The 72,089-nt window shown below is 46.6% G+C and overlaps 2 protein-coding genes across 3 annotated transcripts; one reads left to right on the forward strand and one right to left on the reverse strand.

The window, feature by feature from the left end:
- Nucleotides 1-36,832: 36,832 nt before the first annotated feature.
- Nucleotides 36,833-39,181, forward strand: LOC100281688 (6-phosphofructokinase 2). The gene is made up of 4 exons (NM_001154608.2): nucleotides 36,833-37,225; nucleotides 37,311-37,357; nucleotides 37,444-38,566; nucleotides 38,673-39,181. The coding sequence occupies exons 1-4, from the start codon at nucleotides 37,001-37,003 to the stop codon at nucleotides 38,892-38,894; spliced, it is 1,617 nt and encodes a 538-aa protein (NP_001148080.2). The 5' UTR covers nucleotides 36,833-37,000; the 3' UTR covers nucleotides 38,895-39,181.
- A 12,675-nt stretch (nucleotides 39,182-51,856) lies between these two features.
- LOC103635699 (phosphoribosylformylglycinamidine cyclo-ligase, chloroplastic) lies at nucleotides 51,857-53,100 on the reverse strand. Of its 2 annotated transcripts, none has more exons than XM_008658086.2 (4): nucleotides 52,746-53,100; nucleotides 52,314-52,408; nucleotides 52,132-52,233; nucleotides 51,857-52,022 (listed from the first exon to the last, which is right to left on the reverse strand). In XM_008658086.2, the coding sequence occupies exons 1-4, from the start codon at nucleotides 52,786-52,788 to the stop codon at nucleotides 51,990-51,992; spliced, it is 273 nt and encodes a 90-aa protein (XP_008656308.1). In that variant the 5' UTR covers nucleotides 52,789-53,100; the 3' UTR covers nucleotides 51,857-51,989. The 2 variants fall into 2 exon arrangements, with proteins under 2 accessions (XP_008656308.1, XP_008656311.1); XM_008658089.2 differs by having other exon boundaries at nucleotides 51,857-52,040.
- Between the last annotated feature and the right edge of the window lie 18,989 nt (nucleotides 53,101-72,089).

Genomic DNA, 72,089 nt, shown 5'->3' on the forward strand with positions numbered 1-72,089 from the left:
GCTCGTTGGGGAAGAGAGCCGATTTGTTGAAGGCAGTGGCGGCGAGTCCTTCGTTGTCGGAGTCGGAGGAGGAGCAATCCGAGTCCCACTCCTTTCCTAGATGCGCCTCGCCCTTTGCCTTCTTGTATTGCTTCTTCTTTTCTCTTTTGTTCCCCTTTTCCTGGTCACTTTCATTATCGGGACAGTTAGCGATAAAATGACCAAGCTTACCGCATTTGAAGCATGAGCGCTTCCCCTTGGTCTTGGTCTTGCTTGGCTGCCCCTTGCGACCATTTAGCGCCGTCTTGAATCTCTTGATGATGAGAGCCATCTCTTCATCGTTGAGTCCGGCCGCCTCAATTTGTGCCACCTTGCTAGGTAGCGCCTCCTTGCTTCGTGTTGCCTTGAGAGCGAGAGGTTGCGGCTCGTTGATCGGACCATTCAAGGCGTCGTCCACATATCTCGCCTCCTTGATCATCATTCGCCCGCTAACAAATTTCCCAAGAACTTCTTCGGGCGACATCTTGGTGTACCTGGGATTTTCACGTATATTGTTCACCAAGTGAGGATCAAGAACGGTAAATGACCTTAGCATTAGGCGGACGACGTCGTGGTCCGTCCATCGCGTGCTCCCGTAGCTTCTTATCTTGTTGATAAGGGTCTTGAGCCGATTGTATGTTTGCGTTGGCTCCTCGCCCCTTATCATTGCGAACCGTCCAAGCTCGCCCTCCACCAACTCCATCTTGGTGAGTAAGGTGACGTCGTTCCCCTCATGAGAAATTTTGAGGGTGTCCCAGATTTGCTTGGCGTTATCCAAGCCGCTCACCTTATGGTATTCATTCCTGCACAAGGAAGCTAGAAGAACAGTAGTAGCTTGTGCATTCTTATGAATTTGTTCATTAATGAACATGGGACTATCCGAACTATCAAAATGCATTCCACTCTCTACAATCTCCCATATACTAGGATGGAGAGAGAATAGGTGACTACGCATTTTGTGGCTCCAAAATCCGTAGTCCTCTCCATCAAAGTGTGGGGGCTTGCCGAGTGGAATGGAGAGCAAATGAGAATGTGAACTTTGCGGAATACGAGAGTAATCAAAAGAAAAGTTCGAATTAACCGGTTTTCTTCTCTCGTAGTCGTTGTGGTCCTCGTCCTTTTGGGAAGAAGTAGATTCGTCGCTGTCGTAGTAGACGATCTCCTTGATGCGCCTGGTCTTCTTCTTCTTCCCTTCCTTCCGTCTTTGGCCCGAGCCGGAGTTGGTAGGCTTATCGTCCTTCGGCTCGTTGACGAAGGATTCCTTCTCTTTGTCGTTGATCACTATACCCTTCCCCTTAGGATCCATCTCTTCGGGCGGTTAGTCCCTTTGTGAAGAGAACGGCTCTGATACCAATTGAGAGCACCTAGAGGGGGGGTGAATAGGTGATCCTGTAAAAACTTCAAACTTAAGCCACAAAAACTTGTTAAGTGTTAGCACGATTATTGCCAAGTGGCTAAGGTGAAGTCTCAACAATCTCAACAAAACACAGTACCACAAGAGAATCAAGCACAGAGTGACACAGTGGTTTTATCCCGTGGTTCGGCCAAGACCAACGCTTGCCTACTCCACGTTGTGGCGTCCCAACGGACGAGGGTTGCAATCAACCCCTCTCAAGCGGTCCAAAGACCCACTTGAATACCACGGTGTTTTGTTTTCCTTTCACTATCCCGTTTGTAAGGAATCTCCACAAATTGGAGTCTCTTGCCCTTACAAGTATATGATCACAAATGAAACACAGAGTAAGGGAGGGAAGCAACACACACAAATCCACAGCAAAAGCGCACACACACGGCCAAGAATCGAGCTCACAAGACTATCTCAGAGTTCTCACTTAGAACAGAGCTCGAATCACTTAGAAACACAAACGAATGCGCAGAGACTTAGTGTGGATGATCAAGAATGCTCAAAGGTTGCTTGTGTTTCTCCTCCATGCGCCTAGGGGCTCCTTTTATAGCCCCAAGGCAGCTAGGAGCCGTTGAGAGCAAATCCGGAAGGCCATCCTTGCCTTCTGTCGTCGGGGGCACCGGACAGTCCGGTGCACACCGGACACTGTCCGGTGCCCGATTTGTTTCCTTAAACGGCGAAGACGACCGTTGCAGACCGTTGGCAGATCTGGCGCTGTTGGCGCACCGGACATGTCCGGTGCACACCGGACAGTCCGGTGCCGTCTTCCAACCGTTGGCTCGGCCACGTGTCCCGCGCGGATTGCGCGGCCGACCGTTGGCCCTGGCCGACCGTTGGCTCACCGGACAGTCCGGTGCACACCGGACAGTCCGGTGAATTTTAGCCGTACGCCGCCGGCCAATTTCCCGAGAGCGGCCAGTTCGAGTCGCGCCAGCCTGGCGCACCGGACACTGTCCGGTGCACACCGGACAGTCCGGTGCTCCAGACCGAGCTGGGTCTTGGCAGCACACAGCCAAGTCCCTTCTCCTTTTCTCTATTCTTCTTCTTTCTGTTTCTAACACTTAGACAAATATATTAGTACTTAAAACCAATGTACTAAGGCTTAGAAACATACCTTTACTTCATGATTTTCACCTTGTTCATCCATGTACATAAATTCACATTTAGGCCCTTGTGTTTGCACTCAATCACCAAAATACTTAGAAATGGCCCAAGGGCACATTTCCCTTTCATATACATGACAGAGGAATCCGCAAAACATATGACATGGCACAAAAAAGGCAAACGATACAATCCTGACAAGATGGTTCACGCATCCGATGGTGAAGCATGGACCCACTTTGATGCCATTCACCATGAGAAAGCCAAAGAGGCTCGTAATGTTCGTGTTGCGCTGGCCACAGATGGATTCAATCCCTATGGAATGACCGCTGCCCCATACACATGTTGGCCCGTGTTCGTTATCCCCATCAATCCCCCCCCGGCGTATGCTTTCAAAGACAGAACATATTCGTGTCGTTGATAATTCCTGGACACCCGGGGAATAAAATGGGCATGTACATGGAGCCTTTGATTGATGAATTGGTCCGTGCTTGGGAGGAAGGGGTATGGACGTACGACCGAGCTACGAAGACAAACTTCAAAATGCATGTTTGGTACCAGTACTCCATGCATGACTTTCCGGCGTATGGGCTATTTTGCGCCTGGTGTGTTCACGGTAAGTTCCCATGCCCAGTTTGCAAGGAAGCTCTTAGGTTCATTTGGTTGAAGAAGGGTGGTAAATATTCGTCATTCGATAAACATCGACAATTTCTCCCTCCTGACCATGCATTCCGACTAGACATCAAGAACTTTACGAAAGGTGTCGTGGTGACAGACCGCCCACCTGCAATGATGATGAAAGGGAAATGTGCCCTTGGGCCATTTCTAAGTGTTTTGGTGATTTAGTGTCCCACACAAGTGCCTAAGTGTAAAATGGTGGACAAAAGTACAAATCAAGTATAAAGGTATGTTTCTCAGACTTAGTACATTGTTTTAGTGACTAATGTATTGTGTCTAAGTGCTGGAAACCTGAAAGCCAGCTCTGTCTGGGTGCACCGGATTGTCCGGTGGTGCACCGGACAGTGTCCGGTGTGCCAGGCTGGCTCAGGCGAACTTGCTGCTCTCGGGAAGGAATTAACGGCGTACGGCTATAATTCACCGGACTGTTCGGTGTGCACCGGACTGTCCGGTGAGCCAACGGTCAGCCGGGCCAACGGTCGGCTGCGCGATCCGCGCGGGACACGTGGCCGAGCCAACGGTCGGGAGGGGGCACCGGACTGTCCGGTGTGCACCGGACAGTGTCCGGTGCGCCAACGGCTCCAAGGCTGCCAACGGTCGGCTTCGCCAAATAAGGAAGTCAATCCGCACCGGACTGTCCGGTGCGCCAGGCGACAGAAGGCAAGAATTGCCTTCCCTGATTGCTCTCAACGGCTCCTAGCTGCCTTGGGGCTATAAAAGGGAACCCTAGGCGCATGGAGGAGAAAACCAAGCATTCTCTAAGCATCCCTAAGCACTAAGACATCGATTTCGCGCTTTTGATTCCTTGCGATAGCAATTAGAGCTCTAGTTGAGTTGTGAACTCATTGAGTTGTGTTGTGAGCTCTTGTTGCGACTTGTGTGCGTGGTGTTGCTGTGATTTCTTGTCTTGAGTGTGTTTTTTCATCCCTCCCTTACTCCGTGATTCTTTGTGAACTTCAAGTGTAAGGGCGAGAGGCTCCAAAGTGTGGAGATTCCTCGCAAACGGGATATAGTAAAGCAAGCAAAACACCGTGGTATTCAAGTGGGTCTTTGGATCGCTTGAGAGGGGTTGATTGCAACCCTCGTCCGTTGGGACGCCACAACGTGGAGTAGGCAAGCGTTGGCCTTGGCCGAACCACGGGATAAACCACTGTGCCATCTCTGTGATTGATCTCTTGCGATTATTGTGTTTTGTTGAGACTCCTCTCTAGCCACTTGGCATTATTGTGCTAACGCCTAATCAAGTTTTTGTGGATTAAGTTTCAAGTTTCACAGGATCACCTATTCACCCCCCCCCCTCTAGGTGCTCTCAATTGGTATCAGAGCCGTTCTCTTCAAGAAAGGGACTAACCGCCCGAAGAGATGGATCCTAAGGGCAAGGGGATTGTGATCAATGACAAGGAGAAGGAGTCATTCGTCAACGATCCCAAGGATGACAAGCCTACCGACTCGGGCTCGGGCCACAAACGCAGAGATGGGAAGAAGAAGAAGACAAGACGCATCAAGGAGATCGTCTACTACGACGACAGCGATGAGTCCACTTCTTCCCAAAAGGACAACGACTACGAGAGAAGGAAACCGGTTAATTTGAACTTTTCTTTTGACTACTCTCGTATTCCGCAAAGTACAAATTCTCATTTGCTCTCCATTCCACTTGGCAAACCTCCTCACTTTGATGGAGAGGACTACGGATTTTGGAGCCACGAAATGCGTAGTCACCTGTTCTCTCTCCATCCGAGCATATGGGAGATTGTGGAAAGTGGAATGAAATTTGATAGCTCGGATAGTCCTATGTTTATCAATGAACAGATTCATAGAAATGCACAAGCTACTACTGTGTTGTTAGCCTCTTTGTGCAGGGACGAGTATCATAAGGTGAGCGGCTTGGACAATGCCAAGCAGATCTGAGACACCCTCAGGATCTCACATGAGGGGAACGACGTCACCTTACTCACCAAAATGGAGTTGGTGGAGGGCGAGCTTGGAAGATTCGCAATGATCAGGGGAGAGGAACCAACCCAAACATACAACCGGCTCAAGACCCCCATCAACAAGATAAGGAGCTACGGAAGCACACGATGGACGGACCATGACGTCGTTCGTCTAATGCTAAGGTCCTTTACTGTACTTGATCCACATTTGGTGAATAATATCCGTGAAAATCCTAGGTACACCAAGATGTCGCCCAAAGAAGTTCTTGGGAAATTTGTAAGCGGGCGAATGATGATCAAGGAGGCGAGATATGTCGACGACGCGTTGAACGGTCCAATCCATGAGCCTCAACCCATTGCTCTCAAGGCAACGAGGAGCAAGGAGGCGCTACCTAGCAAGGTGGCGCAAGTTGAGGCGGCCAGGCTCAATGATGAAGAGATGGCCTTCATCATCAAGCACTTCAAGACGGCGCTAAAAGGTCGCAAGGGACAGCCAAGCAAGACCAAAACAAAGGGGAAGCGCTCATGCTTCAAATGTGGTAAGATTGGTCATTTTATTGCTAACTGTCCCGATAATGGAAGTGACCAGGAACAAGGGAGCAAGAGGGAGAAAAAGAAAGCATACAAGAAGGCTAAGGGCGAGGCACACCTTGGCAAGGAGTGGGACTCGGATTGTTCGTCATCCGACTCTGAAAATGAAGGACTCGCCGCCATCGCCTTCAACAAGTCATCCCTCTTCCCCAACGAGCGTCACACATGCCTCATGGCAAGGGAAAAGAAGGTAAGCGCTCGTAACACTAGTACTTATACTTCTTCAAGTGAGGATGATTCTAGTGATGATGATGAAATAGATTATTCATGTTTATTTAAGGGTCTAGATAGAACCAAGGTGGATAAAACAAATGAATTGATTGATGCTTTGAATGATAAGAATAGATTGCTAGAAAAGCAAGAGGATCTCTTATATGATGAACATGATAAGTTTGTAGAAGCTCAAAAATCCCTTGCTTTAGAAATAAAGAGAAATGAAATGCTTTCTTGTGAACTATCTTCCTGCCATGAGACAATTTCTAGCTTAAGGAGCATAAACGATGATTTGAATGCTAAGTTAGAGATAGCTAGTAAATCTAACTCTTGTGTAGAACATGTTACGATTTGCAATAGGTGTAAAGATTTTGACATTGATGCTTGTAGTGAACACCTTGTTACAATTTCCAAATTGAATGATGAATTGACTAGTCTTAATGCCCAACTTAAGACTAGCAAGAGTGATTTTGATAAGCTAAAGTTTGCAAGGGATGCCTACACGATTGGTAGACACCCCTCAATTAAGGATGGACTTGGTTTCAAGAGGGAAGCCAAGAACTTAACAAGCCATAAGGCTCCCATCCCCGCCAAGGAGAAAGGGAAGACCCCTATGGCTAGTAGTGCTAAAAAGAACCATGCTTTTATGTATCATGATAGGAGACGTGCTAGAAATGCACATAGAAGTTATGATGCTTTGATTCACATGTTTATGATTCATATGCTATGTTTGCTTCTAGTTCTTCCTGTATGCATGGTAGAAATGTGCCTAGGAGAAATGGTGTTAATATTCCTAGGAAAATTAATGAACCTTCTACCATATATCATGCTTTAAATGCTTCCTTTGCCATTTGTAGAAAGGATAGAAAGATAGTTGCTAGAAAATTAGGGGCAAAATGCAAGGGAGACAAAACTTGCATTTGGGTCCCTAAGACAATTGTGACTAACCTTGTAGGACCCAACAAGAGTTGGGTACCTAAGACCCAAGCCTAAATTTGCCTTGCAGGTTATGCATCCGGGGGATCAAGCTGGATTATCGACAGCGGATGCACAAACCATATGACGGGGGAGAAGAAGATGTTCACCTCCTACGTCAAAAACAAGGATTCCCGAGATTCAATAATATTTGGTGATGGGAATCAAGGCAAGGTAAAAGGGTTAGGTAAAATTGCTATTTCATCAGAGCACTCTATATCTAATGTGTTTTTAGTTGAGTCTCTTGGATATAATTTGTTATCTGTTAGTCAATTATGCAATATGGGATATAATTGTCTATTCACAAATGTAGATGTGTCTGTCTTTAGAAGAAGCGATGGTTCATTAGCTTTTAAGGGTGTATTAGACGGCAAACTTTACTTAGTTGATTTTGCAAAAGAGGAGGCTGGTCTAGATGCATGCTTAATTGCTAAGACTAGCATGGGCTGGCTGTGGCATCGCCGCTTAGCACATGTGGGGATGAAGAACCTTCACAAGCTTCTAAAGGGAGAACACGTGATAGGTTTAACTAATGTGCAATTCGAAAAAGATAGACCTTGTGCAGCTTGTCAAGCAGGCAAGCAGGTGGGAAGCTCTCATCACACCAAAAATGTGATGACCACATCAAGACCTTTGGAGATGCTTCACATGGACCTCTTCGGATCCGTCGCCTATCTAAGTATAGGAGGAAGTAAGTATGGTCTTGTTATAGTTGATGACTTTTACCGCTTCACTTGGGTATTCTTTTTGCAGGATAAATCTGAAACCCAAGGGACCCTCAAGCGCTTCCTAAGGAGAGCTCAAAACGAGTTTGAGCTCAAGGTGAAAAAGATAAGGAGCGACAATGGGTCCGAGTTCAAGAACCTTCAAGTGGAAGAGTACCTTGAGGAGGAAGGGATCAAGCACGAGTTCTCCGCTCCCTACACACCACAGCAAAATGGTGTGGTAGAGAGGAAGAACAGGACGCTTATAGACATGGCGAGGATGATGCTTGGAGAGTTCAAGACCCCCGAGCGTTTTTGGTCGGAAGCCGTGAACACGGCTTGCCACGCCATCAACAGGGTCTATCTTCATCGCCTCCTCAAGAAGACGTCGTATGAACTACTAACCGGTAACAAACCCAATGTTTCATATTTTCGAGTTTTTGGAAGTAAATGCTACATTCTAGTGAAGAAGGGTAGGAATTCCAAATTTGCTCCCAAAGCCGTAGAAGGGTTTTTGTTAGGTTATGACTCAAATACAAAGGCGTATAGAGTCTTCAACAAATCATCAGGTTTGGTTGAAGTCTCTAGCGACGTTGTATTTGATGAGACTAATGGCTCTCCAAGAGAGCAAGTTGTTGATTTTGATGATGTAGATGAAGAAGAAGTTCCAACGACCGCAATACGCACCATGGCGATTGGAGATGTGCGGCCACAGGAACAAGATGAGCAAGATCAACCTTCTTCCTCAACAATGGTGCAACCCCCAACTCAAGATGATGAACAGGAGGCGTGTGATCAAGGGGGAGCACAAGATGATCATGTAATGGAGGAAGAAGCACAACCGGCACCTCCAACCCAAGTTCGAGCAATGATTCAAAGGGATCATCCTGTCGACCAAATTTTGGGTGATATTAGCAAGGGAGTAACTACTCGATCTCGATTAGTTAATTTTTGTGAGCATTACTCCTTTGTCTCTTCTATTGAGCCTTTCAGGGTAGAAGAGGCCTTGCTAGATCCGGACTGGGTGTTGGCCATGCAGGAGGAGCTCAACAACTTCAAAAGAAATGAAGTTTGGACACTGGTGCCTCGTCCCAAGCAAAATGTTGTGGGAACCAAGTGGGTGTTCCGCAACAAACAAGACGAGCACGGGGTGGTGACAAGGAACAAGACACGACTTGTGGCAAAAGGTTATGCCCAAGTCGCAGGTTTGGACTTTGAGGAGACTTTTGCTCCAGTGGCTAGGCTAGAGTCCATTCGTATCTTGCTAGCATATGCCGCTCACCATTCCTTCAGGTTGTTCCAAATGGATGTGAAGAGCACTTTCCTCAACGAGCCAATCAAGGAGGAGGTGTACGTGGAGCAACCCCTTGGCTTCGAGGATTAACGGTACCCCGACCACGTGTGTAAGCTCTCTAAGGCGCTCTATGGACTTAAGCAAGCCCCAAGAGCATGGTATGAATGCCTTAGAGACTTTTTAATTGCTAATGCTTTCCAGGTTGGGAAAGTCGATCCAACTCTTTTTACTAAGACTTGTGATGGTGATCTTTTTGTGTGCCAAATTTATGTTGATGACATAATATTTGGTTCTACTAACCAAAAGTCTTGTGAAGAGTTTAGCAGGGTAATGACTCAGAAATTCGAGATGTCGATGATGGGCGAGTTAAGCTACTTCCTTGGGTTCCAAGTGAGGCAACTCAAGGATGGAACCTTCATCTCCCAAATGAAGTACACACAAGATTTGATCAAGAGGTTTGGGACGAAGGACGCCAAGCCCGCAAAGACTCCGATGGGAACTGACGGACACACCGACCTCAACAAAGGAGGTAAGTCTGTTGATCAAAAAGCATACCGGTCTATGATAGGATCTTTACTTTATTTATGTGCTAGTAGACCGGATATTATGCTTAGCGTATGCATGTGTGCTAGATTTCAATCCGATCCTAAGGAGTGTCACTTAGTGGCTGTGAAGCGAATTCTTAGATATTTAGTCGCTACGCCTTGTTTCGGGATCTGGTATCCAAAGGGGTCTACTTTTGACTTGATTGGATATTCAGACTCTGACTATGCTGGGTGTAAGGTCGATAGGAAGAGTACATCGGGGATGTGCCAATTCTTAGGAAGGTCCCTGGTGTCATGGAGTTCTAAGAAACAAACCTCCGTTGCCCTATCCACCGCTGAGGCCGAGTACGTCGCCGCGGAACAGTGTTGCGCGCAACTACTTTGGATGAGGCAAACCCTCAGGGACTTCGGCTACAATCTGAGCAAAGTCCCACTCCTATGTGATAATGAGAGTGCTATCCGCATGGCGGATAATCCTGTTGAACACAGCCGCACAAAGCACATAGACATCCGGCATCACTTTTTGAGAGACCACCAGCAAAAGGGAGATATCGAAGTGTTTCATGTTAGCTCCGAGAACCAGCTAGCCGATATCTTTACCAAGCCTTTAGATGAGCAGACCTTTTGCAAGTTGCGTAGTGAGCTAAATGTCTTAGATTCGCGGAACTTGGATTGATTTATAGCATACATGTGTTTATGCCTTTGATCATGTTCCTTATGCATTTTGTTGTTTACTTATGGTGCTCAAGTTGTACAAGCACTCCTCGGACCTTACAAGTCCATTTGCAAGTGATGCACAAATTTAGGGGGAGATGTGCTACAACTTGACCCTTTGAGACTAACTGTGTGCTTGAGTTTGCTTGATTTAGTCTCAAAGGTGGGTTGAAAGGGAAAAGGTGGACTTGGACCATGCAAGACTTCCACTGCACTCCGATGAAAGAGTAAATTTTTCCAAGTTCATCTTTGTACTCTTATTGCCTTTTACTCTTAGTTGAAGATTTTGGTGAGGCAATGGGGTTAAAGGGCCAAAAATTGATCCCGTTTTGGTGCTTGATGCCAAAGGGGGAGAAAATAAGGCTAAAGCAATAAATGGATCAGCTACCACTTGAGAATTTTGAAAAAGTAGAGTCAGAGTTTTTGTTTGTCAAAATACTCTTGTTTACTTCGTATTATCAAAAGTTAGTCTCTTGTGGGGAGAATGGTTAATTATGGGAAATAGGGGGAGTTTTTTGATACTGTGATCAATTTCTATTGGAACAACTCTCTTTATGTCTCTACAAGTGTGTTTGACTTAGAGTTATGAAATTGAGGTCGATTTGCAAAAACAAACCAAGTGGTGGCAAAGAATGATTCATATAAGCCAAATTTGATTCAAAACAAATTTGAGTTCTTATTTGAATTGATTTTGTACTTGTTCTACTTGCTTTATGTTGTGTTGGCATTAATCACCAAAAAGGGGGAGATTGAAAGGGAAATGTGCCCTTGGGCCATTTCTAAGTGTTTTGGTGATTTAGTGTCCCACACAAGTGCCTAAGTGTCAAATGGTGGACAAAAGTACAAATCAAGTATAAAGGTATGTTTCTCAGACTTAGTACATTGTTTTAGTGACTAATGTATTGTGTCTAAGTGCTGGAAACCAGAAAGCCAGCTCTGTCTGGGTGCACCGGACTGTCCGGTGGTGCACCGGACAGTGTCCGATGTGCCAGGCTGGCTCAGGCGAACTTGCTCCTCTCGGGAAGGAATTAACGGTGTACGGCTATAATTCACTGGACTGTCCGGTGTGCACCGGACTGTCCGGTGAGCCAACGGTCAGCTGGGCCAACGGTCGGCTGCGCGATCCGCGCGGGACACGTGGCCGAGCCAATGGTTGGGAGGGGCACCGGACAGTGTCCGGTGCGCCAACGGCTCCAAGGCTGCCAACGGTCGGCTTTGCCAAATAAGGAAGGAAATCTACACCGGACAGTGTCTGGTGGTGCACCGGACTGTCCGGTGTGCCAGGCGACAGAAGGCAAGAATTGCCTTCCCTGATTGCTCTCAACGGCTCCTAGCTGCCTTGGGGCTATAAAAGGGACCCCTAGGCGCATGGAGGAGAAAACCAAGCATTATCTAAGCATCCCTAAGCACTAAGACATCGATTCCGCGCTTTTGATTCCTTGCGATAGCAATTAGAGCTCTAGTTGAGTTGTGAACTCATTGAGTTGTGTTGTGAGCTCTTGTTGCGACTTGTGTGCGTGGTGTTGCTGTGATTTCTTGTCTTGAGTGTGTTTTTCATCCCTCCCTTACTCCGTGCTTCTTTGTGAACTTCAAGTGTAAGGGCGAGAGGCTCCAAAGTGTGGAGATTCCTCGCAAACGGGATATAGTAAAGCAAGCAAAACACTCTGGTATTCAAGTGGGTCTTTGGACCGCTTGAGAGGGGTTGATTGCAACCCTCGTCCGTTGGGACGCCACAATGTGGAGTAGGCAAGCGTTGGTCTTGGCCGAACCACGGGATAAACCACTGTGCCATCTCTGTGATTGATCTCTTGTGGTTATTGTGTTTTGTTGAGACTCCTCTCTAGCCACTTGGCATTATTGTGCTAACGCCTAATCAAGTTTTTGTGGATTAAGTTTCAAGTTTCACAGGATCACCTATTCACCCCCCCTCTAGGTGCTCTCAGATGACTGGTGCCGAAGTTCGCGAACAGATAGATGGTCTCGTGGCCAATCCAGAAGGTGGTTTTGTGGGATATGGTGAGCAACATATGTGGACACATAAGTCGGGCTTGACTCGGCTCCCCTATTATGATGACCTGCTCCTTTTACACAACATTGACGTGATGCACACTGAAAAGAATGTCGCCGAGGCACTTTGGGCAACAATTATGGAGATTCCTGATAAGTCAAAGGATAACGTAAAGGCAAGAGTGGATCTGGCAGAGTTATGAGATAGACCAAACCAAGAGATGAAGCCGCCTAGTGGTGGTAAGACATGGAGAAGGCCTAAGGCCGATTTCGTCCTGAGCAGGGCCCAGAGGAAGGAAGTACTACACTGGATCAAGATGTTAATGTTCCCTGATGGGTATGCAGCCAACCTTAGTAGGGGGGTGAACTTATCTACTCTGCGAGTCTTAGGGATGAAGAGTCATGACTTCCACATATGGATTGAACGAATTCTTCCGGCGATGGTTCGAGGCAATGTCCCTGAGCATGTCTGGCTAGCGCTTGCAGAGTTGAGCTATTTCTTCCGCCAGCTTTGTGCAAAAGAGTTAGCTCGGACCATGATTGCAGACTTGGAAAGGATGGCACCCGTGTTACTGTGTAAGCTGGAGAAGATCTTTCCACCCGGCTTCTTCAATCCGATGCAACATTTGATTCTTCATCTCCCGTATGAGGCACGAATGGGGGGGCCCGTGCAGGGACGTTGGTGCTATCCAATCGAGAGATGTCTAAAGACTATCCGAAAGAAATGTAGAAATAAATGCAAAATCGAGGCTTCCATTGCAGAGGCATACATACTGGAGGAGGTGTCAAACTTCACAACAACTTACTATGGTGACAAACTGCCGAGCGTGCATAATCCACCCCCTCGTTACAATGATGGCGACAATGAATCGAACCTCAGCATTTTTCGAGGGCAACTCGGAAGCGCGAGTGGTTCGACCACCAAGACCCTGAGACATGAAGAGTGGCGCCATATCATGCTATATGTATTGACTAACCTTGAAGAGGTGACGCCATACATGGAGCAATTTCTTCATGAATTCTGGCGTCGATCAAGGGACCCAACTCCACAGGAATATGATACCCTTCTTGGAAAGGGTGCGGGAAATGGATTGCCCGATTTCATTTCCTGGTTTAAACATAAGGTACGTGCTTAGTTTGTCATTTGAAGTTGCTCTTACGTGCGAATAATATAACAATCTAGCGTGTTTGAACTTGTAGGGCCAAAGAGAGCCGTCTATGAGTGGCGAGTTGAGACAAGTAGCCAATGGCTTTGCCTATAGGGTCAGGAAATTTTCTGGGTATGACGTCAATGGATACCGTTTTTGCACAACAAGCTACGACCAAAGTCGGCCCAATCGAAAAACCACGTGTTCTAGAGTCTTTATGCTCGGGCTTGACGAGGTCGAGTATTATGGAAGAATTGAAGAAATATATGAACTCAATTTTTATGGTTCCAAACCTCTTACTCCAGTTATATTCAAATGTCATTGGTTTGACCCTGAAGTTACAAGACGGACACATTCTAATCTTAGGCTAGTCGAAATTCGACAGGATTCCATCTTACCAGGAGACGATGTCTATATTGTGGCCCAACAGGCCACACAAGTGTATTATCTTCCATATGTGTGCCAAACGAAACAACATCTTAAGGGTTGGGATGTATATGCGAATAATATAACAATCTAGCGTGTTTGAACTTGCAGGGCCAAAGAGAGCCGTCTATGAGTGCCGAGTTGAGACAAGTAGCCAATGGCTTTGCCTATAGGGTCAGGAAATTTTCTGGGTATGACGTCAATGGATACCGTTTTCGCACAACAAGCTACGACCAAAGTCGGCCCAATCGAAAAACCACGTGTTCTGGAGTCTTTACGCCCGGGCTTGACGAGGTCGAGTATTATGGAAGAATTGAAGAAATATATGAACTCAATTTTTATGGTTCCAAACCTCTTACTCCAGTGATATTCAAATGTCATTGGTTTGACCCTGAAGTTACGAGACGGACACATTCTAATCTTGGGCTAGTCGAAATTCGACAGGATTCCATCTTACCAAGAGACAATGTCTATATTGTGGCCCAACAGGCCACACAAGTGTATTATCTTCCATACGCGTGCCAAACGAAACAACATACTCAACATGCAGAGCCTTGGCGCCGCACAGGGTCATGCTCCACCACCTCCGTTGTTCCCTGCAGTTGACCCTGCTGAGTTCACTACTCCTATGAGTATCAAAATTTTAGTACTGCATGATATATATATATTCATATGTTCTCACACATGCAATCTCTTCTCTGTGCAGGGTCAATCTGCGGCGTCGAACAACCCTCACGCTTCGTCCAGCCCTTCGCCGAACCAGTCCAGATGCCCACCTCGTTGATGATCTGTTTTGTGATGACCCAGACTTATATTTGTGAGTGTTGGTGATGTTAGTTACACTTGGTCTTGTGAGATACTTGGTGATGTTAGTGATGATCCAGACTTATATCTGTTTTGTGATGATCCAGACTTATATTTGTGAGACTTATATTAGTGAGACTTTGAGATATATATGGTGTTGATGATAAATGTGTTGATTCTGTGATGCGATTGATATATAATGTGATGTGAATGATATATATCTTTTGTTTGTTTGGATGGAACAGCAAAAACAAATAAAAAAGGTACTTCCTGGTCACTTTGCCGAGTGTAACACTCGGCAAAGGGTCGCTTTGCCGAGTGCTATGACCATGGAACTCGGCAAAGAAGGAAACCTGGGAACCGGTAAAGCCATCTTTGCCGAGTGCTGACAATGGCACTCGGCAAAGAAGGAAACCTGGGAACCGGTAAAGCCATCTTTGCCTAGTGATGTGGTCAAGGCACTCGGCAAAGGGACTGGCAAAGGGGCCCACTGGAGGACTCTTTGCCGAGTTCCAGACCACTAGACACTCGACAGAGAAGCATCCTTTGCCGAGTGCCTACGAGAGCTCTCGGCACTGGGACTGGCGGTGGGGCCCACTGGAGCCGTCTTTGCCGACGGCCGTAATAGCAGACACTCGGCAAAATTGGCCTCTTTGCCGAGTGCCAAAGAAGACACTCGGCAAAGGATCCGTCACCGTCACTTGGCGCCGTGACGGTGACTTTTCTTTGCCGAGTGTCAAATGGCACTCGGCAAATTCTTTGCCGAGTGCCCGACAAAAAGTACTCGGCAAAGAGGCTGTTGCCGATGTACAGTTCGCCGAGCGTTCTTTGCCGAGTGTTACACTCGGCAAAGCCTTTGCCGAGTGTAAAATAGCCTTTGCCGAGTGTCTCAGACACTCGGCAAAGGAGCTGTGTCCGGTAGTGCACGATTAGTAATAATAACATATGGACTTATATAATACGAGCACAGTATAATTCTGCGTTTTCTGTTTTCATAAAATTATTATATTCCCTGGTGTCAAAACACACAGACACAGTTTACTTGAGTCTAATGTTAAGAATTTATTCTCCAGCGAATCCACCATGCTCTCCAAACCCTTGTTCATATGAAATCCTAGCTAGCTTCTAGACTAATTTTGTTTGGCGTAGAGTAGGTGTACAATATTACAGGTTCTTAACATACTCCTGAAGTTCATAAAATATTACAAGTACATTCGAAAAAAGATTCCATCCTTAGAACCATATCGAGGTATTTCTCTAGATTAGGATTTTTCACCTTGCTTGATTTATCTACCTAGCCTGTGATAACTTGATAATCTGATTTCAATACTACTCTTCGTACACCGGTGCTTTCAGCTTCCTTAGTTCCAACAACAAAGTTTCGTATTCTGCTATATTATTTGTACTCTGAAATTGCACCCTGACAGCATATGATGTCATCACCTTAGATGGTTACACAATAACAGTTGCAGCTCTGGCTCCGAACGATCCCCATGAGCCATCGTAACAAATTGTCCAAACAACTTCGTTTGACTCGACTGCTTCGTCTTGTGAGCCTGGGGTCCAATCAGCAATAAAATCTGCCAATGCTTGAGACTGTATGGAGGACGCGTGCACAAAATCGATGATGAACTCATTGAGTTCTGCTGCCCATTTACCAATTCGGCCCGAAGCTTCTCTATTTCTTATAATGTCTTTGAGTGACAGTGATGAAGGTACAACGATATTATGAGACTGAAAATAATGTCGAAGCTTTCTTGATGCCATCAGGACCGCATAAAGGACTTTCTCCATTTCTGTATAATTTCTTTTGAATGGACTTAGTACTTCGGAGACGAAATAAATAGACATCTACCTTTTGGTACCCTCGGTCACTGTCTTTTGGACCAATGCATCGCTTACTGTTGTTTGCGAAGCTGATACTTAGAGTAACAATGGAGCCCCTAGCGAAGGTGGGGATAATGTTGTAAGCTTTCAGGTAATCTTTCAATTCTTCAAAGGCTTGCTACTAAGGGGGCCTATTGGGAGACCTTTGCTGATTTCGGGACTTCGAAGAATGGCAAGCTTCGTTCAGTAGACCTTGAAATGAATTTGTTCAACGAAACCAACCTTCCTGCCAATCTCTGAGCCCCCTTTCTTGATTTTGGTGGCTCCATTCGAAGTATTGCTTCGATTTTGCTTGGATTTCTTTCTATACCTTTAATTGACACAAGGTAACCCAAAAACTTGCCCTTCTTTACTCTGAAGACGCATTTCTCTGGGCTAAGCTTCAAACTTGCTTCTCTAAAATTGGCAAATGTTTCTTGGAGATCTGAAATATGATCTTGTTGCTTTGTACTCCTTACTATAATGTCATCAACATAAGTTAAGACATTCCTACCCAGCTGTGAACTCAACACCTTGGTTGTCATTCTACTGAAGCTCCCACCAGCATTCTTAAGTCCCTCAGGCATCCAAAGATAGCAATAAGTTCCCTTAGGGTTATAAAACTAGTCTTCATCTCATCTTATTTTCTCATCCATATATGGTGATACCCTGAATAGCAATCGACTAGACTCATAAGCTCCAAAGTTGCAGTTGCATCCACTAGTGAGTCAATTCTTGGTAGTGGGAACTCATCCTTCGGCCATTCCTTGTTGAGACCTGTGAAATCAATACGCATTCTCCACTTGTCGTTGGATTTCTTGACCATGACTGTATTAGCCAACCATTCCAGGTATGCAACTTCTCTTATGACTCCAGCACTAAGCAATCTTTTGACTTCGGTTTTTGCAACTTTGTCATTATCTTCGGACTTCTTCTGGAGTTTTTGCTTACGTGGCCTAACACTTGGGTCCACATTCAGCGCATGCTCTATTATACTTCTATCCACTCCACATAGGTCATTTGCTGATCAGGCAAAGACATCTTTGTTATGAAATAGGAACCTTCATAGATTGGACCCTTGCTCCAAAGTTAGCTGGTTGCCGAAGAATACCCTTTGCTCTGCGACATCATCACAGAGAATTACTGGTTTTAGCTAATCCGCCAAAGATGCCTTTTCTTTTACTAGCTTTTCAGAATCTCGGATTTTCCCTTCGGCTTCATCGATGTTGTAAACAATTTTGGGCTCTTATAGGGTCCCTTCTGACCTTCTTGCTGGCTCTTGGATGCCATAAACTGGTGTCACCCCTTGATTGCTGGGTATTTCTCTAGATTAGAACTTTTCACCTTGCTTGATTTATCTACCTGGACTGTGATAACTTGAGAATCTAATTTTGATACCGCTCTTCGTACACCCATTGCTTTCAGCTTCCTTAGTCCCAACAACAAAGCTTCACATTCTGCTATATTGTTTATACTCTGGAATTGCAGCCTGATAGCATATGATGCCATCACCTTAGACGGTGACACAATAACAGCTGCAGTTCCTACTCCGAAGGATCCCCATGAGCTATCGTAAAAAAATTGTCCAAACAACTTCGTCTGACTGGGTTGCTTCGTCTTGTGAGCATGAGGTCCAATCAGCAATATAATCTGCCAATGCTTGCGACTATATGGAGGACCTGTGCATAAAATCGATGATGAATTCATTGAGTTATGTTACCCATTTACCAATTCGGTCTGAAGCTTCTCTATTTCTTATAATGTCTTTGAGTGACACTGATGAAGGTACAACTATATTGTGAGACTGAAAAGAATGTCGAAGCTTTCTTTCTGAAAATAATGCATAAAGGACTTTCTCCATTTCTGTATAATTTCTTTTGGATGGACTTAGTACTCCGCAGACGAAATAAACATGCATCTACCTTTTGGTACCCTCGGTCACTGTCTTCTGGACCAATGTAGCGCTTACAGTTGTTTGCGAAACTGATACATAGAGTAACAGTGGAGCCTCTAGCGAAGTTGGGGATAACGCTGTAAGCTTTCACATAATATTTCAATTCTTCAAAGGCTTGCTGCTCAGGGAGACCCTATTCGAAGACCTATGCTAATTTCAGGACTTCGAAGAATGGTAAGCTTCGTTCAGCTGACCTCGAAATGAATCTATTCAAGGAAACCAACTGTGGGGGATAGATATCCCCTGGGTCCACTAAAGAAGTAAAAGGCCTCACGAAAGGCCCAAGAGCCCAATAATTCGTAAGGTCATTCTTTCGTGGGCCTGGGGAAAGACAACCAACAAAGAAGAGAAGACGTGAGACCGGATTGGTGCAAACCCGGACGGCCCACAACGGCGAACGAATAAATCGCAACAGAGACCCGACTTTCCCACGCTGAAGCCCCCCATGCAACAGAGCCATGCGAGGATAAGTCGGCGAGGGTTACATAGGGATAAACTCAGGAGGTTCACTATCTTTTAGCTACTTGTTGTTATCATATCCACATGTACTGCCCCACGGTCGAGTATATAAGGCCTAGGGGGCACCCCTTCAGAACGATCGACCCTATTTTACTTAGCCACCCACGTAAACTCTCTGCGCCCTCAATCCAGAGAGTCCTCTTGTAACCACGCTCATATACTCACCAGGACGTAGGGTGTTACGCACTTCTAAGCGGCCCGAACCTGCAAAGTCTTGTCCATTGTCCCTCGTGCGATCGGCACGAACCATTTTGCTACAGTCGTTGACACCGTCCTACTCCTAAAAAACACCTTGAGGGGCAACCCCGGGTGTGCGGTCGGACCCAAAACACCGACAGCTGGCGCGCCAGGTAGGGGGTGTGTCGACGATCCAAGCTAGCTCAATGGCCGTCACCTTCCGCAGCAAGATCACCGTGCGTCCCGGATCTGTATTCTGCTTCGGGACAATCTCATCTGTAGCGGATGAAGAGGGAATTCTACACCGCATCGCGGATCTGCCGGAAAAGAAGTTTCCTCCAACGAACTCCGAAAATGCTGGAAAGACGCTACCTCCGGCTCTTCGGAAAAAGATCATCTCCGAAAAGGCTGGAGCTAGAAGCTTGCTGACCCGGAAGACTCCGCTGTCTACTTCCCCGACGAAAGAATGGACACGGGTCGCGAGAAAGAAGGAGACCAGGGAGAGGCAAGTCGTTCTTCCCGTTCCTCCGGCCTCAAAGGAGAACAGAAAGAAAGTCGCCACGACAGCAGTACCGTTCTACCCCGACGTCCTCTTCATCGGGAGAGCAGAGTCGCCCGCTGTCTCTGACAACGAACCGACCGCGCCTGGAGAAGAACCACCTCAACGAGAATCCCGCCGACGGAGGAACCGACGCAGGAACGTTTGACGACATCACGCAGCCGGAGAACGGGATCCGGAGCAGCCTGTCTCGCGAGACGAGGTCTCGGAGATAGGGGAAACTCCGGAAGAACGCGTCTTCAGGGAACGAAGGAACTCCCGACGACGTGATCGCCGGCGGACTCAGGAGCAAGCCGAGCAAGATGCAAGGCAACGACGCGAGAATCCGCTCTTCGGGCGCAACCTGAACCCCGACTTCGCCCGAGCTATGAACACGCCGAGCGAAGTCGGAGGCGTTCTAGCTCGGATAGCTGACGGACTTCCTCGGACTCCCGACGCCGAGGGATACCGACGCCTGTTCACTCAGGCGGCCAACCATCTTCTACCGCTCGCTCACCCGCCGAACGATTTGCGACACGCCATCAACAGTCGCCGAGACGCGCGAAGCTCTATCAATGCTTCGCGCGAACGGCGGCATGAGAACGAAATTCGCCGTCGGGAGGAGTATGACCGAGATCATGGCTTCCCGACTCAAAGCCAGGCCACCCGAACTGAGTCGGCAACAGCTTCAACTGGCGGTACCACCCGGGGACGGTCGAGGAACCACCACCGCCACTCCCCTCCCCGGGACAGACGTCATCCCCGACGACAGGAGGACACGTGCGGAGTATCCGCTCTTACTCCGCGCCTTAGGGCCATCCAATGGCCTCCCAACTTCAAGGTATCCAATGTCGACAAATATGAACCTAAGCAGGATCCAGGGGGTTGGTTAGCCGTCTACACCACCGCTGCTCGGGCTGCCGGAGCATCCGAAGACGTCATGACCGCATATCTGCCCATCGTCCTTGGGCAAGATGTGCTGTAGTGGCTACGACATCTACCCCGACACTGCATCGACGACTGGGGAGACTTCAGTCGACGTTTCACCGCCAACTTCCAGTCTCTCTCCGACAAGCCAGCGCAACCATGGGACCTCAAATCCATCAAGCGCCGGGGGGATGAGACTCTCCGGTCATACCTCAAAAGGTTCCAGATCATGAGAAACCGCATCCCCGAGGTCACGGAGGCGGCCGTGATCGAGGACTTCTATAGAGGATCCAATGACTCGGCTTTCGTCCGAGCCATACTACAAAAGGCGCCGACTACCTCCGAGGAGCTGTTCCGGGAAGCCGACCTCTACATCACCGCCGACGAGCGGGCCCAGGATCTCATCGGAGGAGCAAAGCCTGCACCGGCAGCACCACGACGCGACGCGAACCAGCCACCCGACAAACGCTGGGAGAAGAGGCCTCGTGAAGAAGTACACGCCGCCGGACCACCCGCCTCTCGCGCCCGAGGAGGGCCTCGTGGGGGCGAGCGCATGCTGGACGACATCCTCGACGCCCAGTGCCCGTACCACAAGGATATGCGTCATACTCTCCGTAACTGCCGGGACTTCAAGCACTCCGTCGGACACGGCCGACCCTTCCAACCCCTACCGCCTCCTCCGCCGAGGGGAGGACCAGATGAACCACGACAGCCCCATCAGCAGGAGGAGGGGGGAGGAGGAGCTTTCCCACGCGTTGACAGGGAGGTCAACGTCATCTTCGGCGGACATGGGTCGCAGGAGAACAAAAGACAACAAAAGCTCAACGACCGCCAGATACTGGTGGCGACCACTGGCCCTCCCGCCCCATACCGGTGGTCGGAGCACCCGATCACTTTCACTCGGGAGGATCAATGGCTCAACTTTGACCATCCAGGCAAATACCCGCTCCTCGTCGATCCGGTGATCCGAGAGAGCCGGGTAAAGAAGGTGCTAGTGGACGGGGGGAGCAGCATCAACGTCACCTTCCCCCGTACGCTCCAAGGCTTGGGAGTTCACCTCAAAGAGCTCCACGAGTCAGACACTCCTTTCTTCGGCATCGTGCCGACGGAAGGGGAATACCCGCTGGGCCACATCTACATGCCGGTCACCTTCGGGACTCCGGAGAACTACAGAACCGAGTTCCTGAGGTTCGAGGTGGCGAACTTCGACTGCGGGTACAACACCATCATCGGGAGGCCGGGGCTGGCCAAATTCATGGCCATTCCGCACTATACATACATGATACTGAAGATGCCAGGACCGCAAGGAATCATAACTGTGCGCGCCGACTTCCAAGGCGCCGCAGAATGTTTCCGAGTGGCCATCCAAGCAGCCCTCACCACCAAGCCGTCAACGGTTCCTTCTACACCGGCGAACTCTAAGCCTGAGGAAGACCTCGCCGTACCGGCAAACGAAGCTCCGGCCGTGACCTCTATGCGGCCGACTGAAGAAACCAAGCGGATCAACCTGGGGTTTTCTGATGAGCGCAAGACGGCCATCATCAGCTCCAGTTTGAATGACAAATAGGAAAGCGCGCTCGTCCAGTTCCTGCAAGATAACCGAGACGTATTCGCGTGGCAACCTGCGGATATGCCGGGAGTCCCAAGGGAACTAGCCGAGCACAAATTGAAGGTCTATCCTCAGGCGAGGCCGATCCGGCAAAAGCTGCGTCGTTTCACGCCCGACAAGAGAGAGGCCATTCGTGCCGAGTTAGCTCGCTTGGTCGCGGCTGGATTTATTAGAGAAGTATTACACCCCGAGTGGTTAGCCAACCCTGTTCTTGTACTCAAAAAGAATAAAGTGGATTGGCGCATGTGCGTCGACTATACTGATCTCAACAAACACTGTCTGAAGGATCCCTTCGGGCTCCCGAGGATAGATCAGGTGGTGGATTCCACCGCTGGATGTTCTGTGCTGTCTTTCTTAGATTGCTATTCCGGGTATCATCAGATTAGTTTGGCAAAAGAAGACGAGGAAAAAACGGCGTTCATCACTCCGTTTGGTGCTTTCTGTTATACCTCCATGCCGTTCGGCCTCAAAAACGCTGGAGCGACTTATCAGAGAGCCATTCAAACATGCCTAGTCGATCACTGGGGCAAGCGTGTGGAGGCTTATGTAGATGACGTGGTGATCAAAACAGAGAATCCGGAAAACTTCATCGAAGATTTACAGCTGGTTTTCAACAGCCTGAGAAGATATAGATGGAAGCTCAATCCTGAAAAATGTGTTTTCGGGGTACCAGCAGGAAAGTTGCTCGGATTTATCGTCAGCCACCGGGGAATTGAGGCTAATCCAGATAAGATTGAAGCTATCATGAAGATGGAAGCTCCTCGGTCACAAAAGAAGGTTCAGCGACTCACTGGATGTATGGCAGCCCTGAGCAAATTTATATCCAGGCTGGGAGAAAAAGGTTTGCCATTTTACAAACTACTCAAGAAGGTGGACAAGTTTCAGTGGACTTCAGAAGCACAAGAAGCTCTAAACGCACTAAAGAAATTCTTGACAACACCGCCAGTATTGAAACCACCCCGGCGAGCTACGCCGACTCAACCGGCTGAAGATTTGTTGCTGTATATCTCTTGCACGACTCACGTGGTAAGCACTGCGTTGGTAGTCGAGCGAGTAGAAAAAGGACATGCCTATCCAGTACAACATCCTGTTTACTTCATCAGTGAGGTTCTAGGCCCTTCGAAGAAAAAGTATCCTCAGGTTCAGAAGCTATTATATGCAGTACTTCTAACTGCCTGCAAGCTGCGTCACTACTTTGACGACCACAAAGTCATAGTAGTTACTGGTTTTCCAATAGGGGACATTCTTCATAACAAGAAAGCCATTGGCCGAATAGCCAAGTGGGCTTGCGAGTTGGGATCCCATGATATCGAGTTCCGACCTCGCACTGCCATCAAAACTCAAGCACTGGTCGATTTCGTATCAGAGTGGACAGAACAGCAAGTTCCAGACAATCCAGAAACGGCAGAAGTATGGCGAATGTATTTTGATGGCTCGCTGAAGCTGCAGGGAGCAGGAGCAGGGATTCTCTTCACTGCACCTGGAGGTGAACACCTCAAGTATGCTCTCCAGTTGCTATTCCCGGCCTCTAACAACGCAGCCGAGTATGAAGCCTTGATACATGGATTAAACATCGCCATATCACTGGGCGTCAAGAGACTGATGGTATATGGAGATTCTCTGGTAGTCATCAGCTAGATAAACAAGGAGTGGGATTGTTCAAGTGATTCAATAGGAAAATACTGCGCCGCCGTCCGAAAGCTGGAAGATAAATTCGAGGGTCTGGAGTTTCATCATATAGAAAGAGATCGGAACACGGCGGCCGATGTACTGTCCAAGCTCGGATCCGGTCGGACTCAGGTCCCGCCCGGGGTCTTCGTGCAAGAAATTCTCCAGCCGAGTATCTCGACGGATCAAATAGAAGAGTGCAACATCATAGATCAACCCGAGTCAGACTCTGACGATTGGAGACAGCCGATTATTAAGTATATAAAGAATGAAGAAGAACCAGATGACAAGAACTCGGCAGAGCGCATTGCCAGACAATCAGCTCACTATACACTCATTGGGGAGGTATTATACAGGAGGGGCGCGTCAGGCATCCTCATGAAGTGCGTTCTCCCGTCCACCGGGAAGCAACTCCTGGAGGAAGTCCATGCAGGGCAGTGTGGAGTACATGCAGCATCCAGAACACTAGTCGGGAAGGTTTTCAGGTCAGGATTCTATTGGCCGACGGCGAAGAACGATGCAGCCGAGTTAGTTCAGAGATGCGAAGCTTGCCAATACCTGTCAAAGCAACAGCACATGCCAGCACAGCAGCTACAGACCATACCAGTAACTTGGCCTTTCGCATGCTGGGGATTGGATATGATTGGACCTTTCAAGAAAGCTCAAGGAGGATATACCCATGTATTGGTGGCAATTGACAAATTCACTAAATGGATAGAGTTCCAGCCCATTGCTTCTTTAACCTCTGCTAAAGCTGTGGAATTCATACAAAGCATAATATTCAGATTCGGGATACCAAACAGCATCATCACTGACTTGGGATCCAACTTCACAAGTTCAGAATTCTTTGACTTCTGCGAGCAAAAGAGCATTCAGATCAAGTACGCATCTGTAGCACATCCAAGAGCCAACGGGCAGGTTGAGCGAGCCAACGGAATGATATTGGAGGCACTCAGGAAAAGGGTCTTCGATAAGAACGAAAAATTCGCAGGAAAGTGGATAAGAGAACTGTCTTATGTTGTTTGGAGCTTGAGAACCCAACCTAGCCGGGCCCTGCATGGAAACACTCCTTTCTTCATGGTCTATGGGTCGGAGGCAGTGCTACCTGCTGATCTCAAGTTTGGGGCGCCAAGATTGATCTTCGAAAGCATAGCAGAAGCCGAAGCCACCAGGCTGGAGGACATTGATGTACTTGAGGAAGAACGACTGAACGCAGTAATCCAATCGGCACGATACCAGCAGACTCTAAGGCGCTACCACGACAAAGCTGTGCGGCAACGTTTCTTTTCGATAGGAGACCTCGTCCTCCGCCGAATTCTAACGGGGGAGGGACGGCACAAGTTATCACCCTCATGGGAAGGGCCATTCATAGTAGCAGAGGTCACTCGGCCCGGATCGTATCGCCTCACCCAGATGGATGGCACAGAAGTTGGGAACTCCTGGAACATAGAGCACCTCAGAAAGTTTTACCCCTAGCTGTATTTCAAAACAGCTGGAGCGACCATGTAATCTGTAAAATGGAAATACGTCATCAATAAAGAGAGACTTCAAAGATACTCGGCTCGTTTACGGTTGACTTGCATTCTTACTTAATTCGGGGTGACCACTATGCCCTACTAACGGAGCAATCGACTTAAGTCGGCAACGACTTAAGGCGGTGCAACATGCTCACGCTCACTTAACCCAGGGTGACCTCTATACCCTACTAGCGGAGCTATCGGCTAAAGTTAGTGGTGGCTCAAGTCGGGGCAGCTTACTCGCGCTTACACAACCCAAGGGATGACTTCCATATCCCAAAAACAAATTTCATAATCATCATACAGCGTTACCACAAATTTGCAAATTAATAAATTCGGATACAATAAGAGAGTGATAATGTCATTCGAATGATAAATCGATAACCTCTAACGAGTACTTGATAATGCTAACCGCGCGCTCATAGCACGCGAAATGTTTCTTTATTTTCCAATGTCTTTCTCAGGAACGACTGACGAAGAAGGGCGATTCGAAGAATCAGGGGCAGCATTCACATCGGCTCTTATATCTTCAGGGACAACCACGCTGGGTCTTCTCATCAAGATTCGTCCCGCCCGAATAGCCTTGTCCAGGGCTTTATCGCGCTGGGCTTTGAGAGTAGCAGCAGTCTCTTCGGCGACTTTAGCGGCCAGCTGAGCAGTTTCTAACTCCTGAGCAATGGATTTCTTAGAAGCTCGAAGTCCCTTGATGGTGGCATCCTTCGCTGATACCAATTGCTTGAGGCGGGTCACTTCGTCCGCAGATTCTTGCAGCCGGCGACGCTGATTGTCCAGTTCTTCCATCGTAAAACGGTGGCTCCTCTCCAAGATGGTTAGCGAGTTGCTGGAATCTCGATACAATCTGTCCAGATTGTCGCGAGAAGCAGCAAGGATGCGTTTTTCTTCCTACAAGCAAAAATCAACTCATTCAGAATCCAAGCGTGTAATAAGGCGAAGCACAGTTTTGTAAGTTACCTTTTCAGAGTCAAGCTGAGCATGAAGAGAAGAACTCAGAGCGTTGGCGTCATCCAAAGCCGCGGAGACCTGACTCAGTTCAGTCTGGCTCTGAGAATACCTCTCCTCGAAGTCAGCGCACCGTTGAGCCATTTCAGCTTGATCTCGGGAATGTTTTTCCTCAAGGACTGCGATCTGCCGAGTCATTCCTATCAAGAGGTAATCAAACGAAATGAGGACAGAAGGTAAAACAGTCCACGAACAAAGGCAAAGAAGAAGAAGAAGGGCACCAACCAGAATTAGTTGCCTCCAACTCGGATACACGACGATGAAGCGACACCGGGTTCCAACGCTCAAGAGATGAAGCCATTTCTGGGATGGAAGCACCCTGCGACCTCAGCTGGCTGGCCATCCCATCCACCAAAGCCTGATGGGAAGAACAGATGAGCATAATGACAAAAATTCATGCAAACGTAAAGGTCAAGTTAAAAGTGCAGCACAGTACCTGGAGATTGGAAAAGAACGAAGGGATCCCCAAATCAGGAGAAATCAGCTGATAATCAGATGCCAGACCACCACCCGGAACAGCTTGCAACAGACCAGTAGAAACGAGCTCAGTGCCTTCAACAGAACCAAACGCCAGACCAGTGGGGACGCTGCCCTCTAAAGCGACTCCCTGATCCAGAGCTTGGGCCACCACCATGCCGCCAGATTGTGGAGGTGAACCCGCATGAACATCCATGGAAGTGCAGGAAGGAGACCTTGCTCGGACACCCTCGGGGCTGGGTCACAGTTGGCACTGCCCACTTGAGCCGGATCATCCCCGGCAACACCCTCGGGGGCTGGGCAGTGGCTTATACTCCTCACCCGAGCTAAGTCTTCCCCGGCGACATCCTCGGGGGCTGGGCACGTGTTAGCACTATTCAAGGGGTCCAAGCTCTCTGCCGTAACCACCTCTAAGGTTGACGGGCCTTCAGCTACTTCCATGGGACCAGGACAATCCAAGTCAGCATCCCGACCCTCGAGATCATGCTCTAAGGTCGACGAGGCACGGGATGACCTCAACCCAGCATCGGGCACGGCTACACAAGTCTCTGTTGCATCAACATCCACAGGCTCTGACAACAAGTTCTCCAGGACCATATCCTCTAGAGTTTGATCAAAGTTGGCCATGGACAGTTCTTGTAGACCAATAAGGGCAGACAAAGCAGGAGAGGGAACTCCACTACTTCCACCGCTGGCGATGAACTGCTGACTGTTTTTCCGAGTTAATGGAGCTTCATTTTCTTCCTCCTCATCTTCCACAGTAACAGCGCAAACAACATCCTCATTGGGGTCAGCATCAGGTGGAGCACACCCATTGGGATCAATGTCAGCAAGGCCAGTTGCAGTCATTTCTTCAGCAGCAGGAGCTAAAGTACTGGCGTCCTCATCAAAGCTGGATACTCGCCGGAGGCGTCTTCTTTTCTTCTTCTGCTCATCAACAGAAGGCTCAGGCTGACTAGTTCGGCTAGGGCGCCTCGGGCGAGTACTGACGGGTTTCGGGACATCCAAAGTTGTATCAACCTCTGGAAGGGGCACCACTGCCAACGTACCATCAGGGGCAGCATCAGATGAATCCTCAGCTAGCAGATCAAGCATGTCATTTATGTCTGCATCACTAGGGTTCAGGGGCACTTCAAAATAAACCTGCCGTTCATCATCAGGAATCTCCCCGAGCGAAGCAACCAAAGTACGGACTTCTTCAACAGAGGGTCGCACTCTAAGACCCAAATTGCTATCAGTCACGGGCGGATTGGACACAAAAAGGGTGAAAGCTTTGGGAGGAGGTAGGTTCCAAGCCGAGTACGCCACTGGAGCACCAACATTTGAAACTTTACCCCTGAGGATCATCTCAAGTCGGCTTACCAAGTCAACAGAAGGAATTCTCCTATTGGTAACCCGGGTTGAGTCGGCCAGCCCTCGATACAGATATGCCGGATAGGCCCTGTCTTTCAGCGGCTGAATGTTCTTGAAAACAAAATCTGTGACCACAGCTTCGGCAGTCAGACCTCTCTCTTTCAGTAATCCGACTTCAGTAAGCAACACGCCTGCCTCGGCCACTTCCTGATCCGTGGGAGACTCAGTCCAACTCGAAGTACGAACGTCTGGCTGTCTTCCTGACCGGGAGGGGAGAGAATTTCCATAATTATCAACTATAAACCACTCCAGACGCCAACCTTTAATGCTATCTTTGAGGGGAATCTCGAGATACTCGGTCTTCCGCCCACGGCGCATCTCCAAACTGGCACCTCCGACCAGCTGATGTTGCCCCCCGGCCATCCCAGGACGGCAGTGATACAGATACTTCCATAAACCGAAATGCGGCAGCACACCGAGGTAGGCTTCGCATAGGTGAACGAAAATGGAGATTTGGAGAATGGAATTAGGGTTCAAATGAGTCAAGTTGATACGATAGAAATCAAGGAGGCCACGGAAAAAAGGAGAGATGGGAAGGCCGAGGCCGCGGAGAAGGAAAGGAGCATAAACTACTGACTCGTGGGTATCCTCGGTTGGGACAGTAGTCCCGTGGCAAATCCGCCAAGAACAGAGTTCCCGCGGAGGAAGAACCCCGATGGAGACAAGACGGAGAAGATCAGCTTCGGAAATAACAGACATATGGTTACCTGCGAAGGGTAACTGACTGTTGGGGTCGATTGTAGGGATCACCGCAGCAGACGAGTTCGCGGTTTTCCTCTTGGGCGCCATCTTGGTTCTCACTGGCGAACAAAATATGAGGCGAGTGGCAGAAAAGATTCAGATGCGGGAATGCAAGAACTAGGGCACGGAAAGCAAAGGCGGCTAAAAGCGCAACTCTTATGGGATATTCTTGAGCCAGATACCCTTTCAAAAAAGTGCCCAGTCATCACCCGGCAGTTACTTCCGAAATCCCAGCATGCCACGTGGACATCTAAACAGTTATTTCCAAAAAAGCCGACGTGCCACTTCATCGCTCGGTTATTATCTTCAAAATAACTCGTGTTCAAATCGCTTGGCATTACTTCTAAAATGCCGATGTCGACCATTAAACACTCGGCGTTGCCTTTAAAACGCCGAACTCGTATTCTATCGCTCGGCATTACTTCTAAAATGCCGACGCCGACCTTCAATCACTCGGCGTTGCCTCTAAAACGCCGAACTCGTGTTCAAATCGCTTGGCATTACTTCTAAAAATGCCGATGTCGACCATTAAACACTCGGCGTTGCCTCTAAAACGCCGAACTCGTATTCTATCGCTCGGCATTACTTCTAAAATGCCGACGCCGACCTTCAATCACTCGGCGTTGCTTCTAAAACGCCGACCTCGTGTCCAAATCGCTTGGCATTACTTCTAAAATGCCGACGCTGACCTTCTATCACTTGGCGTTACCTCCAAAATGCTGAACTCGTATTCTATCGCTCGGCATTACTTCTAAAATGCCGATGTTGATCTTCACTGACTCGGCGTTGCCTCTAAAACATCGGTTTCGTGTTCGATTGCTCGGCGTTGTTTCTACTATATCAAAAGAATCAGTTCAACATTCAGAAAAAGCAACGCCGAGGCATCGAAAAGAGGGGTCAACGACAGTTCTTCATTAAGGGGAAGTTAATAAGTTTACAAACCAACTCTTCGCGAGTTGGTGCTTCCCTACTTCTACTCTACATTACTACTACTACTAAACTACACTATACTACTCTACATTACTACTACATTATTTTAACTACACTATACTAATATCTAAAAACCAGTGGCGTTTAGCCACTGGCCTTGCCGCTGCTGCCCTTGCCGCCGCCGCCCTTGGTGCTGCCCTTGCTGCTGCCGCCTCTGGTGCTGCCCGTGCTGCTGCCGCCTCTGGTGCTGCCCTTGCCGCCGCTGCTTCCGCCGCCGTTGTCGCCATCGTCGTCGCCGTCGTCACCGTCGTCGTCGTCGCCGTCGTCGTCGTCGTCATCTTCGTCCTTGCCGCCGTCCGAGTCCTCCTTGTCCGAGGAGAACTCAGACTCATCCGAGCCCTCGAGCCCGGAGCGCTCGACGGCCCGGATGTACGTCCAGACCTCCGCCGCAAGCCCCTGGGAGTCGTCTGAGTCATCAGACGACTCACGCAGGGGGATGGGAGCCGGAGACCCCTCGGACTCAGAGGAGAACTCCTCCTCTGAGTATTCCGAGTCACCAAACTCCTCCGATGGAGGAGTCGGCTCACGCTTGCGTTTGTTGTTCTTGCCCATGGTGGAAGCTTTGGGAGAGAAGAAAGGGAAGAAGCAGAGAACAGCAAAGGATGCGAAAAAACCAGAGGAGCAAGGGCGTTATTTATAGAAAGGAAAGGCAACCGCTCACTTCCAACCGCGGTCACTGAACAGTCGCAAAGCATTCAATAAGCACTCCCACCCATCTGAAGACACGTCAGACGGCGGACGCCGTTTCATGCAACACTACACCCATTGGGACTCCAGTCAACAGCGCAAAGGATATGATTACACTAGCCGTCCCATCACATTACTACTCAGAAGCAGCCGGCTAAAACACTCAGCGTACCAAGCCGTCCCTTGCCCACACCCATTGGGGGGGACGCCCAGGAATTATCAGTATATTTTTCAAAACGGTCACATCCGTGCAAGGCATGCAGTAAATACCTCAAGACAAAAATGAGATATCAGTAAGGATCAGAGGAAAGACAAATATAGCCAGCAAAATACAAGATACGGCCGACAGAAGCGACGCAAAGACTAGACAGAGAACGTCCATCAAACGTCCAATCAAGTTGCAGAAGCAAATAAATTGCATTACCTAGCAAGATATGGATGGATTGCAAACTCGGCTGCTAAAGACAAAATATGTGCTGACCTCTGCAGCAAAATATTGATGACATAATGCTGACCTCCAAAGCATAATGCGAATAGCTTCATTCCAATTTTTTAGCAAAAGGAAGACCTTCGAATGGATTATCCTTAAAAAATCCATTTGAAGGTCGGGGGCTACACCCATTGGGTGCACCTCCGGTGCACCCCATGGACTATCACTCCAAACCAATATAGTGCCGACTTCTAAGGCGTGGGACAAGATCGAAGAGACCAATCCTCAACCGAGATGCAGGAGCGCACATAGAGATAATTTCTGGGGAAGACCTTCGAGTAGATTATCTTCTAAAATCTACTCAAAGGTCGGGGGCTACACCCATTGGGTGCACCTCCGGTGCACCCAATGAAGTTCAGAACCCTACAAATCAAAATGCCGACCTCTAAGGCACAAGCACAGAACTAAACTTCGATCGAACGAGTGACCGGAGCAAGAGAAGACAGCAGGAAGTTATCTTTTGGACCTTGGATCTTTGAGTTGATTACCTCTAAATCAACCCAAAGATCGGGGGCTTGTGGGGGATAGATATCCCCTGGGTCCACTAAAGAAGTAAAAGGCCTCACGAAAGGCCCAAGAGCCCAATAATTCGTAAGGTCATTCTTTCGTGGGCCTGGGGAAAGACAACCAACAAAGAAGAGAAGACGTGAGACCGGATTGGTGCAAACCCGGACGGCCCACAACGGCGAACGAATAAATCGCAACAGAGACCCGACTTTCCCGCGCTGAAGCCCCCCATGCAACAGAGCCATGCGAGGATAAGTCGGCGAGGGTTACGTAGGGATAAACTCAGGAGGTTCACTATCTTTTAGCTACTTGTTGTTATCATATCCACATGTACTGCCCCACGGTCGAGTATATAAGGCCTAGGGGGCACCCCTTCAGAACGATCGACCCTATTTTACTTAGCCACCCACGTAAACTCTCTGCGCCCTCAATCCAGAGAGTCCTCTTGTAACCACGCTCATATACTCACCAGGACGTAGGGTGTTACGCACTTCTAAGCGGCCCGAACCTGCAAAGTCTTGTCCATTGTCCCTCGTGCGATCGGCACGAACCATTTTGCTACAGTCGTTGACACCGTCCTACTCCTAAAAAACACCTTGAGGGGCAACCCCGGGTGTGCGGTCGGACCCAAAACACCGACACCAACCTTCCTGCCAATCTCTGAGCCCCCTTTCTTGATTTTAGCGCTCCATTCGAAGTATTGCTTCGATTTTGCTTGGATTTGTTTTTATACCTTTTGTTGACACAAGGCAACCCAAAAACTTGCCCTTCTTTACTCCGAGGACGCATTTCTCTGGGTTAAACTTCAAACCTACTTCTATGAAATTGGCAAATGTTTCTTGGAGATCTGAAATATGATCTTGTTGCTTCGTACTCCTTACTATAATGTCATCAACATAAGTTAAGACATTCCTACCCAGCTATGAATTCAACACATTGGTTGTCATTCTGCTGAATCTCCCACCAGCATTCTTAAGCCCCTTAGGCATCCGAAGATAGCAATAAGTTCCACTCGAGGTTATGAAACTAGTCTTCAGCTCATCTTCTTTTCTCATCCATATATGGTGATACCCAGAATAGCAATCGAGTAGACACATGAGCTCTGAAGTTGCAGTTGCATCCACTAGTGAGTCAATTCTTAGTAGTGGGAATTCATCCTTCGGGCGTGCCTTGTTGAGATATGTGAAATCAATACACATTCTCCACTTGCCGTTGGATTTCTTGACCATGACTATATTGGCAACCCGTTCCGGGTATGCAACTTCTCTTATGACTCAAGCACTAAGCAATCTTTTCACTTCGGCTTTTGCAACTTCGGCCTTATCTTCGGACATCTTTTGGAGTTTTTGCTTTCGTGGTCTAACACTTGTGTCTACATTCAAGGCATGCTCTATTATACTTCTATCCACTCCACATAGGTCATTTGCTGACCAGGCGAAGACATCTTTGTTATGAAATAGGAACCTTCATAGATTGGACTCTTGCTCCGAAGTAAGCTGGTTGCCGAAGAATACCCTTTGCTCAGCGAGATCATCACAGAGAAGTACTGGTTTCGACTGATCCGCCGAAGATGCCTTTTCTTTTACTAGCTTTTCATAGTCTTGGATTTGCCCTTCGACGCGGGGGTTAGGATGTTGGACGGGGGTGTGACTGACACACATGGGGAGGTTTGACCTGATGCACACAGGAGTGGGGTGAGGGTGGGCACGCTGGTGCGGTCCAACCAGGTCACAGGGATGGTCGACCAGTGCTTCCTATACTATTTGGAAGCACATGACTTCCAATATATATATATATATATATATATATATATGTTTATTTAATTATCAGGTAAAGATTTAAAAGGTTGAGCCATTTGGTATCCCAAAACTGCTTAACAACAGTTAGACAAGTGGGTAATAGCCAGAATTAAGTGTTGGCTAGGTAAACGACCCATAGTAAGAGGGGTAGTTATGAACCTTGTCGACCATCCCCATGAGGGTGGTGAAAGGAAAACCCCCATTGGTAGAAAAAACCCACAATCCCTTGGGGTTATCTTGCGCTTGGAAGAACTAGGAAAAATAAAAAAAATAGTGATAGTTTTATTTTTCGTCGACGTAAGTAAATACATAACTAAGAATATATATATATATGGAAAATTGTAGTTGAAATGGCGGATTCACCCGCTACATTACAATATCTCGCTCCTTATATGGAAAATTGTGAACTATTTATGCTATTTGCGTAAAAAAATAGAACCACAATTTATGGCGTGCGTAGCACGCGGGGGTTAGGATGTTGGACCGGGGGTTTGACTGACACACGTGGAGAGGTTTGACCTGATGCACATAGGAGTGGGGTGAGGGTGGGCGCGCCGGTGTCGTCTAACCAGGTCGCAGGGATGGTCGACCAGGGCTTCCTACACTATTTGGAAGCCCATGACTTCCAATATACCTAATATATATATATATATATATATGTGTGTGTGTTTATTTAATTATCAGGTAAAGATTTAAAAGGTTGAGCCATTTGGTATCCTAAAACTGCTTAACAACAGTCGGACAAGTGGGTAATAGCTGGAATTAAGTGTTGGCTAGGTAAACGCCCCATAGTAAGAGGGATAGTTATGAACCTTGTCGACCACCCCCATAAGGGTGGTGAAAGGAAAACCCCATTGGTAGAAAAAAAACGACGATCCCTTGGGTCATCTTACGCTTGGAAGAACTAGGAAAAGGAAAAAAATATAGTGATAGTTTTATTCTCCATCACCGTAAGTAAATACATAACTAGGAATTTATATGGAAAATTATAGTTGAAATGGCGGATTCACCTGCTACATTACAATATCTCGCTCCTTATACGGGAGCAGCCCTGACTGGGTATTTTATGTACCGCGAACGACATACCTTAATAATTTATGATGATATCTCCAAATAGGCACATACTTATTAGGGATGGATTCGGATGTCTGGAGATCCGAATTATCCGTATTCGTATTCGGATAAAGTGCTAATATGGATATCTGTATTCGTATTCGATTTTAATATGGATGTTAAATAGACATATCTGAATTCGTTTCTCCTCTATCCGGTTTAAGATTCGTATTCGACAATATTCGACAAAACCGTGAAATATTCGATACTATTCGTATCCGAAAGAAAAAAGTATTCAATAAAATCAATTTAAACTTACTTTTATTACTAATTACTAATTATAAGTGATTTTAAACATTAAATAATATACTAAAAACTGAAGTACACTATTTAAAATGTTAAAAATATTTATATCATAAACAAATGACGATGTTAATCTTACAGTACTAGTGATATAAAATGATAAATTTTAATAATATTAAAAAGTCTAATTTTGAATACATTAGATTATTGGAGTTTTAGAGTCCAAATTACAAATATACTTAATATACAAAAAATATTATAATTAGAGTCCAAAATATAAATATACCAGGTATAAATAATTTATTTAAAAATATGATATTCAACTAAGTTTCAACTAAATAATGTATATGTACTATTGTTCATAATTTGTTTGTAATGTGATTTTTATCAACTATAAATCCATCGATAAAACAAATTAATACTTGTTATGATATTATGTTCTAAATCAAGTAAGTATCCGAATATAAATCCGAATTCGAACTATCCGTTTTGTATTTATATCCGATAGTATTCGTATTCGTATCCGTATTCGGATTAAAATATGGTAAATAGTGACATTCGAATCCGTTTCCATGTGTATCCGATCCGAATCCATCCCTAATACTTATCGCCAAATGTTCCTTCTATTAAGAACTCCCGGCCGCGAAGCTTATCCAGGGGTTCTGAGGGAGATGGTCAAGGACCTCGGAAGATAGAGGATAGCGCCAGGCGCAGATTTCCGGAATACTTGTACGTCGTATTATGCCTTGAAAGAGGACTCAAAACCTCCACGCTCTCTAGCACGAGATTTTGAAGTCTCGCTTGTCTATCATTTCTCCATCAAGGCATCTTGAAAGTGAATCGTATTCCATAAACATGATATCTATCCATTGTGACATATGGGATATATGACAAGAGTGGAGCCTTGGAGTATTTCGATCGATTGGTCATATACATATAGATACAATGCACACCTTAACCGATGGAATGGACAACATTCGATTAGCATCTAAACTTAGACAAGGTCCATTTAGGCGCTCTATATCATAGAGTTGAAAAATATAACAAGCTAGGTTCCCCAGTAGACATGAACAAAAGTGTGACCCTAAACTAGCCACGCTTTCGTGACTTGTCATGATAAATTGCTTAAGATTAGTTACCACAAAATCACAAAAGTATGGTTGGGATTTGATAACTTAGCACAACAATGTTCATGTGTAAAGATCCGGAAAAAGAAAATCACAAAAAGGGAAGGACTTGGAAGCAATATGGTCTACTCAGTTGTTTCGCCAACCCTTCTCGGTCCCTCCAACAGTCTGGTCTAGGTTGACACCAGAATCTTATTTGATGTACTGGGGTCGTTGCACGACCGGCAGCGCGGCAGCCTCTTTCTTTGGTTACGGCGGCTCCCTCTGCTTGCATTGCATCCTCCAGCCCATTAGTGAATGAATAAATAAATAGTTGGATTAATTAACTTCAAGATTGATGGCTGCGTGATTGACCAATGGGTCACATTCGCGGCCTCGCCGCATCTTCCCGGCCGTCGCTGAGGCCACCAGCCCGGGTCAAAATGGGGACGGATTTCCGGTATTTTCTACGTATATTAATAATAATAACCGGCCACGGGCCAAATGAAACAAAACCCACCCAATACACAGCACAGCGGCATACTGTCTTTTCGTAAATACAGACTACTTAATACTTCTGGGCATGCAATTTGCGTTGCTACTTTATCTATTCCAAATTGTACGTAACAACGCCACAATGCTTAGCTACGGAGAACCATTAATCGAATCTACCAAATACATTTGATTCGACAAAGAAGTTTGAAACGTCCACCTTTTCCTTTAATAAATAAAAAAACGAAGTAGTAAACAGTAAACAACAAACAACGGGAGAAGAAAGACGTGAGCTGAGAATCCGAGGGCCGACGACGAGACGAACCCACGCGCTCTCCGACTCCGATACCGGAAGAAACGCCGACTCCGATGCCGTCTGCCCCCGCCCGCCTATATAAACGCTGCACCCGATTTCCCGCCTTCTCACCCCAACCAATCCCAAGTCTCATCACGAGGACGAAAGAGAGAAGAGAACTCGTCGCTCTCCCTGTCAATTCACTCGCCGGACAGTAGCGCCCCCTCCTCCGATCGATTCGGTCAGTCCGCCGATCAACCGTCCCGAGCTTGCTTGGATACTGTGCTGCGTGCGACAGATGGAGACCGTCACCGTCGTTGTCGCGCCGGCTCCGGTGGCCGTCACCCAGCAGCCACCGCAGCACAAGCTCGCCGAGTTGAAGCCTTCCTCCTTCGCCGGCGTGCCGAAATCGTCGCCGGCGACCAAGGCCAAGCCGGCCAAGACGAAGAAGCTCGCCGGCGGCTGTGGCGGGTACGTCCTTGAGGACGTCCCGCACCTCACCGACTACCTCCCCGAGCTCAAGGTAATTAATTCGTCTGATTGTTTAGATAATCAGATGGATCGATTTGCTCATGTTCTTGATTCTTCTTCTTCTTCTTCCGGTGCAGAGCTACCCGAATCCCCTACAAGACCACCCTGCCTACTCTGTCGTCAAGTAAGCAATCCGACCGAATCCTTACTCTGCCGTCTTCGATTCTTCTTTCCCTGGAACTGGAATAAACCAAATCCGACCGTTTGCAGGCAGTACTTCGTGAACCCGGACGACACGGTGGCGAAGAAGATCGTGGTGCACAAGAGCGGCGCGCGGGGGACGCACTTCCGGCGCGCCGGCCCGCGGCAGCGCGTGTACTTCCAGCCGGACGAGGTGACGGCGGCGATCGTCACCTGCGGCGGGCTGTGCCCGGGCCTCAACACCGTCATCCGCGAGCTCGTCTGCGGCCTGCACGACATGTACGGCGTGGCCACCGTCTACGGCATCGAGGGCGGGTACAAGGGCTTCTACGCGCGCAACACGGTGGAGCTCACGCCGCGCTCCGTCAACGACATCCACAAGCGCGGCGGCACGGTGCTGGGCACCTCCCGCGGCGGCCAGGACACGGCCAAGATCGTGGACAGCATCCAGGACCGCGGGGTCAACCAGGTGTACATCATCGGCGGCGACGGCACGCAGAAGGGCGCCGCGTCCATCCACGAGGAGGTGCAGCGGCGCGGCCTCAAGTGCGCCGTCGTCGGCGTGCCCAAGACCATCGATAACGACATCGCCGTCATCGACAAGTCCTTCGGCTTCGACACCGCCGTGGAGGAGGCGCAGCGCGCCATCAACGCCGCGCACGTCGAGGCCGAGAGCGCCGAGAACGGCGTCGGGGTCGTCAAGCTCATGGGCCGGAACAGCGGCTTCATCGCCATGTACGCCACGCTCGCCAGCCGCGACGTCGACTGCTGCCTCATCCCGGAGTCGCCCTTCTACCTCGACGGCAGGGGCGGCCTCCTCGAGTTCGTCGAGAAGCGCCTCCGCGACAACGGCCACATGGTCATCGTCGTGGCCGAGGGCGCCGGCCAGGACCTCATCGCCAAGAGCATGAACTTCGCCGACACCCACGACGCGTCCGGCAACAAGGTGCTCCTTGACGTCGGCCTCTGGCTCTCCCACAAGATCAAGGAGCATTTCAAGAAGAAGCCCAGCTTCCCCATCACCCTCAAGTACATCGACCCGACCTACATGATCCGCGCCGTGCCGTCCAACGCCTCCGACAACGTCTATTGCACGCTGCTGGCGCACAGCGCACTGCACGGCGCCATGGCCGGGTACACCGGATTCACCGTCGCGCCGGTGAACGGAAGGCACGCCTACATCCCCTTCTACGTATGCACCGGCCCTCTCTCTCTCTCTTTCTCCAATCCAAGTAAATTTCTACTCTGCGTGAAGTGAACTGACGTTGTCTGTGCGGCCATTGAACTGGATTTTGCAGAGGATCACCGAGAAGCAGAACAAGGTGGTGATCACGGACCGGATGTGGGCACGGGTGTTGTGCTCCACGAACCAGCCGTGCTTCCTGACACACCAGGACGTCGAGGGGGCAGGGTTGGACGAGGAGGAGCCGCAGATGCCACTCGTCGAGGGCGAGAACGCCTTAGTCAGGAACCCGTCCATGTGCAACGGCAATGGCCACCTCTGCAGTGGCGCGGCCTGAAAGGCGCAGGGACAGACAGCTCATTCACGTGTTACAAATGCGGCTGTGATGTAGGTTTTCTTTTTGTTCATTCTTTGGTTAGTACGATGGAATAAGTATTGGCGAGAGGAGAATTATAATTAGCCATGAAGCACGCGATCTGGCCCAGCGTTCACTTGGTACGGACCAATCTCGGTCCTGTGGCCATGCCGTGCTTAGACAACATACTCTATAAACAATATAAATATATGTATATCATATAATTCATAAGTAAACAATAGCTCTCTTGGCTAGATGATTTTACTACTATTTTTGTTATCAGGCTAACATGTGTTCAAACCATGCTTCGGGCTGGTCCGTGCCGTGCTTGGACATCTATTGCGGCATGTGGTCAGCACGACCCATGTTCTTTATCAGGCCTAATTGGATCGTGCTTAACTGGGTCGTGCCAACGTCAAGCATGTGTTGGATTTGTCGTGCCGACGTCTAGGTTGCGTCTAACGGACTAGCCCAGCCCACGACACGAAATTGGATACACAATCTAGGCCTAGCATGACCTAGGTTACTTCTGGGTCCAGACCGACACGACATAACGTGCAAGCCATGACTAGGCCTCAAGTCAAGCACATATGTCGCCCCGGGGCACGACCCATTCTACACAACTGTTGCATGAGTGTGGTTATGTGGATATTTTATCAGTTATGTTGTAACTGTATTCTGTATAGTACCAAACTGAACTTTATGAACAGTCTTAGTACTAAACATTTCTGAGCTGGTTGTGCTCTTTATTTCTCACCGTATGACCAAGTGTTTTTAATGAGACGGCCATAAAACAACTCAGTTTTATTTTAGTCATATATATGCTTCATTCATACAATTTGTTTTAGTTTTAGTTTTAGTGATTGAATTAATTGCTTTGTCAATACGTTATTTTCAGATGAGTTGGTCTGACACATTATAACATTTTTTTTACTATTTGGACCGGCCTAACATATTTAAATATTTGTGGGTGGTACGTGGTACCGATTTTTTTGTATTTTAGCCCTTTATTAGGTTCAAAATCACGTTTAGACCTAAAAAAATTTTAAACTCAATTTTGGACCCTTAGCTCGACGCCATAGCCTGTGGCGCCGAGCTATGACGTGGCCAAGGCTGCCAGCGATGACGTGGTCGTCCGCGTGGCGCCTAGCTCGGCGCCACAGATCTTGGCGCCGAGCTAGGACTTAACCGCGGGGTCTCCGTTTCTTCTCTGTTTCTTCTCTGTTTGCCCGCAAGCCGCCGCTCGCCATTCGAGCCGCAAGCCACCGCCGCGCTCGCCGTCCGCAAGCCACCGCTGCCATCCCGGACGCGGCCGCCGCGCGCGCCTGCGCGCCCTGTTCCGGCCGCCCGCGCACGCCCTGTCCCGGCCGCGCGCGCGCCCTGTCCCGGCCGCCGCGCGCGCACGCTCAGCGACCGCGCTCGCCGTTCCCGGCCGCCGCGCGCTCTCTCCGGCCACCGAGCTCCGGCCACCGCGCACGCCCGCCCCGGCCACCGCTCGCTCGCGAGGTAATTATTTTTATTGTTGTAAATTATTAGCTATTCACTTAGTTAGTAATTTGTTAGATATTGTTAGTGTTTAGTAATTAGTTAGATATTCACTTGTTTAGCTATTTTTTTGTTTAACATATAGTTAGTGTTTAGTAAATTGTTAGTGATTATATAGTTTTCATTTTGTTTAGCACATTAATATTACATGTTCAACATATTGTTTGTTATGTAGATATCGTGCACTTTTGTGTGTTGGCAACCATCGTGTTGTCGTTTATTTGCAGGTTCTATAAACATCACTTTATAGGGGAGGTGCTGCCAAATTTTTTATTGACAATAGTTTTTTTGTACGTAGGTGTTCTTCCGACTTGACCTTCTCCACCGTTAGCTGGACTCGTACGTGATCTCAGGTATACATTGTTTTCGTACATTATTCATAGATTATGTAATTTCGTTTGATGTGGTCATTTAATATTTACTATATAGTTATTAGTTAGTATATATTTATTACTTAGTAAGTTTGTAGGCTTAAGTATATAGCCATTATTGAGTTAGTAATCCATTTTTGCAATAGATGGACAGCCTAGTAACACTATACCATGGAGGAAGGGTGGAGATAGATGCTTATGGGAGTGTTACTTTTGATGGTATGAAGATCGTGACCATGTTGTTCGATGAAAGACCATCTTTTGACAAGCTTTTGGCTCGAGCTTGTGAGGAGATTAGTTGCGACATAAACGACCCTAGAATATCAATTCAGGGTTTGCTGTCCCATATTACATATGGAACAGTTGTCCGACGGTTGATCTCCATTACCTCAGAAGATGATTGGGTGATATATTTAAGAATTGTGAAGACGATGGTTCCACCATGTTTGGATGTGGTTGTTCAAAAGTTACCTGTTAGTCATTGCGATGGTCCAGTCGGGTTATCTCCACAAATGCCAAATGCATCTCGTATTGAAGCTCCTTTGGTAGAGCTTCATGAAGAAGTGGTTGTTGTGCCCGATGCTCAATCGGGTCCGCACGAGTATGGGATTTCTCGTCCTCTTCCTGGCGTTTGTGGGGCTTCTAATGCGGTGGTACCCCCCCAAGAGATCCCATTGACCCAGGATCCAGTTCACGATCATCCTAGTAAGTGTCTTCGACACATTGTTCGTATCCATCGTAATTTCGTTTGATTAGACTTTTTAATGTGGTTTTTCTTGCTCCGACCCGCTGCAGGATCTCCACATATCGATAATGCTGCTTATCTTGATGTGCCTGTGTCATATAATATGGACAACATATGCAGGGCATCCAATAGTGTTGATGTTCAGATTGAGGATGAGGAGGAGCCATATGAGGCTGCACGGGCCTTATATTCTGATGATGACCGTCCGGTTCAAGAAATGACCGAGCAAGAAATTGAACTCATAAGACGTTTGTGTCCGGAGCGATACCCTGCAGTACATGAATTTAGCAGTTTAAGTCATTCCACCCGTGCTTATGCTGAAGGACGTGACGATGAACTGCTAGAGGCTCCGGATAACGCCGACAGCATTGAGATTAAGGTAGGCTTACTTTTCAAGGATCTGCCTACACTGAGACGATGGCTACAGGAATATTCTGTGAACCGGAAGAGGCCGTTCAAGGTGAGACATTCGTATGCACAGCGTCGTTACACTGTTGTGTGCGAGGTGCCAGAATGTAATTGGAGGGTATGTGCCCGAAGGCAGAAGGACACCGGAAAGTTTAAGATCACCAAAATTGTAGGTCCACACACTTGTGCCCAGACAGAGCTGAGCTCTAAGCATCGTCAGTTGACATCTACCCTGATTGCGAAAAGGATATTGGGGATATTGAAGGGTCAGCCAAACTTGAAGGTGAAGTCAATCATGACCATGACTTCGGAGCTGTTTGGTTACAGGATCAAATATGGGAAAGCATGGAGGGCAAAGCAGCGAGCATGGAAGATGATATACGGGGATTGGGAGGAGGGTTATGAGAAGTTACCAGCATTGTTCAATGCAATGAAAGCAAAAAACCCAGGCATGCATTACGAGTACATCCCCAAACCTAATGAATGGAGGAACGGCAAAGAGATATTTTTTCGTGCTTTCTGGTGTTTCTCGCAGTGCGTAGAGGCCTTCAGGCATTGTCGTCCCATGCTCTCTATTGATGGTACTTTTCTGCTTGGGAAGTATAAGGGCACATTGTTGGTTGCCATATCATGCGACGCAGACAACACACTGGTTCCTTTGGCATTTGCTTTGGTGGAGAGGGAGAACAGAGATAGTTGGTCTTGGTTCTTGCGGCTTGTACGCATCCATGTCGTAGGCCCTGGACGCGAGGTTGGTGTCATATCTGACAGACACCAAGGTATTCTTAATGCAGTGCAAGAGCAGATTCCTGGCTACGCACCCATGCACCACAGATGGTGCACTCGACATCTAGCAGAAAATCTTCTTCGAAAGGATCATAGCAAGGCTAACTTCCCCCTTTTTGAGGAGGTATGTCGACAGTTGGAGGTTTCGTTTTTCGAGGATAAGTTGAAGGAACTAAAAGATGCAACAAATGCTGAAGGTAAGAACTGGATTGCTGGATTGCTAAGGGAACCGCAGAAATGGACAAGGGCCTACGACGAAGGTGGCTGGCGGTTCGAGTTTCAGACTAGCAACATGGCCGAGTCATTTAACAGTGTGCTCAAGGGTATACGGGGCATGCCAGTCAATGCTATAGTAACATTCACTTTTTATAGGCTTGTGGCTTGGTTTAATGATAGACACGCGCAGGCCAAGGCAATGCAGACCCGAGGGCAGAGATGGGCACCTAAACCAACATCACACCTTAATAATGCAAAGGAGCGTGCCCATAGACATGAGGTACAATGCTTTGATGAGGAGTTGGGTAAATACGAGGTAACAACACTAGGCGGCATAACTTCCGACGGTGAGGTGCGACCTTCGAGGACACATGTCGTGTTACTTGATGCATTCTGGTGCGGATGTGGTAAACCTAGACAATACCATTTTCCATGTTCTCATTATGTTGCGGCCGCACGTCATCGTAACTTTGCATTTGAGAGCAGAATACCTTCTGAGTTCAGTGTAGAGAGCTTAGTACGTACCTGGAGCCCTCGTTTTGAGCCATTTCTTGATGAGTCACAATGGCCAACGTACACCGGTCCGGTATACGTTGCTGATCCAGCGCATCGATGGGACAAACGTGGTAGTAGGAAAAGGAGCCGGTGCAACATGGTTATGGATCAGGTTTCCGGTCGCAGTAGGAGAGGTCGAGCGTCCCCCTTTCTCGTGGACCCAGAGCAGAATGAATGCGGAAAATGCGGTAGACTTGGCCACAACTCACGTACATGCATTTGGACACTTAGTCAGGTGTGATATATTTTTTTATACACAAATTTTATTCTAATATGTCGATGTTTTTGTTACACTTTGTACACAACTTATATTCTAATATGTTGATATCTTAATTTGCAGGATGGCGCAGTTCCACTTGCTGGACCCTCACTACGACGAGCACCACAGGGGCCGTCTCACCGCAGAGGGAGAGGTAATATTTTGTACATAAATTAAATTTTCGAATTAATATATGCAACTTATATTTGACTAATGAAAATTCTTTTGATTGCTAGGTGTTGCCCGTTCTGTGGGTCCGGACCCACGACCGGTTTCTGGAGGAGATGAGGTACGATGAGAGGTACACTCCTCTCCTACAGAGGGCTAGCTTGGACGTCTTATCGTACCAGGTCCGCCGTGGGCTGCCCACTTTCAACCCAGCGGCGTTGACGGCTCTGGTCGACAGGTAAAGACTTCTCTAGTTGTTTAATATTTACAATTATCAAATCTACTTTGCATACTAATGATTTTGTATTCTTTTGTCTTCCAATAGGTGGCGGCCAGAGACTCACACTTTCCACCTTCCCTGCGGTGAGATGACCGTGACGCTTGAAGATTGCCAGAAGATTCTTGGTCTCAGCATTATTGGTCGTCCAGTGACCGGTCAGGCATCACCAGGCGGTTGGAGGCAGAGGGTGGAGGCCTTTCCTGGGAGACTGCTTCCGGATGAGCTACGAGGTAGCCACAACACTGGAGTCCCACTGACCTGGCTTAGGCAGACCTTTGGGCAGTGTCCACCTGGTGCAGATGAGCAGACGGTTGGATACCATTGTCGAGCTTGGATTCTCCATCTCTTTGGTTCAGTTCTTTTTCCAGACGCGACAGGCGACAGCGCGTCATGGATGTTTCTGCCCTGTCTGACTGACTGGGATACGACCGGAGGTTACAGCTGGGCTTCAGCAGTGTTGGCCTTCCTGTACAGGCAACTTTGCGAGGCTTGTCGTCGTTCGTCGAGGACCGCCAGCTTAGGTGGATGTGTCTACCTACTACAGCTTTGGATGTGGGCACACATACCCGTCGGGCGACCCAGAGAGTTTCCTCCTCGTGAGTGGTTCGTGGTAGCCGGACATCGGCTTAAGCCCACGGCTGCTTACCGCTGGGACCAGGTCGAGGAGCCATTCGCACGACACCAGCGTGCTTACGTGGAGTACTCAAACGAGCTCGACGCACTTACTCCTTCGATGGTGAGTTGTCTCCTTTTATCTTTTTACATGTGCTTTCTACTTTTATCGCACGACACCAGTGTGCTTACATGGGCTTTCTAAAACTTTTGCAGGTGACTTGGCAACCGTATCTTGATCCATATTTCGCCAGCATACAGTTGAGCAGCATGTGCTCAATAGACGAGAACCTCTACCTCATGAGGTGTCCCCTCATCTGTTTTTATGTTGTTGAGTACCACTTGCCCCACAGAGTTGCTCGACAGTTCGGATTGCGCCAGGAGTTTCCGGTGGAGCCATTCTCGACTTCAATAGAACTTCATAAGTGAGTTACTACATGCACTTGTTATTCTAACTAATAATTGAAATATCAGTTAGTCGCTAATATATGGTTCTAACTTTTGCAGGTTCGACAGACAGAGACAGAAGAAGGTCACGGACTTCGAGACGCACCATCGTGATTACATTGATGAATGGGAACAGCAGGGGGATCTTAACTATGAGAATGACCAGGCGCACACAAACTACAACTTGCGGAGGTATTTGATTTGGTATTCTGGTGTGACTAGGTGCAAGCTGAAGGGACAGTGGACAGCTGCAGACTACGCCGAGCAAGAATCGTTAGACGACGAAGACACAGCTTTCGACATAGCTGCTCGGCATGGGTCCCAAATTGAGGCTGCTCTAATCCTTGATAGAGTGGTAACTATTTCTTTACTAAAATTAGAGATTTCAATTCAATGTTTTATGTCTAGTTTTGAGCATCCTAATGTTTTAACTTGTGATAGGGAAACTCTATGCTCGTATCTGTTGTTGAACTCGAGCGTATCTCACAGAGAACTTCAGATACTACTACGCTATCGTTACTATCAGTGAGTATCAATGTCTAACAGAAAACTTGTTTATTTGTATGTTGTAACATATGTCTTTAACTAATATTTCGATTACAGAGGGTATCACGTCGTCTTCGTCGTGCAGCGGCTCGGTGTGGATGCCAGTCTCTAGCGGGCGTTGACGTGCAGCTGCCTGTGCCTCGTATGCAGCAGGACGTTCAGCCTCCCATTTGTGCAGTTGGACCATCTACAGCAGGACTGAGCTCTTCGCGATCGACGCGGGACACGTTTGAGGACGTGGCCCACGACGACGACGACGACGCTGGCGCTGGCGCTGGCGCCGCAGGTCAGGTGGAGATTGGACCATCTCAGTTGCAGGATGCTCCTACAACTCAGCCATCACAGCTGACACCACGTAGAAGGCGTCCACGAGACCCTTACACTCCAGGCACCGACGCTCTTGGGGCCAAGGGCAAGGGTAAGACTAGGAGGAAATGAATACTTTTGTGATGTTGGTCTTATCCTGAAAACTGTGTGATTTGGACTCATGCTGGAGACGTTGTAATATGAACTATGTTATGTGTTTTGGACTATGTGTTGTGGAACTTGTATTTTGGACTTTGTTTGTGGACATTGTATGAAGAACTATGTTCTGTGGATGTTTTTATATTCAATGTTATTTTGTGATGTATTATATGTTGAAATGCTTATATGTCTTATAATATGTGATTATTTGAACTGTGGTTGTTAATAAAACAAGGGGAACTCTTGCAAAAAAATTTTGTGAATTGTAAAAAACATAATAAGCAATAAGTAACGCATCTTTAGAGTTCTAAATTATTTTTGATACGTAAATACTACATAATAGGCTACAATTCTTCAGTCTGAATCACAATCTATGAGTAACTCATCTTCGGAGTCATCCATCGCGCAATCCTCAACGACAACCTCATTCCACTTGCTGCATTGTCCTGCATCACACTTGTCACCAGTTCTCTTGTAATAATTGGCTTCTGCTTCATCTGCAGCTTGGGAGAATAGCTCATCTTCAGCCTCAGCCTCATCAGACTTCTTCTTGTAATAAGCTGCCTCTACCTCTGCGGCGGCCTGAGACATAAACTCATCCTCTTCCTCTTGAGCACGTAATCCTGCCTCAGCTAGTGCGATGAGCTCACTCAACCTTGATGTGTCGTCCTCCTCTTCTTCATGTAATCCTGCCTCTGCGAGAGCGATAAGCTCACTCAATCTAGATGTGTCGTCGTCCTCCTCCTCCATCAGCTCAACCGTTGCCATTTTATCCTGAACATATCTCGCATGCGCCTCATCGGCCAAATAGTTTACGCCGCTTCCAATCTCTGCAAATATAATGAGAAAATTAAGTTAGCAAAGTCAGGATAAATAAATTGTACTAACATAATTATAATATCATTTATCTCACTTACTTCCCTTGAGGCGATCAGCAAGATTATCCAACATTTGTTTCTCGGCTTGAGCCGCTTCCCATTCCCTTGCATCCTGTGCTCTCTTCTCATCTGCCGCCTTCAACCTCCTATACTCTGCACGCTTCGGGCTATCATAAAAGGCAGATTTTGCTTCCCTACGCATGTCGCGTATGCGATCGTTAATGTACGAATCGACGAGCCGAGATCCACAACGCATCTTCTGTCCCATTATTCTCTTGGACTCTATTGTGCGCATCACCTCTCCTTTGTCGTCGTAACTCTCCCAACTGCATTTCCTCGTCTCCTACAAAAAATAGTAAGTACCGCTATAACATTACATCTGGTGCAAAAAAAATACCAACCTCATCGTAATCGACCATATGTCCACAAAAATATCCAACACCAAGCTTCGAAGGAACTAATCCATACTTAGCTTCAATACCACATTTGCAGAGTACTGGATCAAATTTGACCTCTTCTGCCGCCCACCCGTTGTATCTCTTTTCCTTTACCTCTGGCTCTGGCCAATGGGACAAAGGACCATACAACCACTCTCTGAAACGACACTTACGCCACCCGTATGGCTGCAGGAGAAAAAATTAGTAATTTATTGTAAATAAAAACTAGTTCATACATTTAGCGTATCAATGGGCTCACATAATCAATGTTCGGACAACAGAACTGCTTGTCATAGTCTTCGTCGATGACAGCACGGTCTCCACAATCGCATCGAGGCGGTGAGTCCATCCGTCTTTCTGTTGCTACCTCCTTCTCCGCATCCGTCATTGGTGGAGGATTCGGGGGAGGAGGTACCCAACGCTTAAAACGCTCATGACTGGTCTTTCCACTCAACCAATTAACGAAAAGAAGATATCGAGGGTCAAATTTATCAGGACCATTGATCCACTGGAAAAAGAAACACCTCTGATGTCCCTAAAATAATGGAAAGAAGCACTATTACATATCTACAAAATAATGAATGCGAACAAAATTAAGTGACAAGTCATAAGCTACGTACGTCCAAAGTGCCACAAAGGTAGTAGCAGCGAGCAGCCGTGTCTGGATGTTGTGATTGATGTACCCAAGCCAGTCTGCCACAGTCACAGTTAGGCACGGGGAGTTCAGGAGGAACAGGAGCATCCTTACTAGATACGTCCGGATATAACTCCCGAGGACGACCTCTCTTCTGCCACAACGCCTCTCGGTACATGTCTTTCATCTAATAAACGATTATAATTATCACTTGTACCTATTATGCTTTATAATAAGTTTACACAAACTAATAATCGAAATGATAATGTAATAGGTGTATACAAATTATTAAACTAACAACCCAATATACAAAACGAATCAGTTGGAAATCATACCTTGGTCTACGAAGTGAACCAACTCAAATCTTTAAATCCAGGAAATTTTGGCGAAGTTTGGAAATGGGATGAAATGAACTGCTCTCGGCCAGCCGCGCGGGCGTTTTTATAGGAATTCGTAGCTCGGCGCCAATATCTGTGGCGCCGAGCTACGAGGCCGCGCCGCCACCACGTCAGAGCCAGGTCAGCCCTAGACGCAACTAGCCGTTGCTGCCACGTCATAGCTCGGCGCCATAGGCTGTGGCGCCGAGCTGTGTTAGCTCGGCGCCACAGGCTATGGCGCCGAGCTAAGGGTCCAAAATTGAGTTTAAAATTTTTTTAGGTCTAAACATGATTTTGAATCTAATAAAGGGCTAAAATACAAAAAAATTCGGTACGTGGTAGTGTGGACCGGTGGCTCTGCCTACGAACTATGACTGTGCTTTAGTAGACTATGTCTTAGCAGGCCGTGCCGTGTTGTGCGTGGGCTGGATTGAACCGGCCCAGACGACCTATCTGACCATCTATATAGAGAATTTATTTGTGCGCTGTCAGGTACAACTTACAACGTTGTCAGTGCACAGACAACAGGCATATATCCCTGTGTGCCAAGTCGTTCTCACGATTCCTTTGTATCCTTTTTTTTTCTTTGCTATTTATCAGTGCACACAGGATTATTGGAGGAATCGTCAGATATGCAACTGTAGGATTTGATTGGAGACTCGTAAAGCCTTTCTCTGTAGCAACGGTCAGCTTTTGTAAACTCAGTTCATCATTTTGAGGTTCGTTTGCCAATCTGATAATAATAATAAATACGTAACTCTGTGCCCGCGACCCCGCGTTTGCCGCCTTGGGAGCCGTCCTCGGCCCCATCGCCGCGTGCGATGCCATGGCCGGGAGCCGTCCACGGTGGTGGCGCTGGTGCCATGTCCATGGCCGCCAACACAGCTCAGAGGCCACCAGCGCCACACCCTCACACCTGGGTAACCTCGACTGTCGTCCATCTAGCGCCGCCGTGCCGGCGCGAGATCGAGGTCGTCATATGCCCCAGGCCCCAGCTGTGCCGTCCAGTCCACCCCAGGTCTCTGAAACAGAGTGGAGATTAACCCCAGGGCTCACCGCGCGCGCTGCCAAGTCGACTGCATCGTCAACGGGCTTCACTACTGTAACGTGGAAGAGCTCGACGTGGTGTAGTGTAGATCTCTCTCCCTTTCTCCTTCTCTCCATAGGTGATGGTAAAGGAATATCTGTTTAGATTTCCTTCCCCGTGAAGGATACAGGCCCGGAGCCCTTTTACTGATCTGGGGTTCGAAGGTTGGGCCTCTCGGCGGGGTTCGATAGCCGCCCCAGAGCACATGGGCTTCAAGCCCTTTACTCATCAGGGGTCCGAAGTTTGGTCCCTTGGCAGGGTACGACAACCGCCCCAGAGCATAGAGTCAGAGATGACCATGGGTACGTCCGTATATGGTCGAGACTCAGGCTACAATCCTGAGGTACCCTATGACATATCCGAGACCCGCAGAACGATTTGTAGTGGTATCCCATCGAGGGAGGCACCGAGCCCTCGGATCCTATCGAATGGGTACGCGACCAGCAAATCACCCATAGGTATATTGGGGCGCGTCTTCGGACCGCTAGCCGACCCCTATCGAACGGGGCTACGGCCTCCACTCGGATCACTCGCTAACAGCTCACAGGAAACATCATGCTTGTTGCCCATCGAGGGCAGCATGACGCTTTCCCCCTCTTTCTCCTTGCGGAAACGTGACGAAGAGGCGTATCATCAAAAGTCAAGGCGGTCCCGGGTCATTCTATCGCCCTGTGTAGAGGCTCGGGGGCTTCCCTTGAACCAATGCTGCGGCAAAATTGTCGATAGCATCAACAAACAAACGCAGGGGCACGGGGGCTGCCTTTGCACTCAAGCTACGGCCGAGTTACGTGCTATCGACAGATCAACAAAGTCCGCGAAGGGAAATATAAAGACATATAAAGACCTCGAAGGAGTAACCACTCCTCTGAGGCCTCGGGGGCTACACCCGACAGAGTGTGCTCGCGTGCACCCATCGAAAACAAATATACCACCTTTCAAAGACTAAACAACATGCCTGCAGACCACAAAACCTCCAAGCAAGTGCTTGCACTCCCTTGGAGGCTCAGAGGCTACTGTCGGGTACCATAATTAGTTGTAATCAGATTATGTCCCTAAACATATCAAGACACCCGAGTATGAGGGAATCAAAGGGCAAAGCGCGCTCCTCGACCTCCAAGGTCATACAAGACCAAATCAGGATTCGCCCAAGGCTCCACTTGCCGGCTGCACAACTATGCTTCGCCCGAGCCCAACCTCGGGCGAGGGATACGCCTGCATGGGCCCTCGACTCACTCAAGGAGGATCCTTGGACGAATAACACATATCCGACTCGCCCGAGGGCATCTCGGGCGAAGGTTCAACCACGAGCCCGGCCTCGGCCAAAGTTCTCAGAACCGCAAGACGTGCGCATTAAATGACACTGTACAAACACCTGCCTCGCGCTGAAGACGCCAAAGTCAACAAAGGACGATGGGACCGTGGTCAAATCTACTTTCACCGCCCACGATGACACATGGGCGCGAATACCGGGCACTATTCCGCCTACTCCGAACACTGTTTCAACAACTCTAGGCAGGGCATGCAACAGCTGCCCACAACCTCGGCCTCGAGAGGATACTCCGCCTCGCCCTAACCCGGCCTCTGCCAACTGCCCTGGCAGGGGCGCATTAAATGCCACCAACTCTCTCATGAATCCCGCAGGAGACCACTCCGACTGCTGTTCCAACCACTCCGGGCAGGAGTGTGTAATCATGCGTCGACCCGACCTCAGCGTCGGGAGAGGTCTCCGTCTCGTTCGAGCCCAGCCTCGGCCAACTGTGCCAACAGAGAAGTGCACGACACCGTCAACCCTCCCGCAAACACCGCTGAAGACGGGATGGCTACAGAAACCGCAAGGCTAGTGTCCAATCTGCTTTCCGCCATCCCGGATGGCGCATGGGCCAGATTACCACGAACTTTTTACCATGTTGAGCGTTGTTCAACCACTACAACTCAAACGTCTCATCCATAGGATAGGCTCGGGTACGCATCCGAGCCTCCGACCCTGGCCTCGGCTCTCTACCCGGTCAAAGCACAGGCTACAAGGATCGACATCCTTCTCCTGAACAAACAATAATAAGATTCCAGATAAATAATCGTACAAACAATTATAAGATGACAAACATGCAACTATGGTAGACAGTCTGTCAGTTCAAAGATCCATTCATATACAGTTATCGAGCTTACAAGGATAATGGCGCAATACCGCATGGTTGAATTGCTAAGTCATGGTAATTTGATTTCAGAAATCTTACCTCTCCTCCTAGGAGAGCACAATCTGATTATTCGCACCCATCCCTAATCCCCTTGATAACCTAAAAAATTACAAAGTACTTGTGGGAAAATTGAGCAGAAACCAAGTAAATAAGTATGAGCAGGGCAAAAAAAATATTTTATTTCAGTGTGAAAATAAAGTGTAAGTACCTTCTCTACAAGATCAACATCAAGCTTGCTTGTTGCATAGTAATCTAGGAAGAACAATGGTTTTGCACCTAAAGTAACAATGTCATTGACGCTCATTGCCACCTGCCACAATAACCTAAATCCATTCAGTCAATTTGTGAGTGAGATAAGATAAATAGCGTACATTCCAGCTAAGCTCATACCAGGTCAATGCCGATTGTGTCATCAATACCACTTTCGAAAGCAAGCTTCAGCTTCGTCCCGACCCCGTCGGTGCTAGCAACAAGATAATCGTCATCTGTTAAAGCAACAGGAAAACAAAATTTAAGAACTAGAAGCACAAGGAAGGATCACAATATTACAAAATGGGTATTATATTGTTGCATCAAGTGAGCAGTAGAAAATCAATCATCCAACTACATGGTGCAGACTGCAAACTTACTTACAACTTTCTCAAGAGCGTTCAATTTGCACCTTTGACCAGCTAAAACTGATAAATAATTTACACTTAATTGGCATTCTTCACCCAACTTATTTTTTGCTATGCAAATCCCGGCACATGTAGAAGAATTCTCAGGGGAAAAAAGCTTCTTCTTGGATAAGTTAGCAAAGACGAAGTGATGCCAGCGCATTACTGTTGGGAAAGAGACCCCCGAAGCCGCCAATCCTGGGTGCCATCCTAGCTATGCGGCGGACAAGCTCGGCGCCGGCGTCTATGTCCACGCCAGCATCCTTGTACGTTAGCCTGGCCTCCCCTCCCCGCCGGAGCTAGTGCTCGAGCAGGATAGGGATGCACGCCGCATCACCGTAGCACCCTGACAAAAGTGGACCCGCTGCGTCTGTAGAGGACTCCGGCGAGCCGCGCGGGTGGGGTCGGCAGCCGGAAAGCCTGTTGGCGCTAGGAGAAAGTAGAGGAGACGGTCGGTGGCCATGGGTATGGTAGGGGAACAGGGGATGCGTGTCGAGAGGAGGCGGGGAAGGCGATGGCGCCGAAAGCGATGTCCGTATAGGCGCCAGTGTCGAGGTGTCGTGATCGCGGCAGCGATGTGTTGGGCCGTAAACTGTAAAGCAAGTAGCGTCAGCCCACTGAAACGGGTTCCTCCGACCCAATAATAGCTATTTTAAAAATTCTATTTTTTCAAATAATTTCTATTTTTCTAAGAGAAAATGAAAAACACCTGAGAAAATGAGGTTTCTTAACTAGCCTTTAGTGAATTTGGTTTCTAGAGACTAATTTTTAGTCTCTTTATTTTATACATTTTAGTTTCTAAATTGTCAATACGGAAACTAAACCAAACACTCCATCAGATAACATTTTTCTACATGGTCTTAATTTGGACGATCAACCTCTTCTCCACCGTGAGAGTGAAAGAGTATCGTCAACCGCTTTTAAACTCACTATTTTAGTATATGTATTGCTACAGTTTCTTTTTATGTTTAAGTATATAAGAATAAAACGTAAAGACATATGTGTTTTATGGGTTGGGTGGATATAAATATAGTTTTGACGCTAATAACTATGGTCTAAATCTCCATTTATGTATCATTTTAGCTTTTTACCATTTAAATTTTTTAAAATTCATTCTAATAAAATATATTTAATATATCTCTCCATTCACCAACATTTTATCTATATATGGTTCAATATTTCAAAGAACCTGTTTCACTCAAAAAGTCATTCTAAAAAATATATTTAATATCTCTCTCCATCCGCCAACATTTTATTTATATCTGGTTCAATATTTTAAAGAACCAGTTTCACTCTATCACTTACGAGTAGGAGCAGTGACGCACAACAACAATAGAAACGATAGAAATTGTTGCTTTATATAAGCTTATTCTAATAAACTATATTTTATATATCTCTCAACCCACCAACATTTTATCTATATCTAATTCAATATTAATTTCAAAGAACCAGTTTCACTCAAAATAAAGCATGAGAGTATTTAGAGATTTGACTAAAAAGTTATTGTTACTCGGACTTTCATTAAAATATCTATTACTATCAACGCGAACATGAGCATCTCCAACAATGTCTTAAAATATAGTGCTTAACACAAAAATAGCTCCAATATAATTTATTTCCTAAAATACATGATTTAGCTCAATTTTCTTTTTGTGCCCTAAATACTTTAAATGATGTAGTACTTTAATTTTTAGGACGTTATTTTAAGGTACCTTGTTGGAGATGCTCTAAGGAGACACTTAGATATACTTTAAAATGCAATTCAAAGTTGGTGCATCCGTGCATGCCACTCTCATCATGTTGTGCTCTATCCCTCTAGACGCCTACAATTGTTTTCCTATTATGGTGCTCATCTATTTCCCATGCCCGCATAGTGAACAACCAACATTATTGTCGATCATCAACTTTTTGTGATCCCGGGTTGTCTAGATTTGTATGGCTTTGATGGGGATGACCTCGGTCCCTGAGGCATAAGACCATCTCTTAAGCCCATTGGAGGGCCCTAAGAGTCCCCTAGACATTAGGTTGATTGCGAGCCCTGCTATTTTACTAACGCACTAAAGATTCCTGGATCTAGTTGGTAGGCCCCCCATAGAGTAACTCATCTTCAACATGGTCATGGCATATAACTTTTCTATTATTGCCATCGCCTCGAGCTGGTCCCCCAAACTGAGATGACTCCCATGGGGTTTGGTATCTTGAGGATCAGGTGGCCATAATGGAACTGCTGCATGAACTTGTAAAGCATTGGGCAACCAAGGATGGGTTGGTATGGAACTAGAGATTGGCTATGATAAACTCTACATACTTAGAACAAAGGTTTTTGCAAGAGCTGAAAGTGATTGGGAACCTTACAGCTCCAGTAGGGAGGATTATGCCAAGGGACATTTTCGCAAAGGGGTTGGCCCTTGTGAGGCTGTTGCAAGGGATTTGCGATGTCTCGAATGGATATAGGGATATGATGTGTAGGTTGGCACCAACATCGATCAGGACATGTTTGAGCCTGATGTTATTTATGGTCAGGGAGACCACGAGGGCTAAGACTCTTGCCTTGGTCATGCTTTCAGGGCAATCAGCTGAGTCAAAAGTAGTAGGAGTGTCATCCTACGTGAGGGACTTAGTGTAGCAAGGCTAGGGGTTGATTGGATGTACATCTTGGTGAAGTAATTTGAGGCCATGCTGAGAGTCTATGCCTTTGGTGGGCCCATGGATCATGGTCACATTGCGCACTAGGTCTTGAAAGTTGAGGTTGTCTTGCCCCAATCCTGGGGTGGGTTGTTTAATGCCTAGGGACCCCATTGAGTGGGGTCTTTTGCTTGGTCCATTGCCTATCGAGATGCTTCTGTCCCATGTACCTTTAGGCGACCCATTGCTAATTTTTTTGTTTCCTTAACTGCCCTACACTCAGTCAAGCCATGTAAACTTGTCCTATGTATAGGGCAATGCTTACTAGCACCTTAAGACACTATGGTGGGTTATGCACCAGCGTTGGGCTTAGCTCATTGAGTTGTACTATAACACATATTAGGTGGGTCCAAACATCTTTTTCTTCTTCTTTTGGGGGTTCACTAAGTGGGGGCCCAACTTAGATAGCCTTGATTGAGTGTCCTTGGGTACATCTTAGGCTCTTCTTTTAGCTGCTTGAGCACACTTGTCGGCTAGGGTGAGTAGCTCCCCGACATCTTGGATGTTTCTACTTATGAGTTTTTGAGTATTTTTGTGCCATGTACGTCCTAGCTAAATGCGACAATGACCATGGTAGGGGTATGTGAGAGCACCTAGAGGGGGGGGGTGAATAGGTGATCCTGTAAAACTTGAAACTTAATCCACAAAAACTTGATTAGGTGTTAGCACAATAATGCCAAGTGGCTAGAGAGGAGTCTCAACAAAACACAATAACCACAAGAGATCAATCATAGAGATGGCACAGTGGTTTATCCCGTGGTTCGGCCAAGACCAACGCTTGCCTACTCCACGTTGTGGCGTCCCAACGGACGAGGGTTGCAATCAACCCCTCTCAAGCGGTCCAAAGACCCACTTGAATACCACGGTGTTTTGCTTGCTTTACTTTATCCCGTTTGCGAGGAATCTCCACACTTTGGAGCCTCTCGCCCTTACACTTGAAATTCACAAAGAAGCACGGAGTAAGGGAGGGATGAGCAACACACTCAAGACAAGAAATCACAGCAACACCACGCACACAAGTCGCAACAAGAGCTCACAACACGACTCTATGAGTTCACAACTCAACTAGAGCTCTAATTGCTATCGCAAGGAATCAAAAGCGCGGAATCGATGTCTTAGTGCTTAGGAATGCTTAGAGAATGCTTGGTGTGCTCCTCCATGCGCCTAGGGGTCCCTTTTATAGCCCCAAGGCAGCTAGGAGTCGTTGAGAGCATTCCAGGAAGGCTATTCTTGCCTTCTGTCGCCTGGCGCACCGGACAGTCCGGTGCACCACCGGACACTGTCCGGTGCGGATTTCTTTCCTTCTTTGACGAAGCCGATCGTTGGCAGCCTTGGAGCCGTTGGCGCACCGGACACTGTCCGGTGCCCCCTTCTAGCCGTTGGCTCGGCCACGTGTCCCGCGCGGATCGCGCGGCCGACCGTTGGCCCGGCCGACCGTTGGCTCACCGTACAGTCTGGTGCACCACCGGACAGTCCGGTGAATTATAGCCGTACGCCGTTAATTACTTCCCGAGAGCAGCAAGTTCGCCTGAGCCAGCCTGGCGCACCGGACAGTCCGGTGCACCCAGACTGAGCCGAGTCTTGACTGCACCCGGCCATCTCTTCTCCAATTCGATTCTTTCTGTTTCCAGCACTTAGACACAATACATTAGTCTCTAAAACAATGTACTAAGTCTGAGAAACATACCTTTATACTTGATTTGTACTTTGTCCACCATTTGACATTTAGGCACTAGTGTTGGACACTAAATCACCAAAATACTTAGAAATGGCCCAAAGGCACATTTCCCTTTCAATCTCCCCCTTTTTGGTGATTTATGCCAACACAACATAAAGCAAGTAGAACAAGTGCAAAATCAATTCAAATAAGAACTCAAAATTGTTTTGATTCAAATTTGACATATATGGATCACCCTTTGCCACCACTTGGTTTGTTTTTGCAAATCAACCTCAAATTCCTATCTCTAAGTCAAACACGCTTGTAGAGATATAAAGAGAGTTGTTCCAAGAGAAATTGATCAAAGATTTCAAAAACTCCCCCCTTTTCCCATAATCAACCATTTCCCCCACAAAAGGCCAACTTTTGACAAAAGAGATAACAAGAGAGTTTTGACAAATCAAAAAGCTCTATTCTACTATTTTCAAAATTTCTCAAGTGGTAGCTAATCCATTAATTGCTTTAGCCTTATTTTCTCCCCCTTTGGCATCAAGCACCAAAACGGGATTAATCTTGGCCCTTTAACCCCATTGCCTCACCAAAATCTTCAACTAAGAGTAAGAAGGCAATAAGAGTATAAGAGATGAACTTGGAATAAGTTACCCTCTCATCGGAGTGCAGTGGAAGTCTTGCATGGTCCAAGTTCACCTTTTCCCTTTCAATCCTCCTTCGAGACTAAATCAAGGAAACTTAAGCACATGGTTAGTCTCAAAGGGTCAAGTTGTAACACATCTCCCCCTAAATGTGTGCGTCACTTGCACAAGGACTTGTGAGGTCCGGGGAGTGCTTGTACAACTTGAGCACCATAAATAACCAACACAATGCATAATAAACATGATCAAAGGCATAAACACAAGTATGCTATAATTCAATCCAGGTTCCGCGAATCTAAGACATTTAGCTCACTACGCAACCTGCAAAAGGTCTTCTCATCTAGAGGCTTGGTAAAGATATCGGCTAGCTGGTTCTCGGTGCTAACATGAAACACTTCGATATCTCCCTTTTGCTGGTGGTCTCTCAAAAAGTGATGCCGGATGTCTATGTGCTTTGTGCGGCTGTGTTCAACAGGATTTTCCGCCATGCGGATAGCACTCTCATTATCACATAGGAGTGGGACTTTGCTCAGATTGTAGCCAAAGTCCCGGAGGGTTTGCCTCATCCAAAGTAGTTGCGCGCAACACTGTCCTGCGGCAACATACTTGGCCTCAGCGGTGGATAGGGCAACGGAGGTTTGTTTCTTAGAATTCCATGACACCAGGGACCTTCCTAAGAATTGGCACGTCCCCGATGTACTCTTCCTATCGATCTTACATCCAGCATAGTCGGAATCTGAATATCCAATCAAGTCAAAGGTAGACCCCTTTGGATACCAGAGCCCGAAGCAAGACGTAGCAACTAAATATCTAAGGATTCGCTTCACCGCCACTAAGTGACACTCCTTAGGATCGGATTGAAATCTAGCACACATGCATACGCTAAGCATAATATCCGTCTACTAGCACATAAATAAAGTAAAGACCCTATCATTGACCGGTATGCTTTTTGATCAACGGACTTACCTCCTTTGTTGAGGTCGGTGTGTCCGTCGGTCCCCATCAGAGTCTTTGCGGGCTTGGCGTCCTTCATCCCAAACCGCTTCAGCAAGTCTTGCGTGTACTTCGTTTGAGAGATGAAGGTGCCATCCTTGAGTTGCTTCACTTGGAACCCAAGGAAGTAGTTCAACTCGCCCATCATCGACATCTCGAATTTCTGCGTCATCACCCTGCTAAACTCTTCACAAGACTTTTTATTAGTAGAACCAAATATTATGTCATCGACATAAATTTGGCACACAAAAAGATCACCATCACAAGTCTTAGTGAAAAGAGTTGGATTGGCTTTCCCAACCTTGAAAGCATTAGCAATTAGAAAGTCTCTAAGGCATTCATACCATGCTCTTGGGGCTTGCTTAAGTCCATAGAGCGCCTTAGAGAGCTTACACACGTGGTCGGGGTACCGTTCATCCTCGAAGCCAGGGGGTTGCTCTACGTACACCTCCTCCTTGATTGGCCCGTTGAGGAAAGCGCTCTTCACATCCATTTGGAACAACCTGAAAGAATAGTGAGCGACATATGCTAGCAAAATACGAATGGACTCTAGCCTAGCCACAGGAGCAAAAGTCTCCTCAAAGTCCAAACCTGCGACTTGGGCATAACCTTTTGACACAAGTCGAGCCTTATTCCTCGTCACCACTCCGTGCTCGTCTTGTTTGTTGCGGAACACCCACTTGGTTCCCACAACATTTTGCTTAGGACGAGGCACCAGTGTCCAAACTTCATTCCTCTTGAAGTTGTTGAGCTCCTCTTGCATGGCCAACACCCAGTCCAGATCTAGCAAGGCCTCCTCTACCCTGAAAGGCTCAATAGAAGAGACAAAGGAGTAATGCTCACAAAAATTAACTAATCGAGACCGAGTAGTTACTCCCTTGCTAATGTCACCCAAAATTTGGTCGACGGGATGATCCCTTTGAATCGTCGCTCGAACTTGGGTTGGAGGTGCCGGTTGTGCTTCTTCCTCCATCACATTATCATCTTGTGCTCTCCCTTGATCATACGCCTCCTCTTGATGAACCTGTTCATCGTCTTGAGTTGAGGGATGCACCATTGTCGAGGAAGAAGGTTGATCTTGCTCCTTTTGTTCCTGTGGTCGTACATCACCAATCGCCATGGTTCGTATAGCGGCCGTCGGAACATCTTCTTCATCTACATCATCAAGATCAACAACTTGCTCTCTTGGAGAGCCATTAGTCTCATCAAATACAACGTCGCTAGAGACTTCAACCAAACCCGGTGATTTGTTGAAGACCCTATACGCCTTTGTATTTGAATCATAACCTAACAAAAACCCTTCTACAGCTTTGGGAGCAAACTTAGAATTTCTACCCTTCTTCACTAGAATGTAGCATTTGATCCCAAATACACGAAAGTAAGATACATTGGGTTTGTTACCGGTTAGAAGCTCATACGAGGTCTTCTTGAGGAGGCGGTGAAGGTAGACCCGGTTGATGGCGTGGCAAGCCGTGTTCACTGCTTCCGACCAAAAGCGCTCAGGGGTCTTGAACTCTCCAAGCATCGTCCTCGCCATATCGATTAGCGTCCTGTTCTTCCTCTCTACCACACCATTTTGCTGTGGTGTGTAGGGAGCGGAGAACTCGTGTGTTGTGGACTTGTTCTCAAATGCTATGAATTAAGAACAAGGCAACATAAAATGTTAAATATCAATGCCCTTCGTCCGCCGAAGCATTATTTCCACAAGGATTTAATGAACCTCGGACGAAGATCACGGGCATAATGCTACGAAGGTTTCACCTTCGTAAGTGAACTTAAAAATAATACAAAGTAAAGTAAAACATGAAATATTAAAGTTAAATACATTGAAAATAAACGACATCATTCACATATATTATTAAATGAATTTATAATATCTGAACACAATGTTTAGGTACATTTATACCTTTGCCTTTGATAAACAATAATTCCCGAGTGATGCGTTAGCAATTACAGGAATCCGTGAACAGTAAAGGAATACTGTTCACTATTTATAGGCACAGGACACAGCTCATGAGGAATTACAATTATGCCCCTCATAAAAGTTTACAACAATGACTCAGACCCTTATGGGCTAAAAGGTCATTCTATCTTTAAGTCGGTTCGACCCTTCGTCTTCGGATATGCTGTAGTTCCGAAGCTTCGTGAACGGTGTCTTCGGCATCATGTTCAAGCAGCTTCAGCCGAAGCTGTTTCTTTTTGCAGGACCTTCGGCGACGAAGCATGGTCCCAACAGTAGCCCCTTCGCGGTGCTAGATCGTTTTTCGTAACGAGCTTGATCCGTGAAAAAAGTCTCTTAGGCTTCAGGAAGCCGAAGGTCCGAAAAACACCTTCCCTGAGCTCGTTGTCGAGAAATGATACAGCTTTCGAGCGCGTAGCGGTCCCACCATGCAGGTTCACTATTCTGGTTTTTGCGGCCCACCGTTCAGCGGGTGCGAGCAACTGTTTGCCTGGTGTAAAAATCCTGACGATTCACCTTCTTACCTGCAGCACTATATAAACAGACAGGTAGGTGTGAAGTTACCACAACATTCATTGCTATTGCACTGTTTTGCTGCCAAAATTTTTAACCATAGCCGAAGCTTAACTTTCGCGTTCAAACGAAGCTCCTGTTTGGTGTTTGCTTCGTCAGAAGAAGAGCTTCGGAAGAAAAGGTTATTAATTTCCAAGAAATTTTTCAAGAAATTCAAAATTAAATGGCCAGAGTGCGCTCTACTGCTAGAGTTGAGCGCGAGGGAGACGAAACCGAAGGTGCGGAAACTGTTCCTATCTCTGAAGCAATGAAGCGATCTGGATTGATGACATCGGAAGACATCCCTACTGCTGAAGCAGAACAAGCATATATTGAGGAGGCTGATTCTGACGGTGATTACAATATCGCAGTACCGAGCAAGCCTAGTCATCTGAACTTCGGGAAGTCGACCATCTCGAAGGCTAATTTCCCAAAGATGGTGAAGTCGGGCTACTTTAGCGAAGATGAGAAAAAGATGATTCGCTTTGGTGGAGAAGAAATTACCCCGAAGCCACAGAAAGATGAAATAGTGATTTTCAAGAGTTTCCTCAAAGCTGGCTTGAGATTTCCTTTGAATAGGATGATTGCTGATGTGCTAAAAAAGTTTGGGATCTATTTTCATCAACTAACTCCTAACGCTATTGTTAGGCTTAGTGTTTATATTTGGGCTCTCCGAAGCCAGGGGGTGGAGCCATTTGCCGAAGGTTTATGCCGAGTACACGAGCTACACTACCAAACTAAGGCCAGAAAGGATGGGCTACATGAAAATTTTGGTTGTTACAATTTTGCGTATCGGAAAACTACAAAATTTCCTGTGATCAGCTACCAAAGCAAGTGGCCGGCAGGCTGGAAATCGGAATGGTTCTACATCAAAGTTGATGATGACAAGGAGAAGCTTGTACAGAGTCCGCTTGAACTAATCTTCGGAGAAACCCGACCCCAGTGCAATATGACACCAGAAGGTCCAACCCAAACGGCGTTGGCTGAATTCAGAGTTATTGCAGAGCACATTGGCACTAGGGATTTGGTGCAGGAATTTCTGGCTTTCAAAGTATTTCCAACTATGAAGGAATGGGCTATGCCGAAGCTTAAAGGAGAGAAGAAAGAGGGGGAGCTTGTCCGACTACCCTATCATTATAAATTCAAGAAATATTTTAAGGCACCCTGCCAAGAATGGCTCGAAACAATCGAAATAATGAGTACTGAAATTCTTGGAAATTACTCTAAAAAAGAGGACCAATTGATGACAGCAGCCTTCGGCACCCGGCCGAAACGAAGGCTAAACAGAGTGCTTGATGCTATAGGCTTTGAATATCCTGATTATGGGCGATTGGGCGGAGATGCTGGAGGCCCGAAGAGAAAAAGAATTGCCAGCGCCGTTGACGAAGAAAGCACCAAAGTGGCCAAAAAGAAAAAGGAAATTTCTGAAAAGCTGAGCCCTGAGCCGAAGGTGGCTGCTGCAAGAAAAAGGAAAACTGCATCTCCAGAACCAAAAACATTGGTTCGAGAAGAAGAAACTCCTGCGACACCTTCTGCCGCCGAAGTAGAAGAGATTCTGAAGGTAATGACTGAACCTTTGCCTGTCAAGCTAAGTCCGCTGGCGCCGGAACTGATGAAGTTTTTTCAGAAGGACAAAGAAGCTTCGCCAGTAGAAAGTCCTGCACTTCCGAAAAAATGAAGAATTATTCAAATAGCAGATGTGATACATCAGACGCCGCCACCGGCGACAGTGTCAAAAATTGTTTTTGCCGAGACCACTGAAGCCGAAGGCGCCACAGCCGAAGCCAGCAGAGTGGAAACCACCGAAGCTGAAACCGGCGAAGCCGAAGCTACTGGGGCCGAAGCCGCGACCACGGAAGGTTCGAATCTGGAAACCACTCTTGAAGTTATTGACAATATTCTCCTGAAATTGGCTGAAGAAGAAGCTGCTGTGGCTGCGGTAAACACGACAACTGAAAAGGGAAAAGAGCAGATCGATGACATTTTAGAAGCAGAAAATTTTAACTTTCAAGATTTGCTTGGACAAGAGCTAACAGGCGCCGAAAAAGAAGAGTTGAAAAAATATGCCATATCTTGCGGGTATAAGCCAGGGGCTACGCTATTTGGTGGGGTCAACGAAGGGAAGCTAAGATGCCTTCGGAACCGCACCGAGGCTAAAGTTGTTAGAACCCTCTCCAAAAGCGTTGGCCTGCCGAAACTAGAAGTGGACCTCTGCAGGTACCAGCGACACCATATCGCCGGAAGCCTGCTCTATGCTAATTTTAAGGTAACAAATTTTATTATTATTATTATATTTATTTTTTATTATATTATTTTTTTAGATCGTTTTCTGACGAAGATTGTTTTGGCAGAGTATACTATTAAGTAAGGTTCTAAAAATGCAACAAGATCTCGAAGAGGAGAAGACCAAAACTATCATCAAAGATTTGGAAGAAAAAGTTGCAAATTACGAAGCTGTTCTGAAAAAGAAGGACTTCACCATCTAGGACCTTGAAATCATGGCTAAAGAACACGAAGGTGCATTAGAAAAGAAAGACTTTGTTATTCAGTCTATGGATGGCTCCTTGGCTGAGGTCCAAGCCGAGAATGACAGTTTAAAGAATGAATTGCTCAAACAATTAGAAAAATCTGAGCAGGAAAAGAAACACCTTGAAGCAAGTATTAAAACTGAGATGGATAAGAATTCAAATTTGCAAAAATCCTTGAAGGAACTTCAAGAGAAATGCCTAAGCTTCGGCAGCCGATGTGTGCAGCGGCTGAAGGATGTGTTTCATTCTATCGGAGCCAGCTCTGAAAAATTTACACCTTCAGCTGAAAACCTGCCCAACACATTAGAATATATTGAAGGCGAGGTTGATGCTCTTGACGAAGTTATTGGTGACCATGCCGACTTCTGCGCCCTGGTAGCTTCTCGGGGCACAGCTACCGCTTTTCTGAAGGCTGGCTGTACGCATGGAAAAATTGTGAATAGACCAAATTTTAGCTTATCATCATCAGATCTAATAGATATTCCAAGCCTAGCCCGAAGCATCGGAAATAGATTTATGACCCAGATTTGGGTAAATGGCGGGCGGAAAATGGCGGGTGACGAAGCTCGAAGTCATCTTAAGCCGGTAAGAAACTTATGTTTATTACTTTTACCTTCTCCTTGAAATTTGCACCTTTCTTATTATGCTCTTTAATATACGTAGGATGACGAAGCTGAAGTATGACAAAGCTGAAGTATGACGACCTGAAGCTTGATAGTTGCTACAATATTCTTTCCTACAAAAATTCTGGAGAGACTTTTGTAATATCATTATGGAAAAACTCATGTAAATTTGTACATACCTTGTAATATATTTTGTTTTCGCTATCTGTGTACAATCTGCTTTGCTGTGGACGAAACTTCTTTTTTGAGCCGAAGGCGAAAAACACCTTCCCTTCTTTTCGTACACAACGAAGCATAATTTTTTTTTCCTTTTTCGAAGTCTTTCCTCATTGTCGAAGCACCTATCTTTTTTGTGTGGTATGATGATGATTCTATATATGTCTAAATGAATGTTTATGAATGCAAATGAGATGATGAAATGTATTGTGCAAATGAATATTGGGACACATGTTCATAAACCATAATCATAGCCCTTCATCCCCTTGGGAATGATTCAAATCGTTTTTGCCGTTTACTTTTCGGCTTCACCGTTTACTTTTCGGTGTATCAGCGTTGACTTTTCGCTGTAAGCCTCCCTTAGGAGCTTCTTTGCCTTTTACTTTCAGCGGAATCAGCGTTGACTTTTCGCTGTAAGCTCTGCATTCCCTTAGGAACGACTTTTGAGCTTCTCCCTGTTTTCTTTTCTTTTCCCTTTGCATTTACATTTACATTTTTTTGGGGATATCACTTTTATAGAATTGAAATAAGGAAAAGAAAAATTACATGTTGTGGCCCCATTAAAAACCTTTCTCCCCCTTTGGTAAGGAAAAGGGTGCCACAAAAAGGAATAGAAAAAATTACATCAAACTAAACATAATATCGCCGAAGCTCATCTGCATTCCATGATCTAGGAATGTCGTTGCCGTCCATATCCTTCAATCTGTAGGAACCGGGTCTTGACGAAGATACTACCAAAAAAGGTCCTTCCCACTTCAGCTGTAATTTGCCTACTGTCTCAGGGTTGGCTACTCTTCGAAGCACCAGATGTCCTGGTTCAATGTTCTTCAGCTTAACCTTCCTGTCACGCCATTTTATTGTTTCGGCTTGATATTTATTGATGTTTTCCACAGCTTGAAGTCTGATCCCTTCTATAGCATCTTTTTGCACAGAGCAATCAGCTTCGTCTTCGCCTTCTGCCGAAGCTACTGTTCTTATTGATCCTGCTTTGGCCTCTTCCGAGGTTATTGCTTCATCCCCAAACAATAGTTTGAATGGCGTAAAGCCTGTTGATCTTGACATGGTTGTGTTATGGCTCCACACCACTTTGATTAACTCGTTTGGCCACTTTCCCCTAGGCTGATTCAAGATTGACTTCATTATTCCTGTCATTATGATCCCGTTAGCTCTTTCGACAAGTCCGTTTGACTCCGGATGTCAAACTGATGCAAAATGGATCTTCGTGCCAATTTGATCACAAAATTCTCTGAAAGCTTCAGAATCAAACTGTGTCCCATTATCCACAGTAATGGCCTTCGGCACCCCGAAGCGACAAACAATATTTTGCCAGAAAAACTTTTGAATAGTAACCGAAGTTATTGTGGCTAGAGGCTTTGCCTCAATCCACTTAGAAAAATATTCCACTGCCACTACAACATATCTTAAGTTTCCCTGTGCTGGTGGTAATGGCCCTAGTAAATCAAGGCCCCACCTTTGCAACGGCGAAGTGGGTTGTATTAATTGAGTTAAAGACGAAGGTTGTTTTTGATCACTTGCACATTTCTGACAACCTTCGCACTTTTGGACTAAATCCGCTGCATCAGAAGCTGCCTTTGGCCAATAAAATCCTTGACGAAAAACTTTCCCGAGCAAAGGCCTAGATCCAATGTGAGATCCACACAGGCTTGCGTGTATTTCCTTCATTAATTCTATACCTTCGGATCTGGATAAACACTTGAGCAACGGGGAACAGACCCCACGCTTGTATAGCTCCCCTTCTATTATGACATATGGTCGAGCTCTTGCTTCTATCCTCCTGTTATAAGCTTCGTCGTCTGAAAGAAAATTACCCTAAAGGAAAGAGATGATTTCAGTTCTCCAATCTTCACTATAGACAGGGGATATGTTGAGGACCGCTCTTTCAAGAAGCTCGACCGAAGGTGCTTTTATTGTTTCGAAAAATACTTCCGAAGGTAAAGGCAGCCCCTGCGCTGCTGACTTGGCCAATAGATCAGCGTATTCAATTTCTCCACGAGGAATATTTTTAACAGAGAATCCTTCAAAGGAAGCCTCAATCCTTCGGACTGTATCTAGATATTTTTCAAGCTTCGGATCTCTTGCTTTATAGCTCTTGTCAATATGACCAGAAATAACTTGGGAATCAGTTTTAAGAATGGCCCTTCTGATCCCCATTGCCTTTAACTTCCGAAGACCCAAAAGCAAAGCTTCGTATTCAGCAATATTGTTTGTACAACTGAAATCAAGTCTTGCCGCATAACAAGTTTTAACTTTGGAAGGTGAAACCAACACAGCAGCTGCTCCTGCTCTGAAGGTTCCCCAAGACCCATCGCAAAACACTGTCCATGCTTCGGCATCTTTATTCGTTTCTTCCTCCTGAGCCCCTGGCGTCCAGTCAGCAATGAAGTCTGCCAACGCTTGGGACTGAATCGAAGATCTATGGACATAATCAATACAAAATTCATTGAGCTCTGCAGCCCATTTTCCAATCCTTCCAGTAGCTTCTCGATTTCTCATAATATCCTTCAACGGTTGTGAAGAAGGAACAACTATGTTGTAAGCTTGAAAATAATGCCGAAGCTTCCTGGAGGCCATCAAAACAGCATACAGTACTTTCTCCAATTCTGTATAATTTTTCTTTGATAAACTAAGAACTTCGGATACAAAATATATTGGGGCCTGCTTCTTGACTTGGCCTTCAAGCTTCTCCTAGACAAGTGCTGCACTTACCGCTGAGTGCGAAGCTGCCACATATAATAACAAAGGAGCCCCTGGCGTTGGTGGAGTTAGTGTTGTTAAATCTATCAAATATTGCTTCAGTTCTTCGAAGGCTCTCTGCTGGACTGGTCCCCATTGAAAAACTTCGGCTGACTTCAGCACTTCGAAAAATGGTAAATTTCTCTCTGCTGATCTAGATATGAATCTGTTGAGAGATGCCAGCCTTCCTGTCAATCTTTGAGCCCCCTTCTTTGTACTTGGTGGTTCCATTCGAAGTATAGCTTCAATTTTTCTTGGATTAGCCTCAATTCCCTTTGTTGAAACTAGGCAACCAAGAAATTTCCCCTTCTTCACGCCGAAGACACATTTTTCTGGATTTAGCTTTAAACCAGCCTGTCTAAAATTAGCGAAGGTCTCCTGCAGATCAGCAATGTGATTATCTTGCTTCGTGCTTTTTACAATGATATCATCAACATAAGTTAGCACATTCCTGCCTATCTGAGAATGGAGAACCTTCGCTGTCATTCTGCTGAAGCTTCCTCCAGCATTCTTAAGCCCCTCAGGCATCCGAAGGTAACAATATGTTCCACTAGGGGTTATGAAGCTGGTTTTCGGTTCATCCTCCTTTTTCATCCAGATTTGGTGATAGCCTGAATAGCAATCCAGCAGACTCATAAGCTCTGATGAAGCTGCTGCATCGACTAAGGAATCTATCCTTGGCAATGGAAACTCGTCCTTCCGACAGGCCTTATTGAGATCAGTAAAATCGATACACATTCTCCATTTACCATTGGCCTTCTTCACCATAACAGTGTTAGCCAACCATTCTGGGTATTTTACCTCTCTGATAACTCCGGCACTGAGGAGTCTTTTCACTTCATTCCGAGCACCTTCGGCCTTGTCATCAGACATCTTCCGAAGCCTCTGCTTTCTGGGTCTGAAGGATGGATCAACATTGAGCGAGTGCTCAATAACATCCCTGTTAACTCCGCAAAGATCATTAGCTGACCAAGCAAAAACATCTTTATTGTTGAACAAAAACCTTATCAAGGTTTTCTCCTGTTCTTCGGACAATTGAGATCCCAATAGCACCTTCTGCTCTGCTATGTCCTCACATAAGAGCATGGGCTTCGGCTGATCAGCCGAAGCAGCTTTTTCTCTTCTGAACTTGTATTGCTCACAAGCTTCAGCTCCATCTGTGTTATGGATTGCTTTTGAGTCTGTCCAATTTCCTTCGGCCCTTCTGGCAGCTTCCTGACTTCCATGAATAGCAATGGGCCCTTGGTCCGAAGGTATCTTCATGCAAAGATAAGCTGGATGAAGAATTGCTTCGAAGGCATTGAGAGTGCCACGACCAATGATTGCATTGTAAGGGTATTCCATATCAACAATATCAAACACAACTTGTTCAGTCCTTGTGTTGTTGATAAATCCGAAGGTCACTGGCATTGTGATTTTGCCGAGTGCTACAATCTGCCTTCCTCCGAAGCCACAAAGGGGATGTGTGGCATCATGAATTTTGTCTTCGGACTCTTGCATCTGTCTGAAGGCCTTAGCAAATATGATATCAGCTGCGCTGCCTGTATCAACCAAAACATTATGGACCAAGAATCCTTTGATCACACAAGAGATAACCATAGCATCGTTGTGTGGGTAATCCTTGAGTTGAAGATCCTCTTGGGAGAAGGTAATTGGAATGTGAGACCATCTTGACTTGATGAAGGGTCCTTGCACCCCAACATGTTGTACCCTTCTCTGTGCCTCCTTCTTCTGCTTCTTGTTGGCTGGCTCTGAGCATGAACCGCCTGTTATCGGGAGTACCAACTTCGGAGCCGAAGCAGCTCCAGCTTGAATGTTGAACGAAGCCATCAGCTCAAAAAAGTGGAAGTGAGTTTACCGACGGTGGGCGCCAATGTTGTGGACTTGTTCTCAAATGCTATGAATTAAGAACAAGGCAACATAAAATGTTAAATATCAATGCCCTTCGTCCGCCGAAGCATTATTTCCACAAGGATTTAATGAACCTCGGACGAAGGTCACGGGCATAATGCTACGAAGGTTTTCACCTTCGTAAGTGAACTTAAAAATAATACAAAGTAAAGTAAAACATGAAATATTAAAGTTAAATACATTGAAAATAAACGACATCATTCACATATATTATTAAATGAATTTATAATATCTGAACACAATGTTTAGGTACATTTATACCTTTGCCTTTGATAAACAATAATTCTCGAGTGATGCGTTAGCAATTACAGGAATCCGTGAACAGTAAAGGAATATTGTTCACTATTTATAGGCACAGGACACAGCTCATGAGGAATTACAATTATGCCCCTCATAAAAATTTACAACAATGACTCAGACCCTTATGGGCTAAAAGGTCATTCTATCTTTAAGTCGGTTCGACCCTTCGTCTTCGGATATGCTGTAGTTCCGAAGCTTCGTGAACGGTGTCTTCTGCATCATGTTCAAGCAGCTTCAGCCGAAGCTGTTTCTTTTTGCAGGACCTTCAGCGACGAAGCATGGTCCCAACATCGTGCTTGATCCCTTCCTCCTCAAGGTACTCCTCTACTTGAAGGTTCTTGAACTCGGACACATTGTCGCTCCTTATCTTCTTCACCTTGAGCTCAAACTCATTTTGAGCTCTCCTTAGGAAGCGCTTGAGGGTCCCTTGGGTTTCAGATTTATCGTGCAAAAAGAACACCCAAGTGAAGCGGGAAAAGTCATCAACAATAACTAAACCATACTTACTTCCTCCTATGCTTAGATAGGCGACGGGTCCGAAGAGGTCCATATGTAGCAGCTCCAGGGGTCTTGATGTGGTCATCACATTCTTGCTGTGATGCGCTCCTCCCACTTGTTTACCTGCTTGGCAAGCTGCACAAGGTCTATCTTTTTCGAAATGCACGTTAGTTAAACCTATCACGTGTTCTCCCTTTAGAAGCTTGTGAAGGTTCTTCATCCCCACTTGTGCTAAACGGCGATGCCACAGCCAGCCCATGCAAGTTTTAGCAATTAAGCATGCATCTAGACCGGCCTCCTCTTTTGCAAAATCAACTAAATAAAGTTTGCCGTCTAGTACACCCTTAAAGCTAGTGAACCGTCACACCTTCTAAAGACAGACACATATATGTTTGTGAATAGACAATTATATCCCATTTTGCATAATTGACTCACAAATAGCAAATTATATCCAAGAGACTCAACTAAAAACACATTAGAAATAGAGTGCTCATTTGAGATTGCAATTTTACCTAACCCTTTTACCTTGCCTTGATTCCCATCACCGAATATTATTGAATCTTGGGAATCCTTGTTTTTGACGTAGGAGGTGAACATGTTCTTCTCCCCCGTCATATGGTTTGTGCATCCACTGTCGATAATCCAGCTTGAACCCTGTTGGGGACTTGTTCTCAAGTGCTATGAATTAAGAACAAGGCAACATAAAATGTTAAATATCAAAGCCCTTCGTCCTTCGAAGCATTATTTCCACAAGGATTTAATGAATCTCCGGACGAAGGTTACAAGTATAATGTTACGAAGGTTTCACCTTCGTAATTAAAATTACAAGAATAGAACAAAGTAATATAAAATATGAAACGTTAAAGATAAATACATTGAAAATGAATAACATCATTCACATGTCTTATTATATGAATTTAATGTATTTGAATACAATGTTTAGGTACATTTATACCTTTGCCTTGACAGTAATTCCCGAGTGATGCGTTAGCAATTACCGGAAAGCGTGAACACTAAAGGAATATTGTTCACTATTTATAGACACAGGACACAACTCATGAGGAATTACAATTATGCCCCTCATAAAAGTTTACAACAATGACTCAGACCCTTATGGACTAAAAGGTCATTCTATCTTTAAGTCGGTTCGACCCTTCGTCTTCGGATATGTTGTAGTTCCGAAGCTTCGTGAACGGTGTCTTCGGCATCATGTTCAAGCAGCTTCAGCCGAAACTGTTTCTTTTTGCAGGACCTTCGGCGACAAAGCATGGTCCCAACAGTAGCCCCTTCGCGGTGCTAGATCGTTTTTCGCAACGAGCTTGATCCGTGAAAAAAGTCTCTTAGGCTTCAGGAAGCCGAAGGTCCGAAAAACACCTTCCCTGAGCTCGTTGTCGAGAAACGATACATCTTTCGAGCGCGTAGCGGTCCCACCGTGCAGGTTCACTATTCTGGTTTTTGCGGCCCACCATTCAGCGGGTGCGAGCAACTGTTTGCCTGGTGTAAAAATCCTGACGATTCACCTTCTTACCTGCAACACTATATAAACAGACAGGTAGGTGTGAAGTTACCACATCATTCATTGCTATTGCACTGTTTTGCTGCCAAAATTTTTAACCATAGCCGAAGCCTGACTTTCGCATTCAAACGAAGCTCCAATTTGGTGTTTGCTTCGTCAGAAGAAGAGCTTCGGAAGAAAAGGTTATTATTTTCCAAGAAATTTTTCAAGAAATTCAAAATTAAATGGCCAGAGTGCGCTCTACTGCTAGAGTTGAGCGCGAGGGAGACGAAGCCGAAGGTGCGGAAACTGTTCCTATCTCTGAAGCAATGAAGCGATCTGGATTGATGACATCAGAAGACATCCCTGCCGCTGAAGCAGAACAAGCAAATATTGAGGAGGCTGATACTGACGGTGATTACAATATCGCAGTACCGAGCAAGCCTAGTCATCTGGACTTCGGGAAGTCGACCATCTCGAAGGCTGATTTCCCAAAGATGGTGAAGTCGGGCTACTTCAGCGAAGATGAGAAAAAGATAATCCGCTTTGGTGGAGAAGAGATTACTCCGAAGCCACAGAAAGATGAAATAGTGATTTTTAAGAGTTTCCTCAAAGTTGGTTTGAGATTTCCTTTGAATAGGATGATTGCTGATATGCTACAAAAGTTTGGGATCTATTTTCATCA

This window comes from Zea mays, chromosome 8 (genome assembly GCF_902167145.1).
Source record: "Zea mays cultivar B73 chromosome 8, Zm-B73-REFERENCE-NAM-5.0, whole genome shotgun sequence".
In the NCBI taxonomy this organism is placed as follows: domain Eukaryota; kingdom Viridiplantae; phylum Streptophyta; class Magnoliopsida; order Poales; family Poaceae; genus Zea; species Zea mays.

Bases quoted from the DNA above. Each gene is read 5' to 3' on its own strand.
- LOC100281688 (NM_001154608.2), top strand. From the start codon at position 37,001: ATGGAGACCGTCACCGTCGTTGTCGCGCCGGCTCCGGTGGCCGTCACC. The intron at 37,226-37,310 runs GTAATTAATTCG...CTTCCGGTGCAG, and splicing joins ACTACCTCCCCGAGCTCAAG to AGCTACCCGAATCCCCTACA. The intron at 37,358-37,443 runs GTAAGCAATCCG...GACCGTTTGCAG, and splicing joins CCTGCCTACTCTGTCGTCAA to GCAGTACTTCGTGAACCCGG.
- LOC103635699 (XM_008658086.2), bottom strand. From the start codon at position 52,788: ATGGCACCCAGGATTGGCGGCTTCGGGGGTCTCTTTCCCAACA. The intron at 52,409-52,745 runs GTAATGCGCTGG...TTGCTTTAACAG, and splicing joins CGGGGGTCTCTTTCCCAACA to ATGACGATTATCTTGTTGCT. The intron at 52,023-52,131 runs GTACTTACACTT...GTAATTTTTTAG, and splicing joins ATGTTGATCTTGTAGAGAAG to GTTATCAAGGGGATTAGGGA.